General features: G+C 49.2%; 8 protein-coding genes across 8 annotated transcripts; 2 read left to right on the top strand and 6 right to left on the bottom strand.

Moving 5' to 3' along the window:
* Positions 1-22,094: 22,094 nt before the first annotated feature.
* Positions 22,095-26,496, top strand: ALTATR162_LOCUS7834 (uncharacterized protein; the record flags this gene model as incomplete). Its single annotated transcript, XM_043315463.1, has 7 exons — positions 22,095-22,244; positions 22,296-22,400; positions 22,459-22,649; positions 22,704-22,820; positions 22,878-22,958; positions 23,016-23,083; positions 26,174-26,496. 7 exons carry the CDS (start codon positions 22,095-22,097, stop codon positions 26,494-26,496), a joined length of 1,035 nt encoding a protein of 344 aa, XP_043171398.1.
* Positions 26,497-26,583: 87 nt separating this feature from the next.
* ALTATR162_LOCUS7833 (uncharacterized protein) lies at positions 26,584-26,910 on the top strand (the record flags this gene model as incomplete). The annotated part of the gene is made up of 1 exon (XM_043315462.1): positions 26,584-26,910. The coding sequence occupies one exon, from the start codon at positions 26,584-26,586 to the stop codon at positions 26,908-26,910; it is 327 nt and encodes a 108-aa protein (XP_043171397.1).
* An 8,379-nt stretch (positions 26,911-35,289) lies between these two features.
* ALTATR162_LOCUS7832 (uncharacterized protein) lies at positions 35,290-36,720 on the bottom strand (the record flags this gene model as incomplete). Its single annotated transcript, XM_043315461.1, has 1 exon — positions 35,290-36,720. One exon carries the CDS (start codon positions 36,718-36,720, stop codon positions 35,290-35,292), a length of 1,431 nt encoding a protein of 476 aa, XP_043171396.1.
* A 7,192-nt stretch (positions 36,721-43,912) lies between these two features.
* Positions 43,913-44,317, bottom strand: ALTATR162_LOCUS7831 (uncharacterized protein; the record flags this gene model as incomplete). Its single annotated transcript, XM_043315460.1, has 1 exon — positions 43,913-44,317. The coding sequence occupies one exon, from the start codon at positions 44,315-44,317 to the stop codon at positions 43,913-43,915; it is 405 nt and encodes a 134-aa protein (XP_043171395.1).
* A 117-nt stretch (positions 44,318-44,434) lies between these two features.
* ALTATR162_LOCUS7830 (uncharacterized protein) lies at positions 44,435-44,752 on the bottom strand (the record flags this gene model as incomplete). Its single annotated transcript, XM_043315459.1, has 1 exon — positions 44,435-44,752. One exon carries the CDS (start codon positions 44,750-44,752, stop codon positions 44,435-44,437), a length of 318 nt encoding a protein of 105 aa, XP_043171394.1.
* Positions 44,753-47,082: 2,330 nt separating this feature from the next.
* On the bottom strand, positions 47,083-48,230 carry ALTATR162_LOCUS7829 (uncharacterized protein; the record flags this gene model as incomplete). The annotated part of the gene is made up of 2 exons (XM_043315458.1): positions 47,083-48,129; positions 48,201-48,230. 2 exons carry the CDS (start codon positions 48,228-48,230, stop codon positions 47,083-47,085), a joined length of 1,077 nt encoding a protein of 358 aa, XP_043171393.1.
* A 4,658-nt stretch (positions 48,231-52,888) lies between these two features.
* ALTATR162_LOCUS7828 (uncharacterized protein) lies at positions 52,889-53,491 on the bottom strand (the record flags this gene model as incomplete). Its single annotated transcript, XM_043315457.1, has 1 exon — positions 52,889-53,491. The coding sequence occupies one exon, from the start codon at positions 53,489-53,491 to the stop codon at positions 52,889-52,891; it is 603 nt and encodes a 200-aa protein (XP_043171392.1).
* Positions 53,492-55,301: 1,810 nt separating this feature from the next.
* ALTATR162_LOCUS7827 (uncharacterized protein) lies at positions 55,302-61,747 on the bottom strand (the record flags this gene model as incomplete). Its single annotated transcript, XM_043315456.1, has 4 exons — positions 55,302-55,562; positions 55,611-56,614; positions 59,879-61,254; positions 61,317-61,747. 4 exons carry the CDS (start codon positions 61,745-61,747, stop codon positions 55,302-55,304), a joined length of 3,072 nt encoding a protein of 1,023 aa, XP_043171391.1.
* Positions 61,748-70,402: the final 8,655 nt, after the last annotated feature.

Raw genomic sequence — 70,402 nt, 5'->3', positions numbered from 1 at the left:
TAGACATATTCTGCACTACTTACCTCAACGATATCCTAATCTATAGCGAGACTCTCTACGAATATAAGGAGCACGTTAGATCTATTCTAAACGCTCTTAAGGAAGCTGGGCTCTAACTAGACGTAGACAAGTGCGAGTTCCACTAAACTAAAGTCACTTACCTTAGCTACGTAGTTGGAGTAGATAGAATACAAATAGACCTGAAGAAGGTTTAAGCTATTGTAGATTAGGAATACCTAAACAACGTTAAGGACGTTAGAGCCTTTCTAGGATTTGCGAACTTCTATCAACGGTTTATAGATAGCTTCTCCTACCTAGCCGCTCCGCTTGTAGTATTAACTAAGAAGGACGCTAAGTTTCTCTTTAACGACGACTGCTAGAAGGCCTTTAATGCCTTAAAACGCGCCTTCACTACTGCACCGATACTACGACACTTTGATCCTAACCTCCTAATTATCGTAGAAGCAGACGCTTCCGACTACGTCACAGCAGGTGTCCTCTCCTAGACAGAACCTAATGGTACGCTTTGCTCTATAGCCTACTACTCGAAGAGGATAAACCCTGCGGAAAACAACTACGAAATCTACGATAAGGAACTACTCGCTATCGTCCGTTGCTTTAAACAGTAGAGACCTGAGCTAGAGGGCGCGTCCTTCCTAATTGCTGTACTTAGCGATTACAAGAACTTACAGTACTTCGCAACTACGAAGCAACTAAGCTACCGTCAGGCTTAATAGTCCGAATACCTCTCCTAATTCTAGTTTACAATTACGTACTAACTAGGCAAGCATAGCGAGAAGCCTAATGCCTTAACCTAACGTTTGTAAGACTAGCTTGCACAAGAGGAAGCCTAAGAAGCTCGCAAGCAAACGTTGCTGCGCCTAGAACTCTTTTAGAATCCTCCTATAATTAGGTTAGTAGAGACTAATAGATCTATCTAACAGATTATTAAAGAAGGATACTAGTTAGCACCTAACGGTTACCCTAAGGACCCGTTTATACAAGAAACTCTGCAACTACTGCACGACAGTAGACGACGGTTAAAGACCGTTACCCTAAGCGACTGTAAGAACCGCGACGGCCGTCTATACTACCGGAACAAGCTTGTTATTCCTGACGACGACGAACTAAAAATCAAGATCCTCCGTGCAGTCTATAATGCTCCCTCTAGCGGCTACCTAGGCCGAGGAAAGACACTTAAACTTATCTAACGGGAATACTACTAGCCTTAGCTATTTGAGACCGTCCGACAATACGTATCCTGCTGCTACACCTGCTGCTGCTCTAAAGCGTCGTAAGAGAAGTACTACGGGTTATTAAAGCTATTGCCTGTTCCTGAACGACGTTAGGCAGATATCTCCGTTAACTTCGTGGTTGACCTACCTAAGTCAGAAGGATACAAGAACGTGATAGCGGTAGTGGACTGTTTGTCCAAATACCGCTACCTAATACTATGTAGCAAGATAGAAGCACCTAACGTAGCGCGCATGTTTCTTCGCTACGTCTAGTGCAACTACAGCCTTCCTAACACGATTGTCTCTAATAGAGGCAGATAGTTCGTCTCTGCCTTCTATAACGAACTATGTAGCTAGCTAAAGATTAACCTACGCTTTTTAACTAGCTATTATCCTAAAACTAACAGGCAAACTAAGAACGCTAACGCTGCGATAGAACAAGTCCTACGCGCGTACACGAACTACTAGCAAGACGACTAGGTCTAGTAGCTCCCTATCGCTTAATTCGAAGCTAACAACACCGTTTTAGAATCTACAGGAGTATCTCTAATAATGGCCTGCTACGGCCAGAACCCCTGAATAGGTTTTGAACCGCCTACAAACAAGACACGTCCTGCCTACTAGGCCCTACAAGCCTAGGATGTAAATGTAATAATTGATAAGATGCGTAATATCACTAAGTTTATCCGCAAAGAAATGACATAGGCGCAAGCCCTGCAGCAAGAATACGCGAACCGTAAACGCCTACCTGCACTAGCTTACGAAGCTGGCGACGAGGTATAGCTAGATGCGCGTAACATCCGAACACAATAACTATTAAAGAAGCTCGACTGGAAGAACCTAGGACCCTACCGAATAACCAAGAAGGTCTCCTCCTATGCGTACCGCCTCTATCTACCTGAATCTATAAAGATACACCCTGTATTTTATGTATCCCTCCTTCGTCTAGCAGCTAAAGAAGACGATTACATACCTGGCCAGAATGCACTGCTACCCGAACCTGTTGTTGTAGATAACGAAGAAGAATACTTTGTAGATAGCGTCGAAGGTCTCCGCTTTAACAAGCGTAGAAAGAGACACGAGTACTATGTAAAATAGACTAGTTACAATAAGTTGACCTAGGAACCCGCCTTAAACCTGAAGGATAACGCAGCTGTGGCTGCTTTCCACGAAAGATTTCCTAATATCCCTAAACCTTTATTGTTACAATTGACGCTCGCAGGAGCTCGAGAATAAGAGGGGGGTACTGTTACAGTAACTACTGTGGTTCCCTTAACACTAAACGCGCTACAGAATCTAAGTGCTCTGCTAAGCACTAGGATTCTGCTAATTGGCCGGCCAGGCCTAGCGCCATGCGCACGGCCCCCATCGATAACTTCTTACCGCCTGTACATGCTAATTCTGTTTCCTTACGCAACGTCTTGTATTACACTAGATATCGTACGTAGCCACAATTAACGCTTCTAGTAAGCTCTTAAACACGTGCTCGTAGCATCTCGTAACATGCAGCAACTAGCTTAGCTTTAGTAGTAGACTTAGTAACACATTGTAAAAGTGTCGCTTTCTAGTTAATAGGGCCGCCAAACAGGAAGAATATATAGCCTTAAGAGCTTTTCCGTGTAGCCTTGTAGTCTGCGTATAAGGCGTTAGTTGCACTAAAGAAGTCTAGCTTATTGTGATCAACGATGTAAGCGATGTTAGTAGATATAGAAGCATTGTAGTAGAGCGCTTAATCCTTTGTTGCGTATAGATAGGCAAGCGTCTAGTAAGCAGCGTTAATGTAAAGCTAACCTAGATTAACTAGAAATTCTGCTAATTTTAAGTGAGCTTTAGAAACATTAGGTTAAGTAGCAGTGGCAACATAGCTAATTAATCTAACTAGTTGTGCGTATCTAAGTTTATTAGAATCGCTCTTTAGTTCGTCTAAAGAAAGCAGTTCGTTAAGTAGAAGCGGAGTGGCTAGAGGTCGATTGAATGACTTTAGTAATAGATACTTAGCACTAAGCTTGTTAAGGTATACTGCTTGTAATAGCTACATTGTTCTAGTTAACCTACAGCGATGCGTCTGTATACCGCAGAAGGTAGCTAGCTCCCTAAGCGACCGAATCTCGTAGCGTCGCAGCAGCTTGCGTTTAAAGTCGTTAAGAGCAGCTGTGTAAGCTAGTCTAGCAAGGATAACAATGTCGTTAACGTAGAAGAATACTATTAGTTTGTCGTTCTTCTATAGGCATAGTGCATCTTTAACTTCTTGCAATCTAAGCTCTTTAAGAGTCTTTGTAAGTTCTTTATACTATAGGAGTAGCGAGGTTTTTAAGCTATACAGCGCACAGTGCAGTTTCTAGAGATAGTTAGGGTTAGAGAAGCCTTCTAGTAGATAGTAGTATACTAGTACAGCAAGCTAAGCATTCGTAAAGGCGTTTACTACATCGTACTGTCGAACCTCTATGTTAAAGTAGGCTGCAATAGCTATTAGAGTGTAAGGGGCTACGCTTAGGGAGCTATCTCACAGGTATACTGGAGTTGTATTCGATAGAGAAGAGAACTACAGGTAGCTAGGGTTCTGAAGGTCGTTTAGGGGGCGGCGGCTCGGGATAACCTTCTGCCGGGCTCGCTTACGCAGAATCCGGGTGCTTAGGGGGGGCACCCGGAATCTGTGCACAGTGCGCCTCGCGCACGTGACCGAGATATTATCGAGGACTCACTAACTGGGCTCCAGCCCATCACATTACCCCCCTCCTCCCCTCCTTTTTAGGGGGTATCTTGTCGAAACCCTTCTAGTAGGCGTCCTTCTTCGTCTCGATATTCTCTCGTATATTCTTCCTATTAGTCTAGGGCTTCTGTATTCTCTAGGATTTCTACTAGTTCGAGGGTCGTCTAGTAGTATCCTTTCCACTTAACGTCAAAGTACAGTTTCTATCTACGTCTACGGCGTCGCAGTTGCTCTTCTAAGATCTCCTCTACTACCTACTCGTCCTCACCGTTAATCTGTAGCGGTAGTAGCTAGTAGTCGTCCTAAACCTAGCTAGGCAGTAGGTCGGAGTTTGCTAGGCGTAATCTGTCGACATGGAAAACAGGGTAATAGCCTCTTAGGGTGTCTAGCTTGACTGAATAGCTATCAACTACTTTAATTACCGTGTATTTAGCGCTTTTCTAGTCTAGTTTTCGTAACAGACTGCCTGTTTAGTATTACTTATTAAGTTTTAGCTAAACCTTATCGCTAACCTTATAATTCCTTGCTTCCTTCTAGTGCCTATTAGTCTGCTTTTCTTATTTAGCTTGCGCTGCAGCTATGCTCGCTTGTGCTAGCTTAAACACGTCTTAGAATTTAGCCACGATGGCCTCAGCCTTATTACGGTCTGAACGTTCTTTAGCGGTGTACCTTTTCTTTTCGGCTCCTAGTGGGGTGTCTAGCTAGAGAGGATCTACGTTATACCTATATTAGAGGAAGAACGGGGCGACTCCTGTTGATGTTGCATCCCTCCTATTAATGGCGATCTAAGCTATAGGGCAGTACTTTACCTAATCCTCTTGTGACCAGCTAATGAACGCTTAGATGTATGCTTCCTACACGCTGTTCATTCGTTCTGTTGCTCCGTTAGTCTGTAGGTAGAAGGCAGTAGAAAGCTGTCGGTTAATCTTAAGGATCTTGTAAAGACGTTCCTACAGGACGCTAACGAACTAGCTGCCTCTATCGGACGTAATCGCGTTAGGCAACTAGTGGTAAGCTACTACTTGTCTGATAAACGCTCGGACTACTGTTTCCGTTCTAATATCTGGTAATAGGATAAAGATAGACCCTTTGCTTAGTCGGTTAGTAACGACTAGAAGGTAGGTTATGCCTTCGCTCTCTGGTAGTCCTTTGATAAAGTCTATTAAGATTTCTTTCTATATCCTATTGGGTAGTGGCAATGGTTTTAGGAATCCCTAGGTACCCTCTCTCCATGGCTTCGTCCTTCCGCAAGTATCGCAGTTCCTTACGTAGCGTCTGATATTATCTAACATACCTGGCTAGAAGAAGTCTCGAGCTACTATCCTGTACGTGATTTCCCTGCCTAGGTGGCCGGCTGAAAGGGAATTGTGTGCTTCGCTGATAATTTAGGTGCGCAACTTCTCGTTGTTGGGCACCTATTTCCTGCTTCGGTATAACAGTTCTCCTTGGTTGTTAACCGAGCACTCTGAGATTGAGCATTTCACGCCTAGGCTGGGAGGGAACCTTCGTTCCTGATCTATTACTGCTTGCATGGCGTTCCTGTATTGCTGATCGTCCTTTAGGGCTTCTAACTATAGCTCTTCGAGCTTATTAGGTTGTTCTAGCTTGTCGCCCTGGCTGGCTGGGCCCTCGGGCTCGACTTGTTCTCTAAGCGCCTCACCGTGGCGCTCTACCTGTTCTATGCTGCTCTCGCTTACGGTAGGAACTAGGTCTTCTGACTGTTCCTTAGTCGGGTTAGGACGTACTCCCGTTCGTCCTACGCGTATCCTTGCGGACATTACCTAGCTCACTGGTAGATTATCTTGTTCCTCACTACTCTCCTCGTAGCACTGAGAGGTCGGCTTTAGGACCTGAATGATACGCTTTCGGAGGCGCTCATCGTCTGCATCCTTAGGTAGGTCCTGCTCTCTGCGTGAGAGTGCATCGGCTCGTACGTTCTGCTTCCCTGGTCTGTACAGGATCTCCATGTTGAACTGGCTTAACATCGCTGCCTAGCGGACTTGACGTTCGCTTAGCATCTTTGGTTTTATAAAGTACTCTAGGTTCTTGTGATCTGTAATTACCTTGAAGCTCTTGACTGAACGCAGTTCAGCGTCCTACTCTTCTAGGCAACGGATAATCGCTAGTAGTTCCTTGTCATGAATCTCGTAGTTGCATTCGTGGGCGTTGTTCTTTTTTGAGAAGTACGCACAAGGACGCAGTATCCCCTCGTCGTCGTACTGAGACAGCACTCCTCCTACAGCGTAACTAGAAGAGTCGCATTCTAGAACTGTGTCTTATTTAGAGTCGAACGTCGCTAGGTTAGGTTCTATAGTAAAGATCTCCTTTAGCTTGTTAAACGCTAGCTGCTCTTTATCTCCCTAGGTAAAGCTTACGTCGCCTGTTAAGCGCGTAAGAGGAGCAGCTATCTTTGCGAAGTCTCTGATGAACCTTCGGTAGAAGTTCGCAAACCTAAGGAACGACCGTACTCCTTTCACGGTCTTAGGTGCCTCCTAGTCCTTGATAGCTTTAACCTTGTCTGGATCCATCCTAATGCCCTTCCCTGCGTCGATGATAAAACTGAGGTACTTAGTGGACTTCACCTCGAACTCGCATTTCTTGATGTCTACGTGGAGGCCTGCGTCCTGTAGCTTGCCGAGGACTTTTCGGACGTGATCTTGGTGTTGTTGCAGGTTGCCATCCGTGTAGATCAACACGTCGTCGAGGTAAGCTGAGCAGAAATCGTTAAGGTGTTCCCTTAATGTCTAGTTGATATACTGCTGAAAGGTGCTTGGGGAATTAGCTATGCTAAACGGAGTTACTAACCACTTGAATAGACCGAAGCGCGTTCGGAAGGCTGTTTTCTATTCGTCTCCTTCCGCTACACGGATCTTGTGGAAGGCTGCGATCACGTCTAGTTTCGTGAACCACTTCGCCTTGCTTAGGTTGTTAAGCGTCTCTCGGATAAGTGGCAGCGGGTATCTGTCCTTCTTGGTGATCGCGTTTAACGCTCGGTAGTCGATATAGAGGCGCAACCCTCCTCCTGGCTTTTTCGCGAATAGTACTGGAGCTGAGGCTGGCGAGCTACTTACGCGTATGAACCCCTTCTCTAACAAAGACGTAAGTTCCTTTTGGAGTACTAGGAGCTCGCCTCTTGACATGCCGTACAGTGGGCCCTACGGCGGCTGGGGCTGTTGACCGTTTTTCGTTTCGAGCTTAATTTGGTGGTCTACTCCTGGCCCTCTATAAGGAGGGAGCTTCGCAGCTTCTTTTGGGTTAAAGAGCTCGTAATAGCTCTGATAGTGTTTCGGTAACAATGCTCTTACGTCTACCGATTTCTTTGGTGCTAGCGCCTTATTAATGTCTGCGATAGAGGCGGCGAATATTCGCACTTTAGCCTCTGGATCTCTAGATTTCCTTAGGAGGCTCGCGAACGTAGCTGCGTTCACTTGTTGGGGTGCGTTCCTGTTTACAACGCCTTCGTCACACCTTACCCGAATGCCCTTCGAGTGGATAAATAAGCTCCTTTTAGCTGGAGCTATCGTCACGTCTAGGTGGTCTATCTACCCTTTGCCTAGGACGACGTCTTCGTCTATGTGGTTGATCACATATGCGTAGGCGACCTCTCGGTGGCCGTGCATATCAAACTCAAATCGAGAGACCTTATTGATCTTCGACAACTTCCTGTTAATTCCTTCGATCAGCTGGGGGGCGACCGAGAAGCGCTCAAGGCGGCTTCGGCGAGCGAACTTCCTACTGACTAGTGCGTAGCACAGACAACCGCTGTCTATTAACGCGGTTGCGTTATTTACTGTATTCACGATTAGGTGTGCTGTAAGCGGTTTCGTGTTTATGTGCTTTTGTTGAAACTGGTTCTATTCGCTACGTGTTCGCTGATCTATCTTTAGTGGCTCCGAGCCGAGACTCTGGTTCGGAGCTACTCTTTTTCTGAGTCTTCCGAATTGCTACTATCCTCTGTCTCCGCATGACACCTACAGGTAGGCGAAGGCTCGCGCTGAGCTGCTCTGCTCACCTTGGTGTTCCTTGGCTTGACACCCTTCCCACAGTGCCTAGCTATATGTCCTTTCTTGCCGCACGAGTAGCACTCTATCTGATCACTGTTTAGTTTCCTGTCTTTCGTGGTTGCCTTACTGACTTTCGTCGGCTCCTAGTCCATGTTCTCTGGTGGCGAGGGTGTTCTTATGCTGTTTGAGTAGCTCTGACGGTATGGCTTATAGGGTTGGCGTAAGGATCCTTCTCGTGACTTGCTGTTTAGGTTAATCCGGTAGAGGTCGTTAGAGATCTCGATAGCTTTATTGGTGTACTCCTTAAAGCTAATATGCTTAGGAGTACGTAGCATAAGGCGTTGGAGTTCTGTAGTAAGGCCTTCGCTGAACATCTCTCGGAGGACGGATTTACTAAATTCTTGGCCTGATTCGACTCGCAGTTGGTTAAACTCCGAGACATAGTCGCGAACTGACCGTCGTCCTTGCCTTAGGTGCTGAAGCTTGTTTAGGGCGCGTTTCTGCTAGTGCACGTCGAGAAACTGTGCGTCCATGTGTTCCCACAGCTCCTCTACTAAACTTAATCGGTTCTCTAATATCTACGGCAGCAGAGATTAGTTAGCCTTATCCTTCGTTCGACTAAGGACGTATCGTTTCTTCGCGTCTTCTGTAGGGAAAAGGTGTGCGTCGTACTCGAGTTTCCCTTCGCACTCGTACTTCTATCCTGGGTAATTTGAACGACTACTATCGAAGCGGTCCAGGTCAGGTAGTCTTCTCTTTAATGGCTTTTCGGAGTAAGCGGGTGCTGTGTCTAGGCCTAAATGGTTTTTAGGCGTTAGTGCGGGTGGTGTTGGTTAGAGGGTCTGTTGTTCTAGTGCTTCTAGCCGAGCAGTTATTGGGGTGAGTAGTTGGACTAATTGGGCTATTATCTCAGCCGTAGCATTCTGAGGGGTCTTCGGTGAGCTCCTAGGTGACCCTTTCTTTCCCGCTACGCTTTTAACTCTTCGCGCAATCTCGTTAATTATCGGCGTTATCGCAGCTTCTTTCCATCCGTCATTCCTAAGCATCTGAGCGATACTCTGCTCTATTTCATCGCCTGGTACTCTGGCAAGGTGCTTAGCTGACGCGTAGGCTGTTAGCTCCTCCGCGTTGAGGTTGGGCAAGTTGTCCTCTATGTTCTGATTCTTTATCAGAGGGCTCGTTTCTGTATGTGCCTGCTTCTCGTGCAGGGCTTCCCGATCGGTATTCTCTCCTTCGATCGCTCTAGTCTAGTAGCTAAGCTTCTCGTAAGCTTCCGCGTCGTGGCCTACTCCTCTACGGTAAGGACTAGTAGGGCTTCCGTGGCCTGTTACTGTACAAGGCTTCTATGGCTTGCTCTTAATAGCAAGGCTTATCTAAACGGCTTTCAATTGCCGTTGTGGTCGCGACTTTTGGTAGTTCCTTTAACCTCACGCTCGCGATCTCGTACTAGTCGGTACTTTGACTCAGTATCGCGGCCTATGCCCCGTTCAATAGAGGACCGATAGGACTTCTAACGACAGCTCGCTTCTTAGCCGCAATTTAGCTGTTGCGCAGGGTCGTTGCCTGTTCCTTAAACCTTAGAGGACTAACAGGACTTCAACTGCAATCGCTCACCTCCTTACGAAGGTCTTTTGCAAACAGCAGGACCTACACCTCTGTACTGTCGAGGTATCGCGTAAGGCTTTTACTAAATAGTACTCCGCGCAACTAGGATCTACTAGCTGCACTATACACGTTTACCGCTAGACGTTACGCGAGGCCAGTAGCGCGTTAACTAAGCGTCCTACGAAGCTGCAGTCCTAGGCTAGCAATCTTACAATAGCTTATGCCTAGTTGTTGTTTGAAGGCCTTTCGTGCCTTCGTACAACACTAATCCCGTGCGGCGGATTAACCTACTTGCACGTAACAGAAGAGGCGGTTAAGAAGCTTAACGCGCGTCGCGTTGACAGAGTCTTGAAGCAAAGCTCTGTTAATTAGGATCAAATACAAAATGTAAGGGGCTACGCTTAGGGAGCTATCGCACAGGTATACTAGAGTTGTATTCGATAGAGAAGAGAACTACAGGTAGCTAGGGTTCTAAAGGTCGTTTAGGGGGCGGCGGCTCGGGATAACCTTCTGCCGGGCTCGCTTACGCAGAATCCGGGTGCTTAGGGGGGGCACCCGGAATCTGTGCACAGTGCGCCTCGCGCACGTGACCGAGATATTATCGAGGACTCACCAACTGGGCTCCAGCCCATTACATAGAGCTCGAAATATCTAGATAGCTAGTGTAGCAGCGTACGTATCCTTAGCCGTAGTTTAAAGATCGCCTCGTACGTAGATTCGAGCCTTATACTTAGTAAGATATCCTTTACTGTTAAGCTTGTATTTAAATACCTAGAGCAGTAGCAGGACCTCGTGGTCTTAAGCGTTAAAGTCCTTCTAGTTAATGATCCTGTAGGTACCTTTGCGCTTAACGTTAGATATTTCGCGGTGCATAGCTGCTATAAAGCCTTGCTTGTATTAGGCTAGTAGCTTTATTACATCCTAGTAGAATCGAGGTTTAGGGGGAAGATCTGTGTAATAAAATCGCGTTTTAGAAGCTGTAGTAGATGCCGCTACAAAGGCAGACTAATATTTATTAACAAAGAAGCTGCTGCTTTTGCGAGAAGGCTTTCGAGCTCGTGTTAATCCTTTAGGAAGGATATGCGTTTCGCGTAGGTTGCTATCGATTAGCTCGCGGTTTCGTGCAGCGTTTAAATTATTCGTGTTAACTACGTTGTCTTACTTACGCTTCCTTAATATTTAAGTAGAAGTTTAGAGGTCTAGTGTAGGGCTGCGACTAAGAGTAGCTAATAAGGCTTAATTAAGTAAATTAGCATCTAAATTAGGAGAGAGTGTAGTAACTAGTGTTAGCAAAAGAGGATCGCTGTTAAACAGATTGTAAGGCTTTAAGTAATTATCTAGAGGCGACCTAAATACCGTTTAGTTAAGTTCTAGTGCAGTACTATACTCTTCTTCTAAAGAGTCTTCTAGATCTTATATAGGTGGCATTTAAAGTGTGTAAGTAGTTGTCTTAAGCTCCTCGCCTTGCAGGATTAGATTAGATTTGTCCTAGTGCTAATAGAAGAGGTCTTCCTTAAATGTCACATCTCGTATCTAAATAACCTTTCCTTAATGTGCTCTGCTCCTTGTATTTAGTAGCTAAACTTAGTAGATGTTTAAGGAGTCGTATCTAACTAGATATCTAATAAGTGCGCGTAGAGATAGTTTATTACCTCGTGGTATCTATAGGCGGAGTGCGTATGCGCAGTAGCTGTATACTCGCAGGTAAGCAATTAAAGGCTGTTTTAAGTAGGCTATTTTAAACAGAGTCTTCTAACTAATTGTTTGTGTAGGTGTGCGATTAAGTAGATAGGCTGCAGCAACGTATATCTTAGGAGCGAGCGGTAGAGGCAGATTTGATGTAACGCTTATAGATCGGCTTCGTATAATTAGGCTCTTGCCTAAACGTTTAGCAGATCTATTCTGCTCCTTAGTATGCAGTACTCTAATCTAAAGTCTAATTCTTTCTTAATTACAGTATACTTGTGCTAAGTTGTCTGTAAGTCTATAGCCTTTCTTATTGTTAGCGATAATAAATGTAACTGTAGTATTGAATTCGCGCTTAATAGATTAATTAAGGCAAGTAAGGACTTTAAGCAGCGTTGCCTTGTTGCGTTTTGCGATTATATATACGAAGTTAAGCTTTGTGCATAGGTTAAATCTATAGAAAACGTATTAATGTTTGTTGTAGCTAGTGACGTTAAGCTAGATAAGGTCGATAGCTACTGTTTCAAAAGGACAAGATGCGCTAACCTCGTGTCCGATACGACGTAAGATAATCTAGTGTGCCTTATTCTACAAGCATTCTTCGCAGTTAATCGTAGCTAGAGCAGAACCTGTAGGTAGTAGTATGCCTCTAACGTGGCTTAATAGCTAGTCGATAGCATTACTACCTACGTGTCCTAGTAAGATATAAAGCTGTAGCTTTGTAAGCAATTAAGGCTTAAGTAGCAAGGCTAAGTACTAAGGCCTGCGCTAATTAGTTGCAAAGGCTAAATGCTGTGTAGGTAGTGCTGTAGGCTAAGAGCGATGCACAACTAGCTAGTAACCTCCTAATTAAGTAAGCTTTGCGACTTCTTTCTAGGTGTTCCTGCGCGGTACAGAACGTTTTAACTAGAGTTAAAGTAGGTATTTAATAACGTAAGACGTAAGAGAGAGACTAGGCTAGTAAAGAAAGATAGGATTAGCGCTACTTGTTTTAGCGTTGTTATCTGTAAGGCAGACTTTACGCGTAGAAGAGCGAACTAGTTAAGTAGAAGCTTGTATTCAGAGTAGAGAAAATAGCAGACGCAGAGCCTAGAAGAGGCAGAGCGTACGCGTACTTATATAGCCTAGAGAGAGAAGCGAAGCGAAGGCGTACTAGACCGTAGAAGGTCTAGTAGTTTAGGCCTTCGAAGGTCTAGTAGTTTAGGCCTTCGAAGGTCTAGTAGTTTGCGCCTTCGTAGTAAGACGTAGCCTTTTACTCCTTAGCTCTAAACCTCGTAGTAAGTAGTAGCTAAGGAGAGGCTATGTCCTTACATTATCTTAATGCTAATTAGTGTTAACAGAGGTATTATAACTTCTCCCTATGCTTTAATTAACATTTCTAAACCCCCTACTAGGACAATGTTGTTGTTAGCTGCTAGGGCCTTCTACTAGAATTTAGCAGGGTTGTTGCAGATATAGACATTAGTAGTAGGATCTAGCGTCTATAAGTAGAGGAGCGGATAGTGTTAGAATATTAGCTAATTGTTAAATGTAGACAAAAAGACTGCATATGCGTTGTGTATAGATTGGTCTGTAGGCTGATTGCTAGCGTTGATATCAATTAAATTAGGTTCGACTCGCTTATTAGCTTCCTTGCTTTTATGCTTCTTGTAGCGTCAATTCTTTTCCCGAATCTTGTTTAGTAAGCCTCTTATATCTAATTTCTTAAATATCGTAATCTTCTTAGCTTTTTCTAGGTCTTTAACAAATCCTCGTGTTCTAAGAGCTGTGTTAATGTATGGACACTAACCCTAAAAGTAATTGTCCCTACATAGACAGGGCTTTAATAGTGTTTTATTACCTCTTAATCTCTTCTTCTTGTATAGAGATTCTTAGCTATTTAAAGTAGCTCTAAATACACCTCTATAAATGTTTGTCTTCCTTAAGTGTGTCGTTCGATAATAGCGTAGGAAGTTTGCGAGGATAGTAGACAGCTGCGACTAGTTTAGTATAGGCACGTTGCGATTTAAATTCTATGTCTCTTTAGCTTTAAAGATGTTAAATAAGACACTTACAGCGTATGCAGCATTAACTTGCTTTACAGCTCGTACGAGATCCTTGTGTACTTAGAAGCTATGTACTTTAGGTAGATTAAGTTGCTTCGCACGGTTGTAGGCTGTAATAAACTCACTGCACTAGTCTTCGATATTTAATCGTCGAGCGTGTAGGACTTTAGCTACTTTGTACGCCTTTTAAACGCAATATTCTTAATTAGCAGTCGTTAGAGAGTAGAGTTCTTAAAGCGTCTTTATCTGCTTATAGATCGTTAGCTTGTCTTTAATATAATAGAGTAGATCCTGCTAAATTGTCTTAGTAATGTGTGCTTTAACTTGTCCTAACTTATCTTTTAAGCGTCTGTATTCTTTAATGTCCTTGTAGTAGTTACTAAGATCCTAATTATACTGTATAAGAGCCTATTAAGTAGGCTAAGTTAGTAGAGATCTATTAGCATTAACAGCAGGTGCTAGTCGAACAGGCCTCTTAGGCTTATAGAGTGGAAGATAGATCTAGTTAGGATCAATATACTCCTATACGTCTCCTGCTTTAGCAGTGCGCTTGACAACAAAGATCTAGAGTTCCTAGTTGCTTTAGCCTTAGAGGACAATGTCTAAGGTAACAGTGTTTTTTAACATGCTAGTAGTGACGCTTATAGTAAGGTAAGACAGTAGAGTAGATAGATAGGACGGTTTAATAATAGAAAGAGCGGATTAGGCCGGGCTTATAACTGTAAGTAGATTGTGTGTATTCTGCTTAATTACTAAGAGGTCTGTAATCTAAGCTTATATACATAGAGTAGTGGGCTGATTGGTCGCTAGATAATCCACGTGACTATGCAAGGTACCCTGGGCTTACACTATAAACATTAGAAATCAGAGGGGAAGCAGATGATAGAGGTGACGCTATTAACAACTGCTGCGATAACTTACATGGCACAGAACAGAGTTGGCCACCGCCTTAACTGTTAGGGCCAGCTCGCTAGGGCTGCGCTACCTTGAGGTTAGACGTCCCTGCGATTACTAAACGATAGCGGGGTTGCTGTATCGCAGGAGGTCGAAAATTAGATCGGAAACTACGACGTACAAGGCTTTCGATACGCTGCTGTTAGCTGGTTAGTTGATAACAACTACGCTCTCCGCGAGTTTAAGACTCTAGCTTTCCGTGAGATGATAGCGTACGCTAATCTAGAGGCGGCAGAAGCTCTATAGGTAAGTCGTACTAGCGTCGCGAGCTTTGTTATAAGGCTCTATCGCCACCTTGAACCGCAGGTTGTTAACGATCTGTCGCGATCGATTAGTTAGATCTATATCAGCTTTAACGGGTGGACGACAAAGGGTGGCAAACGAGGATTTTTTAGTATTGTCGCTTATTACGCTAACGCCTGTGGTAACATTAGGGACCTGCCTATTGCGCTACCGCAGCTTACCGGTGCTTACAGCGGTGATCAGATTGCTGATATAGTTGCAAAGACGCTGCAACAGTTTGGTATTGATCGCTCTAAGCTAGGCTACTTCGTCCTCAATAACGCATCCTCAAACGATCAAGCTGTCGCCAAACTCAGCGAGTTATACGACTTCGAAGCTCCTTATCGCCGCCTCCGCTGCGCACCTCACACGCTTAACCTTGTAGGCCAGACAATTATGTTTAGACTTGACAAGGAGGCGTATAACAACGACATTGTTAACAAACATAATACGGAGGCGCGATACCTGCGAGACTGGCGAAGAGACGGTCCGCTAGGAGTACTAATCGATATCATCAACTACATCAAAACGCCTTAGCAACATGATTTGTTCGCATCGCTTCAGCGCTCAGTTAACGATCAATCGCACACAAAAACAATACTAGAGCCGATTAAGCCTGTTGTTACGCGATAGAACAGCTATCACAACGCCTTTAAGCGCGCAGTTTAGTTGTCAGAAACCTTCAACCTATACGCTAACACTTATATTAATCGCACCGCGCGCGACGACGCATTTGCGCACTCGCGCGATAACAAGCTACCTGACGCGCCCTCTTAGATGCGATCTGGCGGGCTAAAAGCAGCAGATTGGGCGGTGATAACTGAGTATATCGATGTGTTAAAGCCGCTCAAGGAGGCTACAAAACGCCTTGAGGCGCGCGGTAAACAAGGAAGCTTTGGATCTATATACGAGGTTATCCCAGTATTCGAATACGTACTTGGAGCTTACGAGGCGATATTCAGGACCTACGATCACGTCGACTTCAACGCTCATCCTGAGGCTCCAGAAGATCACCTCGCGATTAACCTTAAAGCTGCCTAGCGCAAGGCCACCGCTTACTATACTAAACTCGATGCCTCGCCCGCCTACTATAGCGCAACTTGCCTCCACCCATACTACAAGAACTACTGCTCAAACAGCTAGCGCGAGAAGCCTAACTAGATTGTCTTAAACGAGGCAGAGTTGCAGCAACTGTGGGCGCGATATAAGCCTATATCGCTGCCAGTTACGCGCCCAAGGCCGCCGCGATCAGGCGGTATTAACGACGCAATCGCTGCGCTTGTTAACTTTGAGCCTGCAAACGAGGTAGATATATTAAAGATAGACGAGCTTAATTGCTGGCGGCGATATAAGCCAGCGTAGACAAAAGAGCAGTTTGAGCAGGAGGGTAATCCAGTTAAGTATTGGATCAGCCTGCGATCGCGATATCTAAATTTATCGCGATTGGCAATCGATCTGCTCACTATACCAGCTAGTAGCTGTCAATGCGAGCGCCTGTTCAGCAAGCTTGGCGACCTATTAGAGCCCCGCAGGCGGAAGATCGGATCTCAACTGCTAGCGGCTATCCAATGTACCCGGAGTTGGAGAAAAGCAGGTTTCAAGCCTCCTTATAGCCAGGAGGATAGCCTTACTGATCAGGAGGTGATCAGAATCTACGATATATGCGAGTGGGAGAATGATAACTAGAGGCAGCCATATAAGATCGCCCTAGATTGCATATCAAACATGATTAAGAGCATCAAAACTTCAATCAATTACGACTCTAAAACAGCTTCAATTAAATCAATTTCAATCGCGACCTCATAAAACTTCAATCAAGCTCAATCGGCGGCCTCAAATTGATTGACTTGATTGTTGGCATCTCTGCCTGGAACCCTGAGGTGGCCGCGATGTCTCTACTCGAAAGCAGCCGGGTGATAGTGTCTGCGTTGTGCTTCCATATCTGCTGCTCGATGGGAAGGAGGAACGACTCTACGTCGAGCGCGACTCTCGACGTAGCTCTGTAGGCCCCGCTGATGACCCTCCCTGCTCTTGCCTGTATGCTCTGCAACGTGTTAAGCATCCTCCTAGTGTACAACTTCCCCTTCATGCTAGCGTTCGACCATATTGAGCATGCGTACATCATCTAAGGGAGCACCGTGCCTTCGTAAATTCGCCGCAGGTCAATGAGGCTAGCACCCCAGTTGGACCCTCCGAGGCAGCTGAGCGCACTCACTGTCTTTGTCGCTTTCCGTCTAATCTCTTCTGTGTGTTCTTTCCAGTGTATTTTCGCATCCATTGTCAGTCCAAGGTACTTGCACGTTGCTTCGGGTCGTATCTCGCCCCATTCGGTTTGAATTGGTGTCGCGATGTTGACGCGTTTGCGTGATCTTGTGAAGTGAGTGAGTTGGAATTTGTTCGGGGCGAAGACCGATGCGTGTGTGCTGACCCAACGCTGTGCCTTCTCGAGGGTTCTGCTCAGTGTCTCGCATGTCTGCTCTGTTGTCTTGCCCCACGCGAGGATGCCGACATCGTCTATGTAGCCTGTGGACATGGCTTCCGGTGTGTGGTTACATTCATCTATCAGGTCCGCATTGTAGAAGAGGTAGAAGATGGGCGACAGTGGCGATCCCTGGGGTATGCCGGTGTTGATCTGATACGCTGTCGACCGGAAGCCGTCGATTGCGATGCTCGTGTGTCTGTTGCTGAGAAAGCTTGCGATCCACTTTACTGTTTTCTCGTCTACTCGTCTCTTCCGCAGATTGTGAAGCAGGCGTGCGTGTGAGACGTTATCGAAGGCTCCGGAGACATCGAGCAGCAAGAGACTCGCCACCTGTCCAGTGTTGTGGCTCCATGCTTCGTATATCTTGTGGGTCACGGCATGAAGAGCGTGCTCAGTCGAGCGCATCTTCCTGCCGCCCATGTGTGTCGGCGGTAGGACGTGATAGGTCTCGGCTAGGTAGCTGAGTCGCCGTGCTATGACTGCATCCATGATTTTGCCTGTGGTGTTCATCAATGCGATGGGCCTGTACAACTTCGGTGCCGTGTAATTGTCTTTGCCCGGCTTGCGTAAGATGACCGTGGTCGACTCGCGAAAGTGGGCCGGGCAGTATCCTAGGTGTAGGCTCTGGTTGAAGATCCTCGTCAGGTGGGCTGCAAGCTGGGCTGCTCCCGCTTGCAGGGCTTTGGTGGCAATACCATCCGGACCAGGTGCTTTGAGTGGTGACGCTGCTCGGATGGCATCACTAACCTCCTTTTCTGTCACTGGTGGCATAACCACTTGGTTGTTGTACTGTGCGTCTCGTATGTCCTCCAGATCTGCCTCCGGTGGCCTTGGAAAGAAGGCCTCCAGGAACACATCCGCTTTCTTGGCCGGATCCGTTATCTCCAGCTGTGTCTCTGGATGTCGTATAGCGGGTGTGACCAGTGGAGCCGGGTTTCCTCTTGTCTTCGCCCATCTGACGAGTTTCTATAACGCCTCTGGCGACTTCGCGGCCTGCTCTACCCGTTCTTTGTGGGCCTCCCTTAGTGCTTTCTTGATCGTTCTTGCTTTGTGATTCCTCGCGACGCGGTACGCCTCCCACGACTCGTCTGTATGACGTTGGTTGTGTGCTCTTTTGAGTCTTTTCGCTTCCGCAAGAACTGCGCTGCACCCTTCTGTCCAACCCTCCTTGGTCCGGTCTGACGGACGTGTTTGTAGTACTGCCTTGTCTATGGCCTTTTGGATTGCCTCGATAGTCTCTCGGACATATGTGTCAAACGCTGTCTTGTTCGCTGGTCTGCGGAGCGGCGGTAGAGCCTGTTTTAGTGTCTTCTGGTAAACTCCCTCGTTCAGCCGCTTCCAATTTCTCTTTGGCGTCGCTTCCAGTTGCTGTACTCTGATATCTATTACGGTGCTGATCGGAAGGTGGTCGGAGTCGTGGTCGAGGTCCCGATCGACCTGGCTTCTGATCACCCGATCGACCAGGCCCACAGTCACTAGACAAAGGTCGATGGTGGAGCGTGAGTTTCTTTCCTCGTATGTGATGGTTCCGGGACGCAGTGTACTGTTCAGGTCGAAGTCTTCCATGATCGCTAGCAGGTCTGCGGATTCGGGGTCGGTATGTCTCACGTCTGAGCCACCCCACATGGGGTGGTGCAAGTTGAAGTCGCCGAGGAGTATCTGCTCATTGGCCGATTGTCGTGCAAGATTGTACGAATATTTGTCAAGACGGTGCTTTCGCTCGTGATGCGTCTTGCCAGGTTGTATACGTTGTGTATAATAAGCTGTGGTCCATCTTGTTAACCATCGTTGGGTTCGATTGTGAGAGAGCAAATGTCTCTGCTATGCTCTTTGAACTGCTACTTCTTGTGGTCTAATCTTTTGTTGATGAAGAAACAGACCCTGGCGGGTCCTGCCTCCTCTTCTGCTGGACAGCAGAGATGAAAGACGTCTTTCGCTGGGTGGTGTATCGTCGCCGCGAAGGGGTTCCTCCATGGTTCCTGGATGGCCAGAATGTCGTACTCGTGGATCCGGGGGTCGCGCAGCATGGTCGCCATCACCATGTCTCTTGATTTGTGCACGTTGTACTGTAGTATGCTTAGTGTGGTGTGTCTATTCATGCGTCATCATCGGAAACGATCTCCATGTGATGGCTGTGCTACGTGTGAGAGGTGTTGCCTCCGTTAGCTTCTAAGGCTCTCCTACTGGGTATGATTTGCTGATGTGGTCTTTGACTTCCGTTCCCCTGTATCGACTGATCCTCCCGGTTCGTCGAGTCGACAGTGGTTCCGGCGTGGGTCCTTTTCTGTCCTCATCCGGCTTGCGACCGGGTCCTAGTAAGCTGCGTTGCCAGGATGGGTGCAGCGGTCTGAGCGGATCTGCTCCTTCGAACGGTGGCTACTGGTACATCTAGCTGGGCATTACGTCCCGCTGTCTCTACTATGTGGTGGTAACGAGGCCGCATCTCGTACGCGGCCTTCGCTTTGGCCATCTCGTCCTTCCTGGTCGGGCACTGGCGGCTCCACGCTTCATGTTCGCCTCGGCATGCTGCACATTTCCTGGGTACGCTCTGGCCGGCCCTCGATGGGCAGTCCCGGGTGTCGTGCTCCTGCGCACAGTGGCCACATGCTGTTGTTGCCTTGCACTGGGTTCCTATGTGGCCGTATCTTTGGCACTTGAAGCATTGCTTCACTCGGCACTGTCGCTCGTATCGCTCGTACTGGAAGACCTCGCCCTACCAGATCAGGCCCTCGTCGATGATCTTGTTCGCGTCCTCCGGTTTGGTGAACTCGATGGTGATGGTCGATGCTGTCTTGGCAGCAGCGTCTCTAGTCAGCTATCCTATGTGTCTTATCTCCGCCCAAGGTATGAAAGGTCGGTTGTCCTGCAGAATTTGCGCTCTGATTTCGTCGAGCTTGCTCATGTCCATTGTGCTCGTGCGTATGCCATGCGCTAGGACACCGTATGTCGGGATCTGTACTGTAGTGCCACTGCCTATGCGGTGGGCCCAGTCGTCCGCAAACTGTCGCAGCGCCTCGACCTCGCTGCTGCTAGCTGTCTTGATGCTCAGATCTCCGCTCTTCAGCTGATTAGATGAGACGATCTTCACGCTGGCTATGTTCTTATTGCCGCTCTGCTCAATGGCACGCTGGACATGAAGTTTAAGGTTACTGGGGTTCATTGCCCCCAGGCTCTGTATGGTGAGTGGGTCTCTGATGTTCATGATGACCTCACGCTGTGTCTGCACAGAAGGTGTTTTGAGACTTTGTGCATTGTATGTACCTGCTAGTGGAACGCCTCTGGCTGCCGCTGCCGCGTAGCTCATCGGTCCGTTCGCCTGCTCTTGTGGTCTTTTGTTCCTGATCTCTCGCACCACCTCCAGCGTTGCTTTACCCACCTCTGTGGCGTCCTTGGCTGCCGCCCTCGCCTCTTCTGCCATGTTGCCATTTTGTTGTATCTTTGTTGCGGACTGTTGTACGAGTTCTACGGTGGACTTGAGCTCTTGCTTGATCTGATCGAGGGTCTGCGCCGTGTTTTCTACTGCTGCTCTGGCCTCGGTCTGCGCAACGTTGAGGGCATTGCTGAGGCTGCTGAGGTCGGGGGAGTGCTGCGTTTTCAGGACGAACGTCAATGCGCCGCGAACGATATCGCCAACGATGTCTGCTGGCAGAGGCTGTTGGCCTCCATTGCGCTCGATTAGCGACAGCACCTCACGAAGGAAAGCGCTGAGGTTAGTAGCATGCTCGTCTATTGGAATCGGCCAGGTCGAGGCCACGGTGTCGCCATGACGCCTCAGCAGCAGTGGGCGCTACTTCTGAGTGCTGGCTAGTCGAGTGCCGTCTCTAGCTGACGTTTGCGTACGTTGAACTACGTTAATTCCAAAAAGTGGAATTCTCGCTGTTGTCGTGTTTCGAGGTTACGGCTTGCAATGTAGGGAGAGTGCAGTCGTCCGGGACATGATTGTTGAATTGCCAAGATATGCCAAGAGTCGATTAGCTTCGCCCCAACGCAGCGGGATCCCTTGGCAAGCCGCACGATGCTGGGTATTACGAGTCGTGACCTGGTTTCGCCGACCTATAGTCTTGTGCAAAAGCCTACATGAACAACAGAGAACTTAAGCAACCAACCACTACTGCTTTCGAAAGCAGGGCCGAGGCAATAGTACATGTTATCAGGCGGTTCAATCTCTAAAAAAGCATCTGTAGACATATCATATAGGGAGTTTAAACACAGTTATATGTTGACATAACCGCCGCCGACTTTTGCTACCCGTCTATGGAAGACAAAAGTGGAACGTTTGTAGTACGAGCGTGGTCTCTTATCCCGTCTCTCGGTTATGTTCGTTTCTTATTGGCCAGATTTAAGGAGAGCACGCTAGTCCTTGACTAGTGCACGCTCAGCCGCTGTCTTGTCTGACATCCGCGGGTCTTCCCAGTTAGCCACCCTTCAACGCGAACACGGGTTAGGCTTGTGCAGATGAAGCATTATTCGAACAAAGGTCTTCTCTTGGCCAGCCCTGTCGTGACAAGGACGAACGCAACGAGAGAAGAGTTAACGAGCTTCGGTTTGACGCCACTGCCTACATGCAGACAAGTTATATGGGTCTAGAAGGCCTTCCTTCTTCTTCTTCTAACCCGAGGAATCGACGATCCTCTCGGGAGACTTACTATAGTCCCTCCCCAGAGTTTTTAGGAGCGGAAAAATCTGAGGCTCAAGCTCCAGGGCCCATATTATATACCTTCGAGTCAATCAAACCCTTTGCACGAGGGTTACACAGCCAATCGAAGTAATCGTCTGTCATAAAGATTCGGGTATCTGGTTTGTCGATCTTCATACTTCTGGGAGGGGTCCACCGTATAGGACCATAGCTATATGATACTATCACCAGCCACACAGGCTAGTAGTATAATTGATATTGCCCCTCCTCTGTGCTTATATTTGGCTCTCTCCGCTCTCAGTCGAATGTCTTTCTGCTTCACAGTTCCGCTCTCTTAGACGTAGTCGTTGTGCTGCCCATTTGCCACCTACTGATCGCTTCGTGCGTCCCATCTTACACCAAGTCTTAGTGTCTCTTTTTCATTTCGACGGCGCCGCGATCTGGCAAACTTCGAAATGACTTATTTTGGTGATAAGGCACCCGAAGTCACCGCAACAGTAACCACCCTAGCGGCTATCGCATATGTGGTTTTTGGAATGCGCGTATATACAAGAATCCGGAACAGGGCATGGGGCATGGATGACTGGTGTATGACGGTCGCAACTGTAAGTGGGCTTCTACGTGAGTGTACGCCATTAAGTGAGCTAACGGTATAGATTCCGTTTACTGCGTTAACTGTGTCATGCCTTGGAGGCTCTTTTAAAGGGGTTGGAGTTCATGAGTTCAGGTTGTCTGCAGAACAGAAGACCGAAGGTCTCAAGGTATGTAAAGCAAAGTACTTAGATACGACACACGCCAAGCGGAATCTGACTTGCGTAGTTCTTCTTTTTCTTCGAGGTTTTCTACTGCGCTGCCATCATTCCCATCAAATTGAGCATTTCTTTTATGCTAGTGCGCATTGCATCGGGAAAAAAGAAGTATATACACAGTCTGTATGCGGTCTCTGCCATGTTTACAGTCATGAACTTCATCGCGTTGTTCTATATCATCTTCCATTGCAGCCCTGTCCAGTAAGTGCCCTAGATATGGGTCTTGTCGTTTTCTGGCTAACGATGCCCCCGAAGATACGCATGGAACACTTCTATCCCGGGCGGTAGCTGTAACCCTGCTAAAGTACTTGCGGATATATATTATGCTACCACGGTGGTGAACATTACTACGGACTGGTTCTGTGCTATACTGTAAGTCTTACCCAGATAGAGCCATACTGCGCCCTGTTCCAATTGTTGATCATTTAGGCCGATTCCACTTCTCTGGAACGTCCAGCTCAACCGTAATGCCAAGCTCTCTGTGGGTGTTATTCTCAGCCTTGGTGCTCTGTAAGTGGACCTATCTTTGACGTCGCCTTAGCGATGAATGCTAATGTGCTATTGTAGAGCAAGTTTGTCTGCTTGTATCCGTCTCGTTTATACGGTCAATCTGACCCATTCAACCGATTTTCTTTGTAAGTATATCCAGCCAAAGTACCAGCCCGTACCAGTTTCCTTGAAATTCGAGAGTGCGCATGCTAACTTTGGCTTCCAGTTGGTATCTCTGATGTATTGATTTGGGGATATGCTGAGAACGGCGTAGGAATGATTGTAGGCTGCGTCGCTACCCTTCGGCCTTTGTTTCGACGCATCTTTAACCTGGACGGGAACTCGGTACCGGAGCGAACGCCAAAAGACCACACGGTATGGGGCAGTGCAAATGCGCCATACAACGGGAGGGGAGAAGATTGGGTGATGTTGTATGAGCAAAATGACACTAGGGTGAAAGCTCTGAAGCCGTCCACTCAGCTGCGGCACTCGGAGAGCGAGGAAAGTATCCTGGGAACCGGGATTAAGATCACTAAGACAATCTTGCAAAATAGCACCTGTGTAGAGGAAGACGAGGCGAGATGTGGCAGTCGCAGGAACTGAGAAGGCATGTTTGATACAGTATTTGTTATCAAATTCCTTGCTCTCTCCTACCACTCATATAAATAGCTCCCCTCCTTTATAACTACTCAATCGTTTAAGTCCTTCATTTCCACGACCCACTAAATACAAGAAGTTGGCATACCGTGTCCGTGCGCGAAACGAGTCAGTTCGCGGGTCGAGCCACATCAAAAGATTGTCAGGAAATGGGCTAAATTCTCCTTTATTGGGGCGAGATCTCCAGCTATTGATCAAGCTTTGGCCAGAAGGGGACTCGGTCACTTTCCTCGAACTCGCTAGCATAATAGCTGGCAGGAGCAGTCTTTGGGAAAAAGCGCGTACCCCACTTACTTTCCAGCTTCTTCAACCTAATTCAGTCTGGGCTTCATGTCATTCTTTGCTGACTGTGCGCCACAAACCTGGTGAACGAACTGCTGGCGAAACCACGTATGCACGTGGCATATTAGTTGTACGAGATGGAGTCAGCGGCCTAGGGTATGGGTGACAGTGAGATCATCGAAATAGAAGCCTCACGTAGCGAGGTTTGTCGGATAAAATGTTCAAAATTGATTTTCTATTGGAAACCCATACTTTGCTGTGCCGCTTAACCTCGGCCCTTTACCAATACCGTACGATTGGACTCATTCTGAATAAATCCATTAATCTTAACGCATCGAGTACTGTGGCGAATGGCACAGTGTCCTTCTGTCTGTTGTCGATAAATGTTAGTCCAAGCGAAGGGACGAAGGGGTATAACGATGGATACAATAAAGAAGACAACACCCAGAAAAGTCATGCTGCAGGAAAGACACACCTATATTTTAGTTACTCACACCTAGGAGGAACCGTCATTGATGATACGGTGGCGGTGCGGAGGATGGCATGGGTTTCGTAGCAAGCTGCTGTGGAGATCGCCCGAAGATGATCTAGGGTTGGTTCTCGGGGAATGAGAGGGCGACGATGGACGAGAAGGTTGTACTAGCACGATTGGTGGATCGATGTAATAGTACGAGGGGGGTTGAGAATCAAGTAGTTAATCCTTAGATTGAACTTAAATCGAAGTTGAACACAATGAGCTGTAAGAGCTCATTGCCTAATGCTATATACTGAGGGTGATAGTTGTGATAGTCGCGAGCGCGACTATCGGTAGTGTTGATAGCCGCGCGCAGGACTATCGCTAGCCCTTGGCGTAACTATCAGCCACGTGACGCGTACTTCCTTCGGGTGGCCTGGCGCTTAGTGGCACAGTTCCTGTTTCACAGTACCCAATGATGAAGCCCGTGGCTGTGGTTCGTAACAGCTGCTCGACCCAGCTACTAATATGACAGATGACCTGATGTCGGAGCGCTCGGGCACGATCGCGTCGTGAAAGAGGTGGGGAATACTGTCCCAAATTGTGAGGTTTATGAATGTGGCTAATGGATATAACGAGACACATGTTCGATCTTGTTTGCGCCAAAACATGGGCGATCCGAGGTGGCCTTCTGGGCTGTACGGGTTTAAATCCATCAGGTCAAGGGCGGTATTTCAGACGTGCTTCATCTTGTTAATGCCTCACGATTCTGTAGCTAGTCTTAGGTTTCGATGATATATGGGCCTTCTCTAGCATTTGGTTCTTTCTCGAACACATGCAGTACGCATACAGTAGCAGAGATATCCTGCTCCTGTTTGGTTGATATGGCAGAAGATATCTCAACTATCAGGGCCGCGCTACAGACCCTCCGCGAAGTACCACCTCAATCGTTCATACCACACGTTCGGGAGCTGTGCCAAGCCAATGCTGCTGTCGCAGAAGCACTTGTGTTCATAAGTCAAAGCAGTAGCTACCACGCCATTGGAGTCGAAGCCGAAGCCGAGCGTAATGTGGTCTCTGAGAATGGCGGTATCTCCGACCTTCGGACGGATCAGGAAGAGAATGCTGTGCAGGAGACGCACAACATGCTACAAGGGAACACATCTTGGCGCCGCAGATCAGAGCATGCTGTGGTGCGGCTGGCGCAATACTGGATTCAAAGAAAATTGGCGGGGTCTACCGGTGGTCTACGAACCGTCGGCGATGCAGATGAGCACAGGCTATTAGTGGATCTGCGCAAGGCTGTACTATCAAGCACTCCAGTCGTGTTATCGATACTTAGAGGTGTCAAGAGGAAAAGATCTAGTGATGGCTCTTGATGTGACAGTAGACATATCCGCTAGTGTGCCCTGTCTAGTCTATGTACAACAGACATCTGTAAGGCCAAGCACCGCGTGCATACATCAAGAGCAACAAAAGGAAAATAACTTCGATAGTTATAATGCTCAGGCCAATTCAGAGACAAGATCACAGGATCTGCTATTATCTAGACGTTCATGAAAGTTGGTATGCTGTCTTGTGCAGAAGTGTTACATCTACGCAAAGTCATTGAAGTTACGGCTGATCCTCTGATTTCGCACGTGAGCCGTCGGCAGGAGCAAGTGCCGAGCTTGCGCACGAAGCACAAAGGCACTGTCAGCTTTTACGGCCCGTGCGCTCACGACGCGTTCGTGTATGTGCCTAAGTAATTACGTCGCGGTACAGAACATCAGGGTTCACGCCTCCTGTTTTGCGATGGTAGCGCGACATCCTTCTGAATACGAATCCACTGACACGCTAATAGCGGCTGCCAAACAGCTTCTCCGGCAACTCGAAGAGGTCAAATCGGCAGAAGGCCACGACGAACGCGCTCACGGTAGGCCTAGGCCGAGAAGCACATCCTCGAAGCGGTCGACTTCCAAATCAGATTTTCTGGCGAAACTAAAGGCGATTGCCAAGGAACTGGATGGACACATCGCAAATCTCGAAAGACAAGAGACGCACGAAACGGAAGGACACGAACCGGAGGGACACGAACCAGAGGAACGCGAAGCGGAGACACAAGAGTGGGAGACACACGAGCAGGATGGCTCAGCGTTACCCAGCCAAGGGCATGTCGCCGGCTAGGTTCCGACAGAGCGGCGAATGTCGGAGCGTAGAATAGAGGGTTCGAATCTGCGTTTCCTATACCGGCTTTCACAGCTTAGGAAGAACATGGTTGCCACTATCCAACGGGCGCGGAAGACACTACAATGCCACGATGTCGACAAGCGTGGATATCTCATTCTGCAAGTGCGGCATCACTGGGATACTTCAGAACTCACACAACTCCTACGCGGCGCCCAGGCATTAGGCCGGGACGAGATCAAAGGCTTTGCACTTGCTCAAGGAGACGCCGACTGTCTACACGCGCAGGTAGCCGCAGATATCTCGCTCGACCTCTGCGACGTGGATGGGTTCAGCGCAGCTGGTGTATCCCAGCAGTTCAAGGAAGAGTTCGAGGAGTGGATAGCAAGCCCCCCGACCGCGTTCGATACCTGATCAGCAAACCCTTGTCTGAGCACAGCATCAATAATCTACTCAACGCTGGCCCGCAGTGCAATCGCTGGCCCGAGATCGCCGGCGTTAACCGTCCGTACTGGTACGTTAGCTGCGAACCCAATACCCCCGCAACGTTGCACATCGAGGACGGCAACACGGAGTCTGCGAACCTGCTGCTGGCAGGCGCCGAAAAGCACTAGATCATCGTTCGCCGAAGCAGTGTTGAGAAGCTCGAGCGCTGCATTAGAGACCAGTTCCTAGGCTCAAGAAGATGTTCGCAGTTTGTGCGACACCACAACGTCATCGTGGGACCTCGATGGATTGAAAAATGGGGTATCAACTATGAGATCGTGTGCCAAAAACCGGGAGACGTGCTGGTCACTCTCCTGGGCCGTGTTTACCATGAAGTCCGAAATACTGGCAAGAACTTCGCAGCAGCCATCAACTATGAGTTCGCAGACGCTCCCGACGATCCAGCAGACTATGTTTGGTGTGAGAAGGGCGAAAGGAAATGTGGCAGAAACGTGCTTACTCGTCAAAGCTTCATGCCCGACGTAGCCAACCAAGCCATGGATTCCGATGATGGGACGCCTCCCCTAACCAACAAGCGGAAACAGCAGGGAGATGACAGCCACAGGACAAGTTGCAAAAGACCAGAGTTGTTATCAGTCAGTTCAGTCAGTCCGGAGCTCTCTCGACTGACTGAACTGACGTTGTGAGGTCACTGAACTGGACTGGACTGACTGCCAAGACTTTTCAATTGAGTTGAAACTGACTGACTAAACTGACGTCGCCGCCGCCTGCAGACTGGCTGGACTGACTGAACTGAGTTACCTGACGTCGAACTGAGATAATTGCTCCTGTATTTTCAAGATTTCTTCCTCCGATAGTGTACGCGCTAACCCCAAAGCTGACGTAGTCGTTGGCTGTATACCAAGCCTCTTCCAGCTCTTCAAACTCTGCAAAGCTGAAACAAGCTCTGGCTTCATATGGAGTCTCCGCGTGCCTAACATGTCGCCAAGCTCGCTGAAAGTCCACTTACAGTCTGCCGCTGCCGCTGGTATTGTCAGAACGTTAATAGCAAACTTTGAGAGTATGGGGAATTGCCTAGCAACTGACTCCCAGTATAGAAGCGGATTAAGAGACAGCTAGTCCTCCTCAGCTAACGCTGGCTGCCGCTTCTAAATCTCATACTCATCCTCCGCAAGGCTTGCCTCTACCTGCCGTATACTTTGCTCGATCGACGACTGTAGAAAAGCTGATCGCGACGTTGACAACCCTAGCTGGGACTTCTTACGCGGCGGCGTCACTGTCTGAGCTGGAATAGCTGCGGCATCCTTTCGCCCCTGCCACATGCGCAGGAATGCCCGGTGGTTATTGTCAAGCCAGCCGTCGCGATAGTGAACACCGTCACGGGCAGTAACATGGGTGTCGGGTACCTTCCAGAGCGCTGAGAGGTGGTGCTTGTAATGCGGGTGTAGTATCGTAGCAGTGTAGTAGACAGGCGCATCGTCAAATTTTGCGTAGTACTTAGCAAGCTTACTGTGAGCAAGGTTGACGTTCGTAACAAGATGATCTTCAGGCGCGTCTAGCCCTTTGTAATCTACATCCTTAAGACGGTCTTTAAGGGCCTTAAGCTGGTCGAGAAGCCACTCAAACGTTACTAGAACTTCCCAAATAGCGCCGTGGCGGCCGTGTTGTCCGCGGCCTTCAAGTAGCTGTGTAGCTTCGGCAAATGGCTTAAGGAGTCGAATGTACTCCGTTATTGTCGCCTAGTCCTTACCGCTTAGACCGCCTTCACGTATGTATAGTCGCGGCTGTGCAGCGGGCAGCTGCTCGTGGTTCTTCCGGCGTTGTGAGGGTGCTGTTGCAGCACTATGCTCCCCAAGTTTACATTCAATATAGCTATCGATAGGGCCGTGTAGCTTAGCTGCGCGCACAAACGTGCTAAAATAGCTATTCCAGCGGGTCTTGACAGGCTTAACAAGCTGCTGGATGTGAGGTGTAACACCTAGAGATTCTGCCTCCTCGCGCTGTAGGCGCTCTAGTAGTTGCCGAGTTTGAGGCGTGCAGATAGACGCAGTCACGTCAAAGAGGACGCCAATAGGACCGTATTTGCGCTACTCATCCATGTACTTCTCCTCGTCCTTAAGGTGGGCGGCGTCATTCTCGTACGCGCTACGGTCTTTGCCCTAAATTACTAATTGCGCGCCTAGGTTAAGTATATGGCAGCAGCACCGCAGCCGCCGCTCGCTTGCGATAAAGCCAAACTCCTCTGCTAAGGACTCAACTGCAGTATCGTTGTTACTTGCGTTGTCAAGCACAAAGTACCCAACGCTCGTGTTGTCAACGCCAAATAGCCGAAGTATTGTTGTTGCTACAGCGGCAATATTATTGCCAGTGTGCGCTCCGTGTAGCTCAGGCAACCCAAGCAGGTGGTCAACTAGCTTGCCCTCACTGTTGAGGTAATGTACGCAGAGGCCAGTAAAAGCATACTGCCCACCAATTGAAGTCCAGTTGTTAAACGACACGTGTATAAGCGACCGGGCTCCACGAAGGTAGTTGGTAACAGCTGGTATGTATGTGTTGTACTCAGCAATAATATGATCGCGGAGCGTTTGGTGGCTACGCCAAAGGAGGGCTTCGGCTAGCGGGTTCACGGCTGCAATTATGGCTCTAAACTGCGGCGTTTCTATTACGCGGAGGCTCTGGTTGTCCGCGACTACCCAGTCCTTCAACGCGTCCTGAAATCGAGAGGTTGAAAAGCTTGCTGCCATCTCATTTGCCACCTCTTGCGATACTTCTATCCCTTTAGACCTCATAATATGTACCTGGGACTTTGCGAGCGCGCCCATAATATTGCCCTCCCTGCTAGCAATTGGTATAGGTCCGTTAGGTCCGTGTGAGTGCCCAGGCTTGTTGCTTGAGAGGTGTCGGCCGGCGTTTGTAGTGCTGTCAGCCTCGTAGCAAGCCTCCTGCTTCCGTCGTTGATGGCAGTACCGGCAAAGCCAGTAGTTCTTCTTGTACTTGCGGTGCCAGACGGCCCAGCCGTGGCGGTAGATCCTGCTTTTTGGCCCACCGCGACTATTGCGCTCCACTTGGCGCCGCTCAAGGTATGGCACACGCTTAAAATCAAGCCCGTCGTAATTATCGTCGTCGTCGCCGTCGTTGGGGAAGTCCGCCTGTACTGCCACGGGCTCATCAGCCTGTGCCTCGCTCGCAGTATCGCCAACAGTAGGCGCGTTCGATAGCGATGGTAGAGGAGAATTGCGCTTGTCGTATTCTACAAGGTGGCGAAGGCCTAAATTAGAGGGAGTAGACATGAAGTACACTAAAAAGTATTATGGCAACAGTAGTATAGCGTCGTGTGTATAGCGGACGCGACGCGACGCGAAAGGCTTGCTAGATGCGGCTAGCGCGCTTCTATAAGTTCCGATTGGCTCGATGCTCTATATGCTAACTTGTATAGAATTAGTGTTTATGTATCTAGGACTAGCGCGGCTTCGAAGCTGCACTAGATGTAGCTATCACGACTGCAAAATTCTGCTTTAAAAACAGCTAACGTCAGTCCAACATCAGTCAGTTCAGTCAGTCTAGAGACCTCTGAACTGACTGGACTGACGTCCAGCGGCCTCAAGAACTGACTGACTGAACTGAGTCTTGGCAGTCAGTTCAGTCAGTTCGAACTGAGTTACCTGACTGATAGCAAGTCTGCTTAGAGGAGAAATCCAAGGCCTAAGGGAGGCTTTAAAGGTCAAAAAGAGACACCAAACGAAGAGCTATACGCTTCAACTCAGTAATCCTGAGGAATACCATGGAGGAGCCGTTTTCTGGTCGCCTAGGAAGGTTCGTCAGGCTCAGGACGATGAGAGAGCACGACGTCACCAAGAACAGCTCGAACAACTCCAAAAAGCAGAGAGGGCAGAGCTGAGGAAGCAGGCTCAACTGTACCAACTTCAACAGGCCGAGGAGAGGCGTGTTGAGAGGGAGAGGCTCAAGGAGGCGAGGGAGAAGGAGCGAGCCGAAAAGCTAGCTGAAAAGGAGCGCCAGAAAGCAGCTCGCGACGCTGAAAAAGCTATAAAAATTGTCCCAAAAGGGTAAGCGCAAGGCCTCGCAAGCCTCTACTCAAAATCAGAAGCGTCAAAAACGTGTTGTTGTTAATTCATCTCATGTACAAGCTGAGGTGGCTGCACCGGCCGTCCCAACTCAAACGACCCGCCTTGGCCGCACCACTAAGGTACCAAGTAAATATAAGTAGCACAAGTTGATCGCAATGGTATATTTAGTACGACTCTAAGATATCTCGTGAAAATAGCTTTTGTTGGTGGCTCTATAGCTTCATTTTTCTAAGTTTCTCATGTGGTGGGGTGCGTCAAAACTCGACCCGAGGCAAAAGGTGACCGTGCACGGTATCTAGTAGACGGTTATGTAATCTACTATAATAGGGTAACTACTCCTCTATTGCCGGAAAGCTTACAAGGTCAGGTCAGGAGCGGGTCGGCCATGTACTTGGCTCATAATGGCGATTTTGCCACACATCACTTTCATTGCAGTCACGTAAGCGTAGCTATCAGCCTTCTGTCTGTTTCACTTCACTATAACCGCCGTACACATTTTTTAACAGTAGCTATATTTTTCGGGAAGACTAATCAGCCAACCACAGAGAATTACCCTTACGATGACTTCGTACCTCTTGCCAGACTTGTCAACAATCAAGCCAATCAAGCCGGTCTAACCTAATATGGCAATCCACTAACTCGCGAAGGTTAAGATATTACTAAATGTAGTTAGATCGGCTTGATTGGCTTGATTGTTGACAAGTCTGCCTCTTGCTACTGGCAGCTGCGCAATCTCATGGCGGCCTCTCTTTAAAGCCGCCTGGATGGCATTGCAGTAATTTCCAGCCTGCGTTAACATCGGCGCCCGCCTCGAGCTGCATCTTCACCACCGCCTCGTGGCGTTTGGATAAAGGTCTAGCCGAAAACCAGCGCTAGAACAAAATGATTGTGACAAGTAAACAATTAAGAATGCGTACAGACGGCCAAGGGCCTCGTTTGCTGCCCGCAAAAGGCAAGTCTTGAGCCTCCTTCTCCGCTAGTCTTCAATATATTGTAAAAGATTTCGAGGAGGACATTGGGGGTTAACGACAAATTCCTGGAATTAGAGCAGGGCGTGAATCATACAGATCTAGGGTTCGACGGCACAAGAAACGGGGCAAAGTCGAGAATGCTGGCCACAACCTCTAAGAGAGTCATGTAGAATGTTGGGCGAATTTTCTCCACTCTTCCATTAAGGCGATTGTTTTTCCGAGTCCCGATGCGACTTGCTGCGCTTACGTGTCGAAGCAGCCCTTTTGCTCTGCTCAGTCTTTTTTTTGGAAGATGATGGCAGTTTCGAAAGAAAGGCTCTCCGCGAAGATTTTGATCGATGCTTTGCTGGAGTTGAATCGCTTCGAGGCCGATCCTTCTGACGGGAATCCTTTGCTCTAGCTTTTGGTTTGACATTTTTTACCCATTCGTTGTAAGAATATTTCTTCGGTAATTGAAAGTGGCAGCCTTGCCCGTGATCCCCATATCCGAATGCAAGCCCGGAGAAACAGTCCTGGATCTTTTTCGCGTTTTCCCCTTCATTCGTCAGAATCTTGTATGAGTCTCCATCCTCCGAATACCAAACATCGAAATCGAACTTGAGCCATATTAGATTGTCCTCTTTGATTTCCACGCAATTTTTTGTTTCTTTACGACTGTTCAATTGCCGCAGGTGAACATCTCGGCAATCTTCGCTGCTATGATCAGGGTTCTTGACTTTATACTGAAAAACGAGGTGTTTCCCAGATTTGAATTCCGATCCCACTATTTCGAGCTCCACCTCTTCTGATGGTTGGGACATGGTGTGTGCGAATGCGCTAATATCGGGGTACAATATCTGACCCAAGGTGAGGTGATTGAGTAGGCACAGTTTTGGCTGACTACCGCTTGGTGAATCGAAGCAGGAAGCACGTAAAATACTGCTCCAGAGCATCTGCATCACTTACGTGGCATATCTCACACCCTGTCACGGTGCATGCATAATGTAAGCTGCTAATTATTGGCCCAGATAAGGCTATCCCTAGCCGAATGCGCATGCGGCCTTCTCGAACCCCGCTTTGTTATGCATACTTGAGCTACGTGTCTTTTCAAATTTCTGGTGCAAAGCGTTTATCCATCAGGTGAACCAAATACGTACATTATCGCAATGCACATGCATGCAAGTATGACCTGAGTCGCTATCGGCCCCAAATCTCCTTTTTGGAATAGTATGCTAGTCTTTCGAACTCCCGCTTTATAACATACTTTTCGGCCACCTTTGCTAAGTTACTAAAAACCTACCGAATCTGCTTATAGAAACAAGCAACCTGCTAAAGGCGATGTCAGGAAACCCAAGCGTACCGGTACATGTACAATGCCATTGCTGCCGCTGCGACGAACGACCAGCGCTGTCCGCTCCGGCCAAGCCTCCAATAGAGAAACTCAACCAACACAGTAAAGTGTTGCGTCCTACCTGTCACTGCAGTAATGAAACACCATCTTTTTATCCCGACAGCAGGTCATTGGACACCGCGCTCGAACAACATAAGGGGAATCTCATAGATCTCGTTGATGAACGATTGCCTCTTCTGGGCTGGATCTATCAGATCCTTGGAAGGGATCCCCCAAAATTCGAACAGACAGAATACAGGATCAGCTTAGCCGAGATGCATAGGATGTACATGCGGGCACTTCAAATAGAGTTAGCCAATATGGGTGTAGCAATGGAGTTCAATGTCAACAGGAACGCGACCGAGAAATTGAAGAATGAATTAGGAGAGAGAAAGGAGCACGCACAGAGGAATTTCGTGCCAGCATTGAGGCAATACAGTAGGAAATGTTTCCAACATCAGAATGCACAAGCTGATAGGTGAATTTAGCTCAGGCGATTCGTGACTATGAGTACATGACGACTGGCCTAACCGCGTATGATTACTTTATCGTTTCCTCTGAACGATACCACGACAAAAACGTCTTGCAGTCTGCAATGTCTCACTACTATGATGCGAAGAAGGACCTTTACAATAGGAAGAAATCTGCATTGCATACCGGTCCATGGGAATATCTTGACAGCAATGGCTGTGCCGAGCCGATTGGCGGAACACGCCATGAAGGTGTCAAAAACATCTCGCGTAAGGCGTTCTGGTGGAAGTTGAGTGCGGCATTTATCGGTGCAGGATTCCTCGTTGGCCCCATGTGGCTCTTAGCTTTGGAACAGCGGCTGTATCTCCAATTAGAAGTCACCACAGGCTTCGTGCTTGGTTTTGGAGTTACCCTAGCGTATTTTATGGACAAGGTTGATCAGGTCTTTGCTGGGACGCTGGCATATGCTGCAGTTCTAATGGTATTCGTAGGGCTTTCTGTACAAGGGGTGGGAGGTACATAAGAAGCGCCTCTATAAGCACTCTACTACTTCTGGGCGAGCCATATACATGGATATGATTTTGTAGCTCGAGGTGGCGGTCTGATAAACCTGTCAGATAGCATGTGTTGCTGTCAGATGGAAGGCCATCCAGCAGGCAATTTAGCATCGGTGTCGATTGCAGCCATGTTGGCCGACCCGCCTCGATCCTACTTCGACCTTATTTGTACGAGAGCATATACATCGTGATAGCACCACCTTCCAGGGAGGAAACACGAAAGAATCAACATCTATTAATTCTATGCATTACCTCATCTAATCTGACAAAACCATAGGTGATTTAGGTGGAGGACGAGGTCCGTATAAGAAATAAACAAGATTCGGGAGAAGGATCGGCGCTTCAAGAAGCAGAAGAACAAGGATACTGATAAACGAGCTGAAAACAGTGCTGGAGGATGGAGCGATTAAATCTGGTTGCAATTTTTGAGCGCGCGGGCAGCACGCACAGCCTAGACTGTGGCGGAGTAAGGCTGGTGCAGGCAGGCTGAGAGTCGTTGTCGCGAACAAAGTACTTTGATGCCTCAGCCACGCTAGTAGAGAGGTGGCCGACCCGCTCCTGACCTGACCTTGCCCTGGAGGCGTTGGATCTTTTGGTGCGTAAGTTAGATGAAGAGAGTTGCCACTAGCAGTACCATTATTTTCGGCTCGCGAGAGCCCAAAACCGGGTTCTGGGTGGGACCCATAATGGAACCTCTGCGTAGCTAGGCACAACCTAAATTTAGCTTGTGTCTGACACCTGATGTAATTACCCTAAAAACTGAAGATGAGATTATCTGAAAATGCAACTTACTTCACCCCGGATGTACAAGCCGGAAGAGAATTGATATACATCGAACCAACCATGTCGGAACAGGAGAATTCGATTAGTGAAGCTACTATTGTAGGAAATGTTCAGAAAGTGAATTCCATAATTAACACTCGACCAGACCTACAACCAAAAGCAACAATATTCTTGTGAGCAGCAACTTTGCTTGGCCGATAATCAGGAGGTAGCCAAAGAACATTGCCTGCGCCGTGGCTTACCCATTGGTCCTTGATATATACAGAAGACATATATTCGCGTCTAGGAGTTGACTGATGAATGGAAAGAAACGAGAGGGATAGCGCTCCTCTATCACTTTGGAGGAATGCACCATCGTCAGAAAACGAGAGGATACTAAGAACGGCATTAGTTTTAAGAGTCTGAACCACTGCTCCTGTGTTCACGTCCCACAGTGTGACCGTCCTATCGTGAGTTGCCGCCGCCAACAGTTTACCATCCAGCGAGAAGGCCAGAGCGCTGACGTGGCTTGAATGACCCCCGAACGCCTCCGTCTCCGCTCTCGTGTTGACTTTCCATAATTTGACTGTCCTGCCGTCCGCTGCCGACGCCACAAGCTTGCCGTCCGGCGAGAATGTCACGGCGATGCGCCAGCCAAATGGAGGCCTGTCCGAATCGCCCTCGAATGTCTTCATCTCCATGCCCGTCTTAACATCCCATATTCTGACTGTATTGTCCTTCGATGCCGACGCCAGCAGATCGCCGTTTGGTGAGTAGGCCAACGAGTCGACCCAGCCCGAATGTCCCTCGAACCTCTTCAACTCCATGCCCGTGCTGGTGTCCCACAGCTTGACTGTCCTTTCATCCGATGCATATGCCAGCAGCTTGCCGTCCGGCGAGAAGGCTACGACAGTGATGGAGCCCGAAGAGCTTTGCAGTGTCTGAGATCCCTTGCCAACGTCCCATACTCTGACTGTCTTGTCCCTCGATGCCGACGCCAGCAGCTTGCCGTTCGGCGAGAAGGCCAACGCGTTGACACGATTCGAATGGCCCTCGAGCATCATCTCTGCACCCGTGCAAGTGTTCCACAGCTTGACCATGCCATAGTCTAATGACGACGCTAGTAGCGTGCCGTCCGGCGAGAATGCGACGGGGCTAGCATAATCTGAATAATCTTTAGACGTCTGAACCGAGGTTGTAATGCTAACGGTCCATAGTCTGATCTTCCCGTCGTACGACGCCGAAGCTAGTAGCTTGCTCTCCGGCGAGAATGCGATGGCAATGACATCATCCGAATAGCTTTGGAGTGTTTGGACACGCACTCCAGTCTTGGTATCCCACAACTCAACTGTTCCATCATAGGATGCGGACACAAGCAGCTTGCTGTCTGGGGAGAAAGCAATCTGTTGGGCATATTCAGAACTTCCTTCCAGCACCTGAATTGTAGCCTCCGTGCTGATGTTCATTGTCCTGATAGTCCCGTCGCCTAGTGCTAACGCTAGCAACATACCGTTCGGCGAGGATGTAACCGCAGTGACATTCGAATAGCCTTTGAGCGTCATAATCATTACCCCTGTGCTGGCGTCCTATACCCTAATTGATTGGTCCTATAACAACGCTAGCAGCTTGCTATCTAGCGCGAAGGTTACATGGCTGACGTAGTATAACTTATCGTCCATCGCCTGAACACTTATTCCTGTGCTAGCATCCCACAACTTGAGCCTCCCGTCGTCTGATATGGATGCTAGCAGTTTCCCGTCTGGCGAGAAAGCGGCGTTGATAACGGGGTCAGAACAGCAATTGACCGTAACGAGCCATTCCCCTGTTCTGATATCCAGTAGCCTAATCGTAAGGTCTTTAGACGCGGACGCTAGTATCTTGCTATCCTTTATAAAGATAAATGCAATAACGGGGCTTGAATGGCCTTCGCACCTGTGCATCGTTAGTCCCCTGCTGACGTCCTATACTTTAACCGTCCTATCTATTAATGCTGATGCTAGCAGCTTGCTATCAGGCGAGAAGGCTACAACAGTAACGACACCCAAATAGCCCTCGAGCGTCTGCAGGCACGCGCTCCAATTATCGTCTATAGCCGGCTTGATAGTTATACATTCTAGCTCTTCGTGCTAAAACAGCCTTCTTACTAAGCTCCTTGTTGGACTAAACAACAACGCAGATGCATATACCTGAAGAGGGCTACTCTCAATTGCCCCTTTGTGATACATAATGCACTAACGCGCATCCTGTACAAGCTCAGCCAGTCTAGCTGCATTGCTATTTCCCTACACTTTATTAGTGAGAGAGACACCTAACTGCACTGCTTGTGTAGAACCTGCCTGGACTAGCATCTCTAGTTTCTCTATAGAAACGATACCCTTTAGTATGCTCTTGCAAAGGGAAAGAGCTTCTAGCTAGTATAGATACTTCGTTCTCAACCAAATATTAACAGCACCGCCTTTCTGCAGCGCGTCTCCGTAATTATTAGACGATTCAGAGCTCCAATCACACAGATAGTCCACCTAGTATATGCACGAGTACCGTGTTGTCGCTAGCGGATCGTCGGCCGGCACTTGAACCTTATCGATCGGAAACCCTAGAGCAGTCAAACCATACATGTCACGCTTTAGTGTGAGAGACAAGAGCTTAAGCGACTGGGAAAACATGTAGTAGTGAGCCTTGCCTTGGGATAGAAAGATCGCAGCTCGCTCTTTGTCGCTTAGGTAGTCCTTGGCTAATTAGTAGATGAGGTAGATTTGATCATCTCGGATCGTAAGGAACGATCCACACATAGCCACGATCTTTCTGACGTTCCGCGCTAGCACTGAAGTCTGGCCTAACAATCTGCACAAGCTACCCACCTCGGGTAGGTGAAGCAGGCAGCATGCGATAGTGGCAGTGGAAAGCAGGAGCCGGCATATCTCTGAGTTTCTCTTCGTAAGCTGCTAGATCTAATCCACCATGCGATCGTACAGCTGTTGCAGGCCTAGAGGCGCATCTTCCGCCACCTGCAGAGGGTCCTAGCTCTCGGGCTTCTTAAGCTCCTAGATCACGAGCAGGGCTCCCAATAGTGCTAAACTCGTATACTATTAGTATTTGGCTCACGCTCAGACTAGGGAACAAGCAAATTGATCTACAGCTTGAATATCCGCATAAGAAAATCAGAGCGGAAACTAGCCTAATTAGGCAAGCCGAATACTAATAGTATGCATACTGTTTACACTATTAGGAGCGCTGCCCAAAAGTACTGCAAGCCATCTTGTCTTGCCTGCTCGCCACAGAACTGGATCTTTTCATAGCCAGCCTTGTCCTTGCCTGTGCCGTTTGTCATGTCTTCGAAGGTGACCTCATCGGGATCCGCTCCCCATGTATGGGACAGTATTGCATAGGGTGGGATCGTATCTTCTCCTCTCAGACGCTCAGTAAGGCTGAACTCGCCAGCGCCGCAGCGTCGCAAAAGACGCATTGCATCGCGAGGAGTTTTGAATGGCGCATGCGGCAGGACTCGGGTCTGTGAGGCTCAAACGCAGCAGCCTGAGCGAAGTGGATAGCAGCTCGCTCGTCGGCTGAGAATATGAGTCCTAGCTATCGAGCTTAACGAGTATACAGGGCAACGGGGCCCTTAGACTGTAGTAAAGAATCAAATCTGGGAGCTCACAAGAGTGGTGAGTTGATTCTAGTATGGCTAGCATCTCCTTGGTTTTCTAAGGTGGTGAGGGTGTCTGAACGAGCTCCACGCGGGGCATGTGCGGCTACGAAGGAGCTCGTATTTATTGAGTCACCAGCCACAGTGGCTTTGAGGGCCTGTGCGGTGACTCGAAAAATACTAGCTCTTTCATAGTTGCACAGCCCAAAGTGTGGCGCGCTAAGGCAGATAAGCGGTGGTTGGACTGCAGCAAAAGGCAAGTTTGCAGGCGACTAGACCGATCATGCTTCAACCATATCTTGAGAAAATAGATGAACGTCTCGATCACGCTAGCAAGGTGGTGGCCGATCCGCTCCTGCCACACCCTTTGTGAGATGGCGAATTCTGTAATCAGTTGTATACAAGAGGGAGTCAAGTTGACCGGTAACATGCTCGAGGCTGAGTTGTAAAGTTTGACCCCTCCAATGAGGCGGCGGGGCAAGCTCGCACAGTTCTGCAGGGGTCGACCCGCTCCCCATCAGCACCGTAGGCGTAAGAATCTGTTCAGCTGATATAATTAACCAATAGTGATGATGATGATGATGATGATGATGATGATGATGATGATGACAGGGGTGGTGTAACTACGTGTTGCATGGAGCTGTGCACTCTAAATACCTAAGGCTGAAGTCATCTTGCAGAAGGACAGAGGCAGATCAGCTGAATCAATTCTGCAGTCTAACGTGCCAATAGCATAGGGACCAACCCCTCCAGAGCTGTGAGACTTTGCTCAGCCTCGCAGTCTCGCTTCAGACGGTAGATTTCAGGCTAGCGCCATATGATAAGTATTGAACCATATGCTAGATTGTAAGGGGCTGCGCAAAGTATGCCGATGCCTGGTAACAGGATTGTATTCGATAAAGAAGAAAACCTATCTATGGTGCTGCGATATCTATATACGTTTAGCTTATCGTACGCGTAGCATCTTGAAGCTTCTAGAATGCCGAGGAGGCTCCGAAGGTTCCACCGAGGATCACTATAGCATCTGGGCTCTAGCCCGTTACATTACCCCCCTCCTTTCTCTAAAGCGTCTAGATGGATCTCGTTTGAGCCGCGGCGGAATCCTGCGGGAAGGAGTTTTGTTCTAGGGTCTCGATAAGGTTCCGTGAACTGTTCCCATCGAATCTTTGCTTCAGTATTCTCTAAGTTCTCCTTAGGCTCTATTGTTGGCAGGTGGTAACCCTTCCACTTCACCTCATACCACCATTTCGTTCCGCGTCCACGCCGCCGACAGATTTCTGCCAGGATATCTTCAACTTCCCACATATCTGCACCGTCACTATCTACCTAAATCGGTAGCGGTTGGTTATTGTCTCTTGACTGGCTCGGTAATGGGTCTGATGATGCTAGTCTTAACCGGTCAACGTGGAAAACATTGTGAGGGCCTAGAGGTGTATTAAGGCGGACCGTGTGGGTGTCTATTACTTCAATCACCGTGTATTTCGCGCTTCTCCAATCGAGCTTCTTTGATCTCCGGCCAGTAGCAAACTGTTTTCCTAACTGTAGCTATACTTTGTCGCCGACGCGTAGTTGTGGGGCCTCTCGGCGGTGTCTATTTGCTTGTCGTTCCTGTTCCTGCTGTGCCTCTGCCATAGACGCTTGTGCTAGTTCTAGCAGATGACGTAGTTTTGTAACTATAGCTTTAGCCTTTTCTCGATCGGGTCGTTCGTGTGCAGGGTGTCTTCGTCGATCGGTGTCTGCAGGGACCTCCAATTGCAATGGATCGATATTGTAACCGTGCTGAAGGAAGAAAGGAGACACTTTCGTTGTTGTTGCGTCCCTTCCCTTTATCGCGATCTGCGCTAACGGGCACAGGGATGCCCAATTACCTTGGGCCCAGTCAACGAAGGCCTTTATGTACGTCTCCTAGGTGCTGTTTATTCGTTCCGTGGCTCTATTAGTTTGAGGGTGGAATGCTGTAGATAATCGTCGCTTAATTTGAAGAACCTTACAGAGTCTTGTCTACAACCCGCTAACGAATTGGGTACCCCGATCTGACGTAATCGCGTTAGGAACCTAGTGGTATGCGACAACGTACGTGATGAAGGCTTGTACCACTGTTTCAGTCTCCGTATTTGCTAACAGCACAAATACTACATCCTTACTTAAGCGGTTGGTGACCACTATTAGGCTCGTCTTGCCTTGGCTCTCTAGTAACCTATTGATGAAGTTAATTAAGATCTCCTTCCAAATCCGTTCGGGCACTGGAAGAGGCTTTAGTAGGCCTTGGAGGCCGTCTCTCTATAGTTTCGTCCTTCCGCATGTATCGCAGTTTCGTATATATCGTCGGATGTTATTAGACATCCTAGGCCAGAAAAAGTCTCTTGCGATCATCTTGTACATGACCTCTCTGCCAGGGTGGCCCGTGATAACAGAGGTGTAAATCTGTTCGATAATGGACGTCCGTAGTGGCTCGTAGTTAGGCACCCATTTTCGGTCTCGGTAGTACAAGACCTGGTTTTCGACCTTGCATTCGGCAATCGAGCACTTAATTTGTAGTGCAGCAGGAAATCGTCGTTGCTGGCTCGCTACTGCTTGGCGTGCTTCTTGGTATGCTTCGTCGTTGTTAACTGCGCAATTCCAGAGGTTTTCAATATCGTGCTGGCTTTGTTCGTTTCCTTTGTCACTCCTTCGGATAATAGCTAGTAGGGCGCGGACTCTTATAGACATAGCCATTACATCCTTCTCTTTATCTTCTTCTCTGTAATCTGACGTAGTAGGTTTTAGGACTTGTATAATTCTCTTCTGTAGTCGATCATCGTTGGCGTCTGCAGGCAGATCCTGCTCTCGTCGGGATAACGCATCTGCCCAAATATTCTACTTGCCCGGTCTGTAGAGGATCTCCATATTGTATCGGCCCAAGATAAGTGACTAGCGAACCTGTCTCTCGTTTAACATTCGTAGTTTCATAAAGTACTCTAGGTTCTTGTGATCAGTGATTACCGTAAACTTCTCTACCGATCGGAGTTCAGCGTCCTACTCTTCCAGTCCTCGGATTATCGCTAGTAATTCCTTGTCGTGAATCTCGTAGTTGCACTCGGCTGGCGTGTTCTTCTTCGAAAAGTAGGCGCAAGGGCGCAGTACTCCGTTCTCGTCGTATTGGGACAATACGCCAGCTGTAACGTAACCAGACGAGTCGCACTCTATTACAGTGTCGCGATCTGGTTGGAACTGGGCTAACACTGGTTCAGAAACAAAGGCCTCCTTTAGCGTATCGAAAGCTTTCTGCTCTTCTGCTGTCTATCGGAAGCTGACATCGCCTGTAAGTCTTGTAAGGGGTGCAGCGATCTGACTAAAGTTCCTGATAAAGCGTCTGTAGAAGTTGGCGAATCCAAGGAAGCTTCGTACTCCTTTAACTGTCTTTGGCGCTTCCCACTCTTTAATAGCTTTAATCTTCTTAGGGTCCATTCGAGTGCCTTTCCCAGCTTTAATAATAAAGCTAAGGTACTTCGTAGTCTTTACTTCGAACTCGCACTTCTTAATGTCGACGTATAAGCCAGCTTCTTTTAATCGTGTAAGGACCTTGTTAACGTGCTCGCGATGCTGTCGGAGAGAGCCGTTCGTATAGATAAGTATATCGTCTAGATAGGCTGTGCAGAAGTCGTCTAAATATTCGCGAAGCGTCTAGTTGATGTACCGTTAAAAGGTGCTAGGGGCATTTGCTATCCCAAATGGGGTAACTAGCTATTCGAATAACCCAAAACGTGTACGGAAAGCCGTAAGCTATTTGTCTCCTTCTCGAATGCGGATCTTGTGAAAGGCTGCGATAACATCTAGCTTCGTAAACCACTTAGCCTTTGCGACATTATTTAGTGTCTCTTGAATTAGTGGTAAAGGATACTGGTCCTTCTTCGTTAGAGCATTCAGCGCTCGGTAATCAACATAGAGTCGTAATCCGCCTCCTGGCTTCTTCGCAAATAAAACTGGTGACGCAGCAGGGGAGCTGCTTGCTTGTATAAAGCCTTTGTCGAGGAGGGATACAAGCTCCTTCCGTAGCACTAAGAGTTCTCCTCTCGACATGTTGTATAGAGGTCCCTACGGGGCTTCTGGCTTCTTCCTATCCTTCTCTTGCAGTTCTAATGCGTAATTAATTCTAGGGCGATGGGGCGGTAGTTTGCTTGCTTCTCTAGGGTCAAAAAGCGATAGGTGCTTTTTCCATCGTTCAGGAACTAAGGCGAGGACGTCTACCTTAGGCTTAGGCGCTAGGGCCTTGTTGATATCTGCTAGTGAGGCAGAAAATATTTGGACAACTTCTTGCGGGTTCTGCTTCTTCCGTCGAGCGATGTTCATTAATCTCTGAAACTCGGTAGCGCAAACTTCTCGGATTTCGAGCGGGTGAGCCTTGCCCTCTTGGCTGCGGATTCTGATTCCTAAGGCGTGTAGGTATATCGACTTCTTCGCGGGAGCAATCGTAACTTTATTCCGGTTCATCCACGGGCGTCCTAGGATAATGTCTTCTTCAGCGTTGTTCGGCGTAACGTATGCGAATCTAGTCTCCGTGTAGCCATTTATATCAAACGTAAATTTCGCAACTTCGTCTACCCAGCTTACCTGGTCGTTGACACTAACAATAGGTTTGCGTGGGATAGGTATGCGCTTGAGTTTAGCTCGTCGTACGAAGGAACGGGTTATAAGAGCGTAAGAGAGGCATCTAGAGTCGATTAGAGCTGAGGTGTACTTAGATTGATTCACTAGTACATGTACTGTAATTGGTGGTGCCAACATGTTCTCTTTTTTAAACTTGTCCCATTCCTTTGTTGTGTCTTTGCTAACTCGTAGTTGCTCCTAGTCGCGACTTTGATTAGGAGCTATTCTTTTTCCGACTCGCTGTCTGAGTTGACTGCTGTTGTACTGTCTTCATTAACGTAGGTTCCATGCCTTTCTTTTAGCTTTCTTGTTGCCTTCGTAGCCTAGGTTAGTTAATAAGATAGGTTGAGTGCAGGCTTCTGCTTGCAAGAACTAATAAGGTGTCCTTTCGTTCCACACCGCAAACACAGTCCTTCGTGTCGTCGTCGGTCGATCTCTTTCTGAGAAACCCAAGTAGCTCGTTGAGTCTGTGTTCGGCTTGGCTCCTAGTCCATAGTGTCTAGAGGCAGGGCCGTTGGGAGGGCGTTATGTTGCAGCGGGAGAGTCTTCTTCTTACTCTTTAGCTTAAGTCGCCAGAGGTTGTCTGAAACAGCAGCGACATGTGATTGCATTTCCTCGATTGTTGCTTGTTCAGAGAAGATAGTGCCTGCAAGAGCTGTCCGCAATTCGTGACTAAGAGCGTTTAGGAACATGCTCTTAAGGATAGCATAATCGAATAGGCCGGCAGTAAGGGCCTCCTTGTTAAAATCTTGTACAAAGTCACGCACGTTGTCTGTCTTCTGTCGCATATTCTGGAGTTTGTTCCTTGCTGTCTCAGCCATGTGTGCGTCCTTAAAAGCGCCGTCAAGGTGTTGAAAGAACTGGTCGAGCGTGCTTGAAGCGGCATGCATTGATACCTAGGGGAAAATCCGTGCCCTAGCATCACCTGTAGTACGGCTGAAGGTGTAATCGATCGCAAGGCGGCTCGTATGAAATCGTCGTGGTTCAGATCTTAGTTTCGCCTCGACTTAGTACTTCCATGGTAAGTACTGGCTCCTAGTACCGTCAAACGCGTCAGGGTCCTTGAGTCCTTTCGGCTCGTATGTGTACTCGGTGTTCGTAGTAGGCGTAACTGTCGGCATCGCGGGTACGGTATTAGCGGCAGGTTTGTCCTTTGTCTCGACCTTCTCAACTCGTGTCATAAGCTCGCTCATTTGATTCATCATCTTTTGCATCATCTGCTGCATCATCGCTGCAGTATTCGTGTCCAGTGGTTGCGACTGTCTCTCGTCGCTCCGTTGTGCGATTGAAGCCTCGTTACGAGGGCTATCTATCTCTATTTCCATTGTAGAATGCTCGGGTAGGCGTTCAACCGTTGAGGTCCCTACACTAGCGTCGCTTGATCGTTCGCTAGGTACTGGGGGACGACCACACCAGCTACCTATTTACTGCTTGTCTCGCAGTCGTTCTGTTGTGTCGCTCACTGCTTAGAAGCAGGTCTCGCAGTCGTTCTGTTGCGTTGCTCACTGCTTAGAAGCAGGTCTCGCAATCGTTCCGTTGGTAGAGCACTGGGGGACGGCCGCACCAGCTGCTCAAAAGCGATCGAATACAAAATGTAAGGGGCTGCGCAAAGTATGCCGATGCCTGGTAACAGGATTGTATTCGATAAAGAAGAAAACCTATCTATGGTGCTGCGATATCTATATACGTTTAGCTTATCGTACGCGTAGCATCTTGAAGCTTCTAGAATGCCGAGGAGGCTCCGAAGGTTCCACCGAGGATCACTATAGCATCTGGGCTCTAGCCCGTTACATAGATTAGGGCTCTACCCAACTCCAGCTCAAGCGTGTTACTGGTCAACTTGACATCCTCTTGTATACACCTGCACGATCCGCCATCTCACAAGTGTCAGAGGTGCTGTTTTCTCTAGGCAGGTAAGATGGAGTGCGCGGAGTTTTTTACATAGGCACAGTGAATGGGTCCAATTCCAAACCTACTCGCTTAATTAGCAGCTTTGACCATGTGACAGACCGGTCTAGGCGCACAGCTGGCCGTGTCCGATCCAGTTTCTGTGGGTCTCGGGCCGATTCCCGGTGCGGAGCTGTTCGGTTTAGTTCGAGACCCTAGCTCTAATCTACCCCACCATGGGGTCGCCCGTATCGCGTGTACCCCAGTGGCGATTGGAGTACCGTGCAGCATCCATTCCTCACCTAACGTGCATCCACGCGTAACGGAACAACCGCCGTAACGGAACAACCCACAGGTACTTTGACTTCAATGCAAGAGAATGCTTGCGCACGTCTTTTTTCTATCAATATTTCTCTTCCGTGTTATCATAAGGCTACTTCTACACTTCTAAAATCTTAGCAATACAAAAATTACGCTCGCATAGACGCCTTCCCGCCTGATGCGCGAAGAACCTATCTTCATAGCAAAAACGAGCCTTGCCCACCATAGGGCCACCACACAGCTAATACTGACGTCGCGACCTATAAAACGCCCCCGGCTAAGCTTACGAATCTGATAGTATCGCTAAGGATTTCTAGTTCACCACAGGACTACGAGTAGCGCTCTGTTCATGCAGAGTCTTGACCCCTGTTAGTACTCCTACTTAACACCAACCAATCAAGGCGATCGCCGATTCTCGCCAAAACGACTGTGCACGTCCCTTGTATTCCCTTTATCTTACTTAGTGTCACGATGTTCCAACGCTACAGATCCTAGCCACAGGCAGGCAAGCCACCGAGGACCCTTCGGGCCACCGTCGGCCCTCACCAGCCATAATCACGTGCCGTAGGTATATATTATCTGTCACGGCGCTGGCTGGTGAGGGACGCCAAGAGTGTCGCCTACGCTGATTGGCTGCACAGAATCCGGGTGCTGACTAGCGCACCCGGATTCTGCAACACTGAAATTCCTGCGCGCACGCGTCCCGTCGTAAGCTCCTTGAGCTACGTCCTTGTCCTAGCCTGACCTAGTACTGTCAGCTATACGTAGTGAATACACCGATCACGTGCACCTATCTTCCCTGCCTGCCGCCCCCGTGACATTATCCCTCTAGGAGTCTTGATAGCTCCTTAAGGATTCGTCTCAATACAAGCCTACACCAATATCCTAGCGCCTGCCCAAGTACTCCTAACACTTAGTCAACAGGTGTGTGACGAGTATATATGCTATCCCACGCGCAGCTTGCCTATTCGGCTCACTGCACCTTTTTGGTATGCATGGCCAAGTAGCGTGGGGCTTGCTCGTGACAAGGTGGCCGTGTGAGGAGTACTTGGGCAGGCACTGAGATATGGGTATAGGCTTGTATTGAGACGAATCCTTGAGGAGCTATCAAGACTCCTAGAGGGATAATATATACCTACGGCACGTGATTATGGCTGGTGAGGGCCGACGGTGGCCCGAAGGGTCCCCGGTGGCTTGCCTGCCTGTGGCTGGAACCTGTGGTGTTGGAACATCGTGACAGTTAGCGCTAGCACGTGACTATTATCTTAGTGTTACAAGACCGCGACTGTCAGGTTTCGTTAACGTTTCCCGAAATTCCGATGTGGTAAAACTACCGCATATATATACATAAGCATTCCTGTCCCCCCCTCTATAAAACAGGAGTCAAGAAAAAGAGAATATAAGATAACGAAGCTAACGGACTATTCGTCCTTGCTCACGGATGTAGCTAGGAAAACATTTGAAGGTTGATACTACAAATCCATATTCTTCCTGATCCGACACCCATGCCAATCGTATCCCCCCACACAGACGAGCATGATGGTCGATACTCGGGTGGTATCCAGAGCAGGTTTTTGCCGTCACACGTAATCCATGTGCTGTCTGGACTTACGCCCGCGTCCACATACTGGGGATGTTGAAGTACTGTAACATTCTCGGCACCAAAACCCATAGATGTACTTACATCGAGAGATCCAATTTCCGTAACTAGACATACACCAGTATTATCAAATGACAGATTGTAAAGATGCCTGCCAACGTCGAGCGTCAGCAGGCACGCGCCGCTGCTCGCATCCCACATCTTGACGGTGCAGTCCCACGACGCCCATGCTAGTCGCGTTGAGTCGTGCGAGAAGGCCACGGAGGTAACAGACTTGCTATGGTCCTCGAACGTCTGCAGACACGCGCCGCTGCTCGCATCCCATACCTTAACGGTCCTGTCGTCAGACGTCGACGCCAGCCGCGTTGAGTCATGCGAGAAGGCCACTGACCTAACAGTTTGACTATGGCCCTCGAGCGTCTGCGGACACGCACCACTGCTCGCATCCCAGAGCTTAACGGTCCTGTCCCAGGACGCTGATGCCAGCCGCGTCGAGTCATGTGAGAATGCCACAGAGGTGACACCATCGCTATGGCCCTCGAGCGTCTGCAGACACGCGCCGCTGCTCGCATCCCACATCTTGACGGTATTGTCCCAGGACGCCGATGCTAGCCGCGTCGAGTCATGCGAGAAGGCCACTGAGTAGACCAAACTGCTATGGCCCTCGAGCGTCTGCAGGCACGCGCTCCATCTGTCGCTCATGCCTGGCTTGAGAGCGATACCTTCTGGCCCTTCGTGCTGGAACAGCTTTCTCACTACACTCTGCTTTGGGCTGAACAACAGCCCAGATCCATACGCCTGAAGAGGGCTACTCTCGATCGCTTGTTTATGGTACATAACGAATCGATATACATCGTACACAAGCTGAGTAAATGAAGTTGCCTCCTCCTGTCCCTAGCTACTGTCAGTATAAAGGATGTCTCGCAGGTCACTTGTTGTGGACACACCTGCACTAACATCCGTACCTCCTTCATCGAGACTACGCCTTTCGACATGCTATTGCAAAGGCTGAGAGACTCCAGCCAATACAGAAACTTTTCCCTTAAGAATCTATCTACAACGCCTCCATCTCGCAGACATTCTGCATAGGTTGCGGAAGCTGTAGGGTTCGAGTCGCACAGATGGTCGACCCAGTGAACACACGAGTAACGCAACGCTGCTAGCGGGTCTGGCTCAGGCATTTCAACGTCGTCGATAGGTGTGCCTAGCGCTTTAAGGCCATACATGTCCCGTCGCAGGGTCGTGGACATGATTTGAAGTGACCTGGCGAAGATGGCCTGATGGGTGGCCTCCAGTCCGGCTGGGAAAACGTCTTGAACCGCCTCAGTAAGGAGAAAGTCCTTAGCTGACTGATGCACGAAGTACACAGTGTGCTCTCGTAAGGTAAGGAACGAACCGCAAAGGCCGATAATCTCCTGTAACTCTGTGTCGTCGGCTGCGTCTTCGAGCGGCTCGACAAGGGTCACCAGCTCCTCGAGCGTGATTGGCCGATACACGAGTGCGACCGCAGCTAGCACCTGCTTGCAAAGCTCGGCATCGTCCGTCTTGCTGATTTGCTGCATCATCCGCTCGTACAGGGCGTTCAGTCCAGGCGGGAACAACTCGAGCTTCCTCAGAACGTTTCGCTTCGCCGTCGCTCGAAGGTGCTGACACACCAGCGCCACCCAGAGGAAGGTGTCGTTTGCATTCGATGCTAGATGCTCGAGCACAGCGCGCTTAGTTCGCTCGTCGTACTTGTTCTGCTGCGCGAGCTCAGAGACCCTTTGATCGATAAAGACTTGGACCGCCGTCGACACAGACGCTGCATTTAGCTCGAGGCTCAGCCTGAGCTTGTGGCCTGCCTGCTCTAGGCGTCCCTCTATCTCTGGCCAGTTGCGGCTAGAGACAATCCACTTGACGCGAGAAGAGGCAGACGACTGCTTTGTGATGAAGTCAAGTAGCTTTGGCAAGTCAGTGACGCACTCGTCTAGCGCGTCGATGATCAGGTACGTAGTGGTCAAGCTCGGGTCCCGCAGCACGTCCGTGAAGATCTTCGCCAGGGCAACCCACGCGTTTGCATCCTCGAACATGGTCTCGTCCGCGTGATCGTACTTTTTGCGGACGTGCAATGCAAGCGATGGCTGCTGGCTCACAAGCATGTACAACAGCCCTCGTAGCACGGCCGTAGCGCTGTTGATGCGCGCGTCGGTCGCTTGACAGAAGAAGTACGACAGTAGGGCACTTTGGGGCACAGAACTTTGCAACTCGTCGATAATACCACAGAGCAGCATGGTCTTGCCCTTGCCAGGGTCACCCTTAATCCACAACAGTCGGCTCTGCGGGTCTTCGTGCCATTGTCGGAAACTATCGTTGTGAAGGACCCAACGGTACGAGTCTTTCAGCAACCCGCCCTTCGTGTCCTCAATGCGCTTCTTGTCGTCACGCGAGTCTGTGTCGCGTAAGTCTTGGATGCATCGTTTTGTCTTATCGATCTCGTCGTGAAGCCGCCTAAACGCTCCATCTAGACCTTCGCCATAGCACGGCGCTAAGTCAACATTGACGACACCTAATAGTGAGTACGCTTTGTCTTCTGGACGTGTGGTATGCCGATGTTCACTCCACCGCAGCCGCTCGTTGATGCTAAATCGAGATAATGGAGTTCCTTGCAGCGCTAGATGCGGAATGCCGGTGACCTCGTGAACCCCGTGTACCAGTGACCTCTTGTCACCGAGCTTCTCCCATTCCCGTGAGAAGAACTCGACTGAGCTAGGTGCGAGAAGCTCCTGGAGCGTCCAGCCACGGACGAACCACTCACTTCTGCGGAAGTCTGCTTCCCACGCCGGCACCTTTAATTCTTTGTCCGCTTCAGACTGTGATATAGACACGTCCGACAGGTAGGCGTAGCATCGCGCTGCGTTGCGGTACCAACAAAACATAAACTGGATAGCCAGCGACAACTCAGCCTTGTTTGCCTTGTTGATGCAGCAAGTATCGACCCAGAAGTACTGCAAGCCATCTCGCTGCGCTTGTTCCCCGCAGAAGCGAATCTTCGCATAGCCGGGCTTGTTCTTGCCTGTGTTCCCTGCCACGTCTTCGAAGGTTACCTCGTCCGCTTCCGCTCCCCACCTGTGGGAGAGTATCGCATACGGCGGCTTTGTGTCCTCGTCGAATTCGGCGATAGAGAGGTCTTCGTTTTCTCCATACTTGAGAAGACGCATCGCGTTGTACGGGTGCAGGGTCGGCGCATGTAGCAGGAACAAAGCGCAGTAGGCTCAACGCGGCAGCCTAGTAGAACGAGCGTGCGGCGACGAGGCTGTGTATCATGGCCTTCGCACCCTAAGCGTTAGCTACAAGAAAAGGAAAGAGAGGGATTAACCGCACTGTATTATCGCGCTATAGAACTGCAGACTGCGATTGTGTTCTGAGCTAAGGCGGGCGTTCGCTGCGGTGTTCTAAGTGTGGTGAGCGTGTCGCATCACACCTTGGGCGGGGCAGGCGTGGCTGAATGCATGCGCCAGAACGTCGGACACAAGGCTGTGGCCCGCCTCAATTGGAAAAGATATCGAAGCATGTGCGAAATTCCTTGGTGATGCGAACTCCTCAGCCGTACGAACTCTTTAATAACGTTGATGGATAGCGCACAGCGCGAACATCGACGGCTCGCAACGGCGGACAACCGTGGACAACGTAAGCTAAAGATAGCACGAGACGGGTGGCTGTGGGAGCGAGATTGAGGATAGCGCGTTTTTCGATACATGATGACATAGCACGCTGGCTGGCGTGATTTGTCCCCCGTTTTTGAGATTTGTCCCCCGCCGAAGTACCGAATTGCTTTGCATCCACACAACTTAACACCAGCAAAATTGCAAGTAGGTTTTTAAACTTCATAAATTATTCTAGAGCCTCCTAAAGCTTCCCTAAGAATTTAAAGCCAAAGATTAGCCTGTGTTGTGTTTCAATTGCATGTTCAAGTTGGTGACATTTTCGAAGAAATCGCCAACTTCAACTCCATTTAGCTCGTTCCCATCGCTGTCGGAAGTTACAAGATGTAGGTGAGGGGTACTTTAGTGTATGTAAAACGTATTGCAAGCTTCAAAGATAAAAGTTACACTTAGAGATGCAGTGAAATTGCATTGCGGAGCGCAAAAGTTGCCGTTTTCGGTACTTCGGCGGGGGACAAATCTCAAAAACGGGGGGACAAATCACGCCAGCCTGTAACTTATTTGGAACGACTGTTGGACTTGTGGCTATGTGGCTATGCGGCTGTGCGACGCTTTTGCCGAGCGCTCCAGAAAATCGGCTCGGATTAGGAGCAGGGCTAGGGTTTGAAGGCCCTGGCGTATAGCTCATGTCAACGAACACGCCCAGCATCCAAACCGCAATCAGCTTCCGATGCAGCCATCGTGCAACCTCAAGACGCAGTGCAATGGACGACTATAGCTAACGTGAACGCTTCTATGCTATAGAGATAAACCGTCGCGCCGCCCCCTAGCTCCGCAGACCCGCCGTTGATCCCTCGTCCGACCCCCCACGTCCTCGTACTTCTCGAGCACATCGCAACCGATACATATACGCATGATACAGAATACCAAGATCCGAGTCTAGGCTTCAGCAAGTAGAGTGAATGTAACTGGAAGAATGCTGTCGTTGTAAGCGCGTACAAAGGTGGAAAGGGTCTGCATGTCGTGGGGATACAGCTGTCTTACGGTCATACAACGAATGGTTCCTCGCATAAGCACTGCAATTATTAGGGCGGTGGAAAGGTGCTTCAATTTAATCTCTGAGGGCGATAAGGAGTTCGGATCGTCGATGCTTATGACCGCTGGGTCAGGTAGAGCAGAGATCTGATAGTAGCTATGCTTAGCAAGGTACTATGCTATTTGAGGGTGCATGCCGTCCTGTTGGTGATAATGACCCTTTTATCTCTTCGCAATGCCATCCGGTGCCGACGTTCATGGCAAGGGTGTGGTCGGTGCGGGTCGGCCATCGGGCCTGCTAATGGTGCTAACAGACTATCATGTTTGACGCCTTTATGCTGACAACATCATGTGTAAGGTACAACCGCCCTAAATATATTTCATCTACACTTCTTTTCGCGCTTGTACAGCACCTTGTAAAACCGGTCTCACCTCGTACACACTGCGCACGTTTTCATCCTACGCCTACCCCTGCCTCGCTTGCAGTAGGCTATCCTAGATTAGTTCTAGGTCAGTCAGCCATATGCCCGAAGGCAGAGATAACAAAAGACCCAGAAACGTCGTCTCTCCAGCCACTTCCACTAGCCACCAGCCATCAGCCACCTCGTCTCTTCTTCGCCTTTGGCAATGCGTTGCGTCAGCGACAGTACTGATATTTGGAAACGGATAACCCATCTTAATAACTACGTAGCGGTCTCGTTGAATCGACCAGAACGCTGACAATATTTTAGATCAACGACTACAAGTTACATCTCTACGTTGACAAAGGACATATGTTCGCCTACATCCTACACTTTGATTCGTACCGCTGAGAACCTGTTGTACACTCTCTGCAGCAAGTCAAGCAGCATCATCACTTCTTTGCTGTTATAAAACCTCACTGCAACTCTCTTGCGCAGTAATAAATTGATAATGCGCACCGACTCTGCAAGTAAACGATCATCATCACTCTGCTTGAGCAAAGCCTTGATGAATTTTTATGCGCTATGTCGGTTGCTCGCAGGAACATAGACCACTTCTTCTGTGATCTGCACATCCTCCCCTCGTTGCTCAAGTAGAAGCCCCATGATCTCTTCTCCTCTCCATCTATTCCCTGCAGCAGCTTTAACTAGCTCTTCTGTGATCTGGATGTTATCCCCTTTTCGCTCAAACGCAACTCTTAACGCTGCGTAATCAAATAGGGCTGCGATTTGCAGTATTGCTCCATCTTTAATGCAGGTATTGTTCCCTCTTTTCTTGAGCAGAAGATTCATAATCTCGTTTCTTCTCCGTCTATTCTCCGCAGCAGCCTTGACTACTTCTTCTGTAACCTGCACATCCTCCCCTCTTTGCTCAAGCAGAAACTTTAGAATCTTTTCTCCTCTGTATTCGTTGCCTGCAGCAGCCTTGACTACTTCCTCTGTGATCTGCACAGCTTCCCCTCTTTGCTCAAGCATTAGCTTTATTATCTCTTCTCCGCTGTATTCGTTGCCTGCAGCAGTCATGACCACTCCTTCTGTGATATGCACATCTTCTCCTCTTTGCTCGAGCAGAAGCTTCATCACCTCTTCTCCGCTGTATTCATTGCCTGCAGCAGTCATGACCACTCCTTCTGTAATCTGCACATCCTCTCCTCTTTGCTCAAATCGACATGACTCAATAGCATCTATTGCCCAGAGGACCGCGGATTAACATGAATAATTAAATGTATTGCCTGACGGATTTGCCACACTGAAGTATTTGTCGAAGACCTACCACTACAGCCTTATCGGGAGTGGATGAACGCCTCGATCATGCTAGCAGGGAGGGCGGCCGAAGCGGGTCGGCCATATCCTTGCTAGCGTCGAAGAGACGCTGCACATGCGAGCTAAGATCAGTGAGTCATACAACCATGGTACATCTAGTCAGGTATCTAGTACACGCTGTTGTACATTGCCTCACCGTCGTGTAATGTATCACATGGTGTATGTGCACTACGCCTATCTAGCACAGAGGTCGAATGAGGAGAAGAGAGCACAACAGAGGGTGGATAAGACATTATAAACCCTAGAATCGATTCTTGGCTGCGCTGTAGTGGACTTAGAAAACTAGTCAAACCTCCCTATGCTTGACAGCGGATTGGTGATGGTTGAAGCATGCTACAGTAGTGGGATGCCTTGCACCAAGAGCCTTGACATACCCGTTGTATGCTCGTTGATAGAGTTCAGATGCAGCAGGGTAGTGCTGCTGTCGATGAAAGTGGAAAGCTAGGTGGTATACGCTGGTGAGTGTGTGTGGGTGCTCTGGCCCAAGCACCTTCTCATATCCTTCCAGTGCTCGTCGATGCATCGCTTCCGCCTCTTCGTACTTGCCCTGCCTCTCCAACACCGACCCAAGCTGGCTGACGCTGGTGAGCGTGTCAGGGTGCTCTGGCCCAAGTATCTCTTCACGTGCCACTATGGCACTTCTCCCAATCCTCTCCGATGTTGTATACTCTCCTACCAGCATCAGGTACCATGCGGTGTTAGTCGCGATCATGGTTCCATGTAGCCTTGCCTCATCTTCTCCCACACTGTAGCCGAGGACCTTCCTCGAGTGCGGAAGGAGAGCCCGACAAGCTGTCCATGTTTCATACTGCCCATCTGGAAAAGCTGCGGCCATGATCCGCAGCGACGCCTTCTGCCACATGCCGACTTGATCGTGCATCTCTAGCCACTTCTTCGTGGCCAGCTGCACTAAGCTATGCATCTCAAAGAGCTGGCCCTCGACCTGCTGCTCTGACTGCTTCCTAGTCTGCGTCCTGACCAGCGAAAAGCTGAACAACGGCGCCACCGCTTCCTCAGACTGCAGCCTGGTCCTGCCTTCGTACAGCACGTGCTCGGGAACCCCTTGCCTGTCAAACATGGTCATGAGCGAGAGCAGGTCTGCAGCTTCGGGCCTCGTCTTCCAGCAAGGGTGGGGAGCTCGTCGATAAGGACGCTCTTGCTTCGATCACGGCTAATGGGTCCGCTTCGCCTACGGCTTCGCAAAGGTAGGGTCTTGTGACCGATACTCATTTTGTACTCTTCAGTGCTGATAATGCATGTAGTGTTACTCCTACCCCATCAGGCAGTGCCAGCACTATACCCACCTCTACCACGCCTTCATCGGCCGGGTCTTCGTCGTCCGGATCTTCGTCGCCCTCAGGCTCTGCTTCGCCGACATGATCTGGAGCTGGTGCTTCGACGCCTACGTCGACAGCTGCGGCAGATACGGTTGTTGTGGGGCGAGAACTCAGTGAGGTCTTGGCCGTCGTGCTGGGCGTTGCTGCGCATCTCTTCTAAGTCTTGATGAAGAAGCAAAGCTGCTACAACATAGTCACGCATAGTGCGTCATCGGATTGTGCATCCGTTGCGTACTTGTCCAAATGTATACAATGGCTTGATTGGTCCTCTACAAATCTCTCCTCGAGCTACTCGACTTCTTATAGTGTCTTCTCGGCCTCTCTTCGCTATTTCCGCTCCTCGAAGGTTGCGGTGTGGTAGATCGTCCCGAGGGCCTAGGCACATCGAGTGTTGGCGTGGAACCAGTAGGAGATGCAGATAAGTTCCGCGAAGGAGATGCGGCGCGACCGGCTACGTTTTCGACACAGGCTTTGCGATGCCGTCGTTCACGCATGAGGAGTGAAGTCGCTATCAAACTCTCGACGTCTTCCTACATCATCATTGTTAGATAAGATACTTGTGGGGAGGGCGGACATACGTAAGTCAGATCTACGTCAAACCGATAATACTGGCCATCCATCCGTCCTTTGTACGCCAAGTCAAGCTCATCGATTGCGTCCCTCTCCACTAAGCCCATACCCACAGCCGCGTACTCGTCATCCATGTCGCCTGCATGAACGGGTGCGCCAGTCTGGTCTGGAGGCTTTCCGACTTGCGGCATGTAATCTCGGCGGGAGAAATCCACCGCAATAGGAGTTCGTCCCAAGAACCAGGTCTTTCCACCACTGGAACCGCGCATCCATAACGGTTGCCAGTCGTGAGCCTTCAGGACTTGATACAGCTCGCTAAGAGAAGGGAGGAAGGGTTTTGTGAAGCAAAGTGTGCCGTGGATGAACATGCGACTTGGCGCGCCATCGGTGCGGGAGATTGAAATCCCGAGGGAGGGAAATTTTGGATTCCAAGTTTGCTCTCGATCCGCGAGCGTCGATATCTGGAGACATGCACGTGTTGTTTTTGCTTTCTCCATCCTCTCCGCTTTGGCTTCGGCTTGCTTTTTCTCGTTGGCGTACCATTCCTCCTCTTTCATCTTTTTCATCTTCTCGAGTTCTTCTAGCGTTGCACGCCAGCGATTTTCCAGTATCAGCTGGGTTTCCGCATTCTGTTTGGCCTCTTTTTCAAGATGCTCCCGTAAAGACTTTAAGCGTTTTTCGTGTTCATTGGTCAGGTCGAGTTCCAATTGTTTCTCCAGTGCGATGGCCGTCGAGTCGTGTTCCTTCTTCATCGCTTCGACTTGATCCTGGATAGATTTTAGGGCGTATTGGTGTTGCTTTTCGAGCGCCATCTCCATTCGCTCTCTGTGAGCAACTTCTTTCGTGTACAAGGCTTCTGTTCTGCGGAATGTCGATTCGAGTCGTTCAATATCCTTCGTCAGGGTTTCATTGCGATATGTTTGGTAGGCTCTTTCTTGCTCAGTCCGCTCGTAATGCGCGTACGGAACGTCAGGCTGGAACGGTCGACTGGCACCAGGGTTCATGGGATCACCTGTCCATGAGCTCCGTAGAGGGCTCGGACCACGTCTACGTGGCCCGCAGACTTGTCAACAATCAAGTCAATCAAGTCTCAGCTTCCGGCTTGACTTGAGGCTTGAACATCTGTTGCGAGGCTTGATTGATTGGCTTGTTTATAGTTTTCAGCTTGAGGCTTGATTGGAAGCTTGATTGGCTTGGTGTTATACAAATCAACTGCCTATACTAAGTACTCGTTCTCGTGATCCCAATCGCACAATCGGTATATAGCGTCTATATCAGCGTCAGTTATAGTCGCTACGGCAGCGTTACCGCCCTGATCAAAGCCAGCCCTATGCCACCGCCGTACGCACTGTATAGCGGCTAATAACTGAGGTGAGATCTGCCGTCTCCGAGGCTCAAGGAGATCGCCAAGCTCGCTAAACATGCGCTCACACTCGCAGCTTGAAGCTGGGATAGAGAGCACGTCAATAGCCATCTGCGAAAGGTTAGGGTAGCGATCACGCAAGCCTACCCAGTATTTAATAGGGTGAACCGCAGCGTAGCTACCCTTACTAGCCTTCGGTTCGCACGCCTTCCACCTCTCGTACTCATTCATATAGCCGTCGGTAGCAGCCATAGCGCCATCTGGGTCTAGGAGAGCATCAATTGCGTCGTCGATCTCGTTAGAGATAACCTTTGGGCGCCTTACAGCACGCGGTAAGGTGTTGTACTCTGCCCAAAGCTCCTGAAACGCGCGGTCATTAGCCTCTAGCCACTCAGGTTTGTCCGCCCAAGCGACCTCGCAGTACGTTTTGTAGCGTGGATGGAGTAGAGTTGCAGCGTAGTACGCGGGTGAGAGGTCAAGCTTGTTGTAGTAATCACTAGCCTTCGCCCAGGCAGCGCGGAGGTTAATCGCAAGGTGGTCTTCGGGCGCTTCGTCATGCGCGTTATAGTCAACAGCCTCATAGGCTTCCACGCGTTGCTCGTAGTAAGTAAGTATATACTCAAAGACTGGGATAACCTCAGCGATAGCACCGTAATGACCGCCTCCAACGCGACCCTCAGCGTCTTTGCCACGTCCTTCTAGGCGCTTTGTTGCCGACTTCAGCGGCTTCAAGACGTCGATATACTCGGTAACAACTGCCCAGTCAGTAGCTGTGAGGCCGCTAGATCGCATCTAGACCGCAGTCTCAGGTAGCTTGTTGCCACGGCTAATCGCATATGTATCCTTATCTCGCACGCGACATATATGATGATGGGCATAAGCGTTGACAGCGGGCTGCAGCTTAACAGCGCGCTTAAAGGCGGAATAATACGAGTTCTAGCGCGTGACGACTGGCTTAACAGGCGCAAGTACTTCGCGCTAATTAGGGGGCAGCTTAGCGTTGGCTAGGCGCTGGAACTTTTCAAAAAGCTCGAGCTGCTGCGGCGTTTTAATGTAGTTGATTACGCTAAGAAGTACGCTAAGTGGCCTATCCTCGCGCTAGTTGCGTAACAACTCGCTCTTAACAGCAAGCTCGCTGCTATCGTTGTCATACGCATTATTATTGCTGCCCTAAAGTAAAGCCTGACCAATTAAGTTAAGAGTATGAGCACCGCAGCGGAGGCGACGATGGGCAGCATTTAAGCCCATCTGCTGCGCGATGCTAAGGACAGTAGTGTCGTTATTAGTAGCGTTGTTGAGCATAAAGTAGCTAACAGTACGCGAGTTGATGCCGAACTGCTGTAGAGTTTTGCTAACAACCTCTGCAATCTTCTCGCTAGTATAGGCGCCTGTTAGTTGGGGCAGCGCGATAGGGAGGTCTATAAGGTCACTAGCGCTGTTAACGTAGTGCGCAACAACGCCTAAGAAGCCGCGTTTACTGCCCTTTGTTGTCTAACCGTCAAAACTGATGTAAATCTTGCTAAGGGCCTTCGACAGATCAATGACAACCTGGGGTAACATGAAGTCGAAACGACGCATTACGTACTGTGAAACGCTTGCGTGAGACGTCTACAACGCCGTAGCTGCCTCTACGTTTGCAGCTTTAAGCATCTGTCTAAATGCAGGCCTTTGAAACTCAGAGAGCGGGTAGTTGCCGTCGACAAGCCAGGCGACTGCGGCATGTCGAAAGGCCTGACAATCAAAGCCCCTAAGCTCATTAGTAAGGCCCTGCGATACCTTAACGCTAGCGGCTTTTAATAGGGCGCGCAGGCTACCTTTGCCTGCCTTTATTGTGCTGTGCGTTTTACTAGGAGCTGTAAGGCTATGGCCGCGTCAAACTTGCTTAAGATGGCGGGCTGAAGTTGTTGTTAAGAGCGTCGTTTCGTATATACCGCCCTGCCTAGCGTCTATCCACTTGCGCTGGTGGTAATAGCGACAGACGAAAAAGAGACGATCGGGGTCCTTAATAAGCGCAACGCGGTATCTATAGCGGTATATCTAGCTTTTGCGCTGCTTCTGGGTGGCTACAGGCTTGCAATATAGCGGCAAACGCGACCAGTCTATGCCGTCAAAGTTATCGGCAAAGCGCTCATTAGGACCCTTGTCCCTATCCTTATTGCTGTCCTCGTCATCCTTAGTTGTAGCAACCGTCGCGGCGCTGCTGCCCTTAGTTAGTGCTACGATAGCGGCTTTAGGCTGGCTCTCGCGCAACTGCGACTCGAAGGTGGGCGGCTCGGTGGCCTGGGACGCGGCAGTCGCTAGGGCTTTGCGTGGTGATAGACGCTGAGCTGGCTGTTGGCTCTTGTTGACGTTGATAGGCTGCGACTCTGTACCACGAGCAGCGACTCTAGCGCGCTTGTTTGGTGTAAACGCGTCTCTGCGCGGACGTTTGGGGGGTTGATTAGGCGGCATAGCGACGATAGAGGCAAGTATAACACGAAATAACGCGTTGGTATACGCGAATTAGTAGGCTTTAGCGGCTCTAAAAAGAATGTGATTACGTAAAGGTCGTCGCGGAAGTATAGCTAACTAACGTTATTAGTACTAGTATTGGTAAGCGAGACTTAACACCATGAAACTGTTGCGAGATAGCTTACACAGCAAACTTAATAGCCTCACCAAAATTAACGCTAAAACACCAAGCCAATCAAGCCAATCAATCAAGCCTTTGCCACTAAGGCTTGATTGATTGCAAAATTACTAGGCGGAGGCTTGACTTGATTGACTTGCAGTTTTCGTCAAGCCTCAATCAAGTGCTTGTTTGCAGCTTGATTGTTGACAGGTCTGGTGGCCCGTATCCAGGTGTCTCGTCTCGGTCCCGTGGGTCATATTCTTTGCAAATTGCACAATTGCGCCGGGTACGACCGTGTCTACACCTATAGGGATCATATGGGTTGTCTGAGAGATCTTCGTAATCAAACCCGTTGGAGTAGACATTGCGAGGACCACTAGGCATGGACCGCTCTTCCTCAGCTGCTATACGGGAGATGCGGGAGATGCGCGACCGTAGTCGCCGGCTCCAGGATGGATCTGGATCGACCATCGTTGCCTCTGAATCGGAAGCGTCATGCTCTACATTGCCTGTAGCCGGCTCCACTTTTGTCCATTGGAGCAACAGCCGGTCTGCTGTGCGTGGAACTTCCACGTCTTGTTGCTGGATTACATTTGGGCACCCTGTGTTTCCTTGACTTTTTTCATTGAAAAAAACCAGGCGATACAACCAAGTAGCTGCATCGTCTGGAGAAGCATACCGTATCTCGCGGGTTAGGTCTGTTCTTCGTTGCTTGTGATCGTAGTATTCTTTTTCACGCCAAGCTCTTGCGTTGTCAGCTAGGGTTGCTCGATAATCGCGGCTTCTTTCCCGCGCCAAAGGCGTGCTGTGATTAATGTTGTTCGAAGCTGCGCTGTCTTTGAGGTTTAGTGTGTCTAGAAATTCCACGAATCGATCTGCATCTTCGTTACTGCCAGCTGCATCACTGAACTCAGTATCGTCACTATCGTCTGTGTACTTGTCTTCTTCCTCAGAGTTGTTCTCTCTGTTCGGATCCTCTTGAGTATGCTCTTTGCGCTGACCGGGTAGGATCTGAAACCTCGTTTCCCTCTTCCGCTGTCCTTCTTCACGCTTGCGACGTCCCCGTTTTGGTCGAGCCGGCTTCTCAGGATCGTGGTGATTCGCGGGTACAAGGGCCGTAGAAGTAGGCTCTCCGTCTTTCTCGCTGTCGCCATCGTCCAAATGTACCGTGCCAATCTCTTCCTCCTTTTCCGAGTCCCAATCTACAAAGGAGGGTCGTTGAGGATCGACATGGGAGCCTACAGAAGTCTTGCTGTCGACTCCACCCTTCGGCGTTTTTGCGGTCGATTCACGCGGTCTTGTACTTGGTCTCACAGACGACGGTTGAGGTATGGGCGCAACGTGATCCGCACCAATGTTCTTGGAACCAGGTGTCGACTCCGGCCACCCATAAGTCCGTTCGGGTCGAGGTGTTACTGGATGCGGTGAGCTCGGCCCTCGTCTACCTCTTGGATGATTGGGCAGGGGAACTAATGGTTCATAAGGAGAGAAACTGTCCAGGTCTGACCTCCCTCTTGGATTTCGACGTGGTACATCAGGCCGTGGTGCTGGCGAATGATCGATCCCTAATGTTTGCTCCCGCCGAATCCGTTTAATGGAGTCTTGATTGGCGAAGAGCAGGTTCTCAAGCAACTGTCGAATCTCACCGACGTCGGTCTTTGAAGCCAACTCCTTAGATCTGTACGCGTAGCGTTAGCACGTTCAAACTCCAGTCTTTAAGTAAGTACGAATGATACATACATCTTCATTTGCTTCTTGGCCGCCGCCAATTGAACTGTAGTAAGCATAACGCTCACAGAGTTCTTGAACCCTTCAATCTGCGCGAGTAGGTTTTTCGTTTTGGGACTCTTAAACAACAACCCCACCCGGTAAAACGAACTCGTGCTGTTCTTCGTCAAGTCTTTGATTTGCTTGTGCAAGTCGTGAATTTTCGACACTGTCCCTCGAATATCCTTGATAAGCCGCGGTTTACAAACATCGATGTACTCCGCCAACGCGCTGCGCAGGTATCGCAACACGGAAGACAGGAGTGAGAGTTCCCCCGCCATCTCCGAAACTTCTTTGGGGGCGTGTTTTACGGTATGCGCAATTTCGTAGATCATTTTAGAGATGGCGACGCCGGCTGTAGCCACGCCAGCGACGCTGGCAAGAACTGACAGTGGTTCCGCCATGTCTGTGGATTGTGCGGACGGTTCGGTGGTCAGGCTGCAGGAGTTGGGGACAATGGATCTCAGCTCGCAGACGTGTTTGCGAGCAACCAAGCTGAGCCATACCTTTTCTGGCGTCTCGCTGCACTGGTGGTGGCTGGTGCATCTTGGCGTTCGTAGTGGTTTGGTGTGCTGCGGCAAGGCGCAGTGGAGCTGATTGGTTCGGTAACGCTTCTCAACTGAACTCTTGCATGATGAAAGTCAACCTTGTAGCCTCGCAAGACTGCACAATATATCTTTGCAATCGTTGTTGTCGGAATGTACCGCGTATACAACTCGAATGGGAAGGGGAAGATGCGAAAGTCATGGAAAGCCCAGATCTTCATTGACTGAACTATCCGTACTCGACCACATTATGTATGGTCTCCACTTACTTTTTAAACGCGTGCATCACGCTATCTGCAGCCCTAGGTTGTGGCGCTCGGATCCATCTAGATCTCCTATCGATCCTCGGCACCACCACCCCACCACAAAATCACAGAGTTGAAGCTTAGGTTATGAAGTTTGGATAAACGAAATAATTGTGGATGTAGCACGGTGAAAAACGATCTTATGAGCAACTGCAAAGCTCATATGTATTCTTTGGACGGCGAATGTTAAACTCTTCAATCGTGTCCTATACCGGAACAAATACTATCTTTACTGCTTCTCCGGGAGTCCAAGTTTGAATCCATCGCGAGAGCTTGGAGATAAAATTATATACTAGCAATATGCTAATAAGTATAACGTATTAAGGAGTGTGTTGAGCCGGAGACATCGAGGCGTTTCACGCTCAAGAGACGACTATATAGCCAACAAACAATCCCTCGCGCCACATTAAGAGCAAGAACTTGTACGGTATATAACTAAGCTTACTAAGCAAGGCCTACCTCCTCCTAGAGAGATGATCAGGAATTTTCTCATCAGAAGTAGCCCATCAGCAGCTCAGCGAGAGCTGGGTTACCCGCTTCATCAACTAACACGAGATTTACCTCATCTTAAAGTGGACCACCGCTATGGATCGTACGCGCCACCTGGCTGATTCTAAGTCAAAATACCGTCTCTACTTCGAGCTACTGCATTAAAAGATCACCGAATATCGCCTTGAGGCTCGAGATATATACAATATAGATAAGAAGGGCTTCTTAATTGGCTTAATAGGCAGAAGCAAGAGGATATTTAGCAGGCGTTAATAGGAAAAGAAGGAGGTTTGAGCATCTCTCTAGGATAGATCACGCGAGTTTCTAACACTCCTAGCCTGCTGCTGCGCTGATGGGAGCTCGCTGCCTCTAAGCCTTATCTACGCAGCTGCTCACGGAGCCATACGATCGAGCTGGGTGGAGGATATTGAGGCTAGAAAACACGAGGTGTTTATCACATCATCTCTAACAGGCTGATCAAACAATGACGTAGGCCTAGCTTGGCTAGAGCAGGTGTTTGATCGCTACACAAAGCAGCGATTAGGGAGATGGCGACTGCTCATCCTTGATGGCCATAGATCTTATATCACGATGGAGTTTATCAGCTACTGCGATCGCTACGGGATTCTCCTTATAATCCTTCCCCCCTATTCAACTTATACGCTCTAGCCGCTTAATGTAGTGCTATTTAAGCCACTCTCCTAAGCCTACTCTAACGAGCTCACTAACTATCTCTATAAGGCTCAAGGCCTTATCCCAATTAAGAGAGGAGACTTCTTCCCACTCTTCTAGAGCGCCTAGAAATCCTTGTTTATAGATAATCTTATATTGAAAGCCTTTGAAGCTACTAGGATCTGGCTAATAGATGCCACTTATGTTGGGGAACTCATACGAAGAGTCTTCCAGCATTGCCTTAAGCTCAATTACTTCCCAGCACAGTGGAAGCTCGCCGAGGTAGCAATGATACCTAAGACGGGAAAGATAGACCGAACATCACCCCGCTCTTAGAGACCGATAGCGCTTCTCTCTTGCATTGGAAAGGGACTCGAACGAACAGTAGCTAGAAGAATCGCGTGGACTGCTATGACACACAAGATCCTCAGCCCCCAGCATGGCGGCGCCCTCCTAAAGCGCTCTGCAGCCGACCTCACTGCAGCGTTCACCCACGACACGGAAGCAGCATGGATACTTAGAAAGCATGTCACTATAGTCACCCTAGATGTGCAAGGCGCGTTTGATGCGCTCCTTAAGAACTGCCTACTACACCGGATGGCTCAACAGGGCTGGCCACAAAGGACTTTGCTCTTTGTAGACTCATTCCTCACTGAACGGAGGGTTTGAGTACGCCTTGGCCATGTCACTACGCCAAGCTACCCTGTCGCCTGTAGCACACCTTAAGGCTCGCCTCTCTCGCCTATTCTATACACATTGTACCTGGCAGAGCTACTATCTATGGACACAGAACGGAGGTTCGGATATGCAGACGACATATGCCTGTACCGGGCTTCACACTCTATGGATGACAACGTCGAGCTCCTAGCATCAGATCTAAGACAGATTAGAGCATGGGGCGAGGCCAACAAGGTCACCTTTGCGCTAGAAAAGCAGGAAATAATACACCTAACTAGGCAGCGGAGCAGCTACGCCCCACCATGTGTTGTAGATGAGCAGCTCACGATCTACCCTATCCCCCCAGGTGGGGAGCACAACTAGCCAGCCCTGCGCTGGCTAGGAGTGTGGTTTGATCGCAGACTCACCTTCAGACGACACGTATCTACACGCACTGCAAAAGCTGCTAGGGTAGCCTATCACATTCGCAGTCTGGCTAGGACTATCTATGGGACGCTAGCCAGCTCCCTCCGCAAGGCTACTATTGCCTGTGTATACCCGTCGCTTCTGTATGGGACCGAATGCTGGTACAGAGGCCGCACGAAACCGCCGCATTCACTCAAGCTAGGCAGGCTACAAGAGGTTAGCGCTTACATTAGATGGCACATAACTGCTATAGACAAGACACTAGCTATAGCAGCAAGAGGTATTCTACCAGCGTGGAGAACAACTCCTATAGCTGCACTCTTCCGAGACGCTGGACTACTGACTGTAGCAGTAGCACTAGAGGAAGCTAAATTCAGATTTGCAACCCACTTGCGCACTACAGATGCAGACTACCCCTTCACTAGGCGCATAGTAGTACATGTAGTAAATAGAGGCGTAAAAACGGGACAACCCCAGCGGGTTAAGACTAAAGTCCAACAGATCGCTTCTCTGCTACCAGAGATCCTTAGGACTACACTCACAGCTCCTTACTACTCAACTAGCTGCCGAACTGACCTAACGCTTGGCATAGACAAGAAGACTGCAGCGAAGGCTTTCAATACATAGTGGGCCTAACTCCCTCCACTAGACGTGACTATCTTCTCAGATGGCTCTGAACAGTACACAAAGGAAGGAGAAAAGCGGGTCACCTACGGCTTCGCAGTGTATTAGAACGGAAAGCAACTGCAGACTGGGCGCGGGTTACTTAACTCTACTTCACATATCTTTGACGCTGAGGCAGTAGGAGCATGGAGAGGCCTCTAGCACACTATTAGACAGCTAGAGTTTAATACCCGTCGAATCTGAATGTGCATAGACAGCACCTCAGTCATATGGTGCCTAAGGGGCGACGCACCCCCTACCTCTCAATGGGCCTTCCTAGAGTGCTACGGCGCTATAGAGACTTACGACGTCTCTGTTAAATGGGCCCCTGGACACCTAGACATTAAAGGAAATGAGGCAGCAGACAGATTAGCCAACCTAGAAGCCTAACACCCATCACCCCCAAAGGGTAAAGCTGCTCTGCCTACACTCTCAGGCATCAAGACAATTGCCCGCAAGACATTACAACATACACAGCAGATCTGGTGGTCTGAAAAGAAGAACAAACTCTCGAAATAGTACAAAAGCTGGCACCTAGACTATGCACCACGCAGCAGTCTAAAGGAACTTAACCTACTAAGAGCCACCCTAGCTAGACTGCTTTCTATTCGGACTAGACATGGGGACTTTGCCTGGTACCACCGAAAGTACAACCACAAAGATGCAAACCTCACCTGCTCGTGCGGACAGGATAAGACGCCTGAGCACCTTGCGCTTTGCCGCAAGACCCTAGGGACGTTTAACAGATGGCCACTTAGACCGCCTATACCTCCATCCAGCCAGGCTGAGAGCCTAGCGTATATTGCGGTGCTGATAGGGGATCTAGAGGCCTTTGAAGCCTTCACCAAACTCACACAGTACTACACCAAGGTTTGTCCCAGGTAGCATTACCTGCCCTGCAACAGCAACAGGGAATGCAACACCTAGCAGAACTAGGTCCAGCACAATAGCTGCAACACTCCCCACCCCTCTCCCTCTCTTTCCCCCTAAACACGCACACACACACACACACACACACACACACACACACACACACACACACTCTCTCTCTCTCTATCTCTCTCTTGGCGCACTAATGCCTTAAAATGCAAGGAAATCACCCTAATGTACACACACCGCTCAGTCTCCCCAACTGGAAGGGGAGCTGTATCTCTGAAATAGTAGCAATACCCGCGCAGGCAAGAAATGCTTTCTAAGGTAGTGTAGCAGCACTGTAATTCCATAGCTTAGCACGTCGTACATGCCCTTCGGGAGGCGAGATGGTGGACTTAATCCCTATCAACTAGACGAAAAATGAATACCAACCAACCAACCAACCACCGAACAGGGACGTCATACTCAAAAGATTCAACAAAGACGCTTCAAGTTCAGATGAAAGCTCAACGTTAGTACTCAGTGGAGAGGACTGGCTTGAAATAGAGTCTCTTATACGTCAATCAACACGAGATGAAAGCTCAAAGGAGTCTAAAAAGCTCCGCCGGTCCCTCCATCACATCTCAGTACAAAATGAGCTCTTTCACCATGAGATCAACGGCCTGAAGGAGGCTCTTTTAGTGAAAAAGAAGCACAGAAAGAAGAGCCATACACTACAACTCAACAATCCAGAGGATTACCACGGAGGAGCTGTCTTTTGGAGCCCTCGTAAGGTCCGTCAGGCTCGGGACGATGAGGTTTCACGACAACAAGGAAAACAACAACAACAACTACAGAAAGCTGAGAGATCTCAGCTGAAAGAGAAAGCTCGACTGTATAAGCTTGATGAAGCCCAAGAGAGATGGGTTGAAAGAGAGAGAGCTAAGGAGGTGAGGGAGAAGGAGAAAGCCGCCAAGATGGCTGAAATGGAGGCCCAAAAGAGAGCCGACAACGCTGAAAAAGCTATACAATTGTCCCCAAAAGGGTAAGCGCAAAGCCTCACAAGGCTCCTCTCAAAAGCAGAAGCGTCAGAAACGTGTTGTTGTTGATTCATCTCATGTACAAGCTGAGGTGGCTGCACCGGCCGTCCCAACTCAGACGACCCGCCACGGCCGCACCACCAAGCTTCCAAGTAAATACAAGTAGTACAAGTTTGTCGCAATAGTATAATCAATACACCACCAAGAAATCTCGTGATAATAGCTATAGTGGGTGGCTGTACAGCCTCATCTTTTTGAGAAACTTGGTGTTGCTGGGTGGCTCATTGCGCGAACTGGCTCACCAAGTGCACGGACATGATACCGTGTCAGTGCACACAATGCACGCCGTCAGTCAATGCACGCGATCGCGATTTCATCCCAACTTTACACCCCCTACAACTCAACGCTACGATGACTATAGAAGAAGCTCTTGCAGAGCTAGATGCGCTTGATTCTAATGAAGATATTTGTTACGCAGAAATAGCTAAAAGGCATGGTGTTGCTCGCTCTACCGTGTCCGTGCACCCAACGATCGGAGTCAACCAACGATCGCTCCGAGCCCTAAGGCCTACTACAAAATTGAAGCTATAGAGCCACGTACAATAGTTATTATCGCGAGGTGTTTTGATAGAGTATTCTTTAGGCCTACGTAAACAATATTCTCTATATAAATTCTCTATATAAAGTAGCGGTGCGGCCGCTGCGGGTAGTGTAGGTGCGCGCAGGTGGAGGAGGCGTCGCAGGCTTTGGGTGACTACGCGCACCTACACTACGACGCCCAGGCTTTGGTTTAACTGCAGAAGCTTTTGAAATTGTAGGCTTGCCTCTTTGGGATAATTGTAAGGCTTTTGTAGAGTCACGAGCCTGTTTGGCAGTGGTTCTAGCAGCTTTCCGGGCATCAATAGCTTGACGCTCCTCTGCCTTAGCCTGCGCGCGCGCTTCCTTCTCCCTTACACGCTGCGCACGCTTCTCTGCTGCAATCTTCTCCTTATATAGCTTGTCAGCAGCAGCTAACTCCTTCATCTCTGCCTTTTTTAGCTCGTCAGCCTCCTTCTCCTTCTCAGTAACTGCCATGCGGACGCGCGCCTCCCGAATAGCTCGAGGTGACCACACCATCGCTCCGCCGTGGTACTCCTGATGCTGTTGCAGGTCTAATTGCCTGCTAGGTTGCTTCTGGCGCTTCTGTTTTAGGTATAGCTTCTGCTGCAAGCCATTAAGTTCGTTGTGAAGGAGCTCTACCTGGGTTGATAGGTGGTGGATAGTTTGGCCAAGCTTCCGCGCACCTACACTGCGAGGATCCTTCACCTCCGCACGCAGTGTAGTGCAAGCTCTAAGCCAATCCTGTGCAGAATAAGCCGTGGAACCAGAGGTAACTGAGCCCGAGTCAGTAGGTGTTGTGTGGCCGAATCTATCGAGTATAACGTTGGGGTTAACTGGGGCTATCCCTGTGGCAGCGAAGGCGTTTTGTACGAGCTGTTTGGTGAATGTAGTCACCCAGGCAGGCCAAAATAAGCTTACAAAGTCACCTTTCGTTAATGGCGATAGGTCTTGAGACTTCTGGAGGTAGTCATCCAGCTCGGAGGCGTACGCGGAGGAGAGTGGCTTGAAGCAGACTACGTCCAGCGGCTGTAGCGTCTGTGTACTGTGAGGTGGTAACACAGCAAGTATAATCCGATTCTGATCGCAGTAGTCAATGAAATCCTGCGTTAGGTGACTCCCGTGGCCATCTACTATCAAAAGCCTATAACTTCGGCGCGCCTTTGCCTTTGTATAACGGTCAAACACCTGCTCAAGCCAGGCCAATCCAATATCATTGTTCGTCCAGCCTGTAGGCGAAGAAGCCACGTGAATTGAGTGGGTTCCTGCCTCAATATCGGCCACCCAATGATTCTGGATTGTGGAGTTCTTTGACGCAAAAATGATGCCTGGGGGTAGAGCTGTACCATCCGCGCAGACTGCTGCCAATAGGCTCACCCACTCACGTGAGCCATCTTGACGAGCCTGCCTAACCTCCTTCTTCTCATATTGACGCCTACTAAAGATGCGCTTTGTCCTTCCTAGCAGCCCAATTGCAAAGCCCTTCTCATCCATATTGTATGTGTGCGCTGGCTCAATGTCGTACTCGGTGATCTTCTGCTGCAGCAGGTCAAAGTACAGCTTGTACTTATACCCAGACTCAGCGTTGTGGCGATTAGAGTCCATACCCGTCGTCTATTGTAGTATAACGCGGTCGCGGTAACGGTGTAGGAAGCGCGTAACCTAGCTCTCGGAGCAAGGATTTTGGGCTACTTTAGAGGCGAAATTTTGTACCATAACTCTTGTAGGTGGTAAGCGACGCGCAGAGAGTAGTTCTATATACTGCACTAGGTCCTCCTCCTGTTGTCGAGTGAGCTTGTGTTGATAGTCGTTCGCGACGCGTCGAGGGACCTGCACACCACGGTGCGCACGCGATAGAGTATTACGATCAACACCGTGCTTAAGCGCAATTTTTGTATACACAAGTTTATCGCCTGGTTTCAATTTACGAATCTCTGCAAGCGCATCATTAATCCCTGGCATAGTTGTTGAGCTATTACGCGTTGAAATTTGGTATAGATGTTGTGCACCGATCGTTGGTTGACTCCGATCGTTAGGTGCACGGACACGGTAGCAGAGGGGCACCGAACATCGACTTTTCCAGGTCACCGAAAGGACGATATCTATCGACTCTTCATGCAACTACAGCAACGTCCTTTCTGTTGCTGCAGCGGCGAATCGACTTGAAAGGGCTACTTTAGTCCCCAAAACTTTGAGGGTCAACATATGCGACAGTTATTAGTGGTGTTGGAGTACCTGGACGCTGAAGCCAGTAGCAATGCCCTACGACCCCGCCGTCCGAAGGCGACTCCACCAGAGCATAATCTGACGCCAGGACCGCCCTTGCCATTACAATGTTTGCTCTATGGGACGTTGCACAGAGACTGTCAAGGCGCATAGGTTCTGGTGCACTACTACTGCTGGTTTTATCGCAGTCTGACCTGATTTCACGATGTGACCGTGTGAGGGTTTGACGCGCGACTTCACATTGGCGCTGCAGAGAATGCGACACCCACAGTGCGCAATGCCCGAGCTCACAAAGTGCCTAGTGGTATTGTAATACCCGAGGCACAGCCAGGTATGAGCGAGGTGTACTGTAAATGCAGTTCGTCGATTCCTTCCATGCTTGACCTGCAGCGTTCCGATCGTGCAATGACAGGCAGTGCGAGGGTGACGCTTACCTAGTCAAACTACATGGTCAGCGCGTGTTCACTGTGGCACGCCCCGCACCTAGTGTTGGCGGTCGTCGCATGTGGCGCATCATAGCGATTACATTGCCCGTTGATAGCATGTCGAGTATGGTCCTCTCAACACTACGTTGATGGACGCCAGCA

The sequence above is a fragment of the Alternaria atra genome (genome assembly GCF_907166805.1).
Source record: "Alternaria atra isolate CS162 genome assembly, contig: 28, whole genome shotgun sequence".
Lineage (NCBI taxonomy): Eukaryota > Fungi > Ascomycota > Dothideomycetes > Pleosporales > Pleosporaceae > Alternaria > Alternaria atra.
The sequence above is the reverse complement of the archived record's forward strand: the minus strand, read 5'-3'. Positions and strand labels throughout refer to the sequence as shown.